Source organism: Balaenoptera ricei, chromosome X (assembly GCF_028023285.1).
Source record: "Balaenoptera ricei isolate mBalRic1 chromosome X, mBalRic1.hap2, whole genome shotgun sequence".
In the NCBI taxonomy this organism is placed as follows: Eukaryota; Metazoa; Chordata; class Mammalia; order Artiodactyla; family Balaenopteridae; genus Balaenoptera; species Balaenoptera ricei.
This window is the reverse complement of record NC_082660.1, coordinates 54692415-54764503: the sequence shown is the minus strand read 5'-3', so window position 1 is coordinate 54764503 and position 72089 is coordinate 54692415.

Sequence of the window (72089 nt, the reverse complement as noted above, 5' to 3'; positions counted from 1 at the left end):
ATTTGTGACACAGATACAAGCAGTTTCAGCAGAGTATTGGAGAGAAAGCCTGAATGGAGTGTGTTCATGTGAGAATGGGAGGAAAGGATTTTGAGACAGTGAATATAGACATGCCTTTGAGGGATATTTGCCAGAAAGGGGAGGAGGAAAATGGTGTGGTAGCTGGAGGCGTTAAGTGGGAGAAGTTATAGCATGTCTGTTTACTAATGAGAATGAAAGAAAAAAGAAGGAAACTTGATGATACAAGAGAGAGCTTGGGTGGGAGAATTTCTAGAGCAATTTCCTTGGGAAATTGTCAGGTATGAATGGGATCCAGTGCATCAGTAGAATGGAATATCTTTAGATAGAAGCCCCAGGAGTTCATTTGAAAAACAGGAGGAAGTGCCAAAGAGCATGAGCACAGGTGGAGTGGGGTGGCAGTGGGAGTTTGTAGTTCTCCTCTTATTGCCTCTATGTTTTTAATGAAGTGGAAAACAAGGTCACTGGCAGTGAATGAGGATGGGAGAGAACTTGATGGAAGTATGAGGAGGGAGAAAAAGGTAGGAAGGGGTCATCCAAGAGAGTAGGCGAATGAATGAGCTAGGGTATTGGTTCTTAACTCCAGCTTCACATTAGAATTACCTGAAGAAAGATAAGGGTCTACTTTCATTCTTTACATGTGAATATCCAATATCCCAGCACCACTTATTGAAGAATAAATACTCCATTGAGCATTCTTGGCTCCCTTCTCAAATATTAGTTGACTGCTAAAGTTATGGTGGTAATCATTTCACAATATATGTAAATCAAGTCATTATGCTGTACACTTTAAATTTATACAGTGCTGTATGTCAACTATATCTCGATAAAACTGGACAAAGACAAAACTTAAAAAACAAAATACCAAAAATAAAAAACTCAAAAATGAATCACCTGGAGAGCTGTTAACACTTTGGAGTACCAATTAATTCAGTATTTCTAGAGACAGAGCCAGAGCACTATTCTTATTAAATGCTGTTGGATCGTATTCAAATATTAAGCCGCGGTGGGAAAGAACTGCACTAGGAACATGTAGTATTATTGCCATACAACTTTAAACACCCACTTGAGGTTCATGGTCATGGATTTACGGTGTTACCATTCATCATGGTTTCTCCACCTACGTTCAACTGGGGATTGGAAGGCTGCAGGTTTTAAGTAGGTAGAGAGATGATTTGACCGAACTTGAAATTTGGTGAGAGGCAGAGGGTGGCGGGGGCAGAGAGAGAGAGAGAGAGAAAGGGATTTGAAAATATATGTACATAAGAGAGGTATTTTAATAATTGATCAAAGACCTGAAACTGGGTAAGGAGGGAAATGAGGACATAAAAACTTTGAGGAATACTGAAAAGTTTGTAGGGTTACTGGGTACCTACTAAGGTCCCACTGGGGTCTTGAACTGTCAGTTTCAGAGTGCTTGTGGAAATGGACTGGAGAAAGGAGGTATCTACTGGGACACTGCAATGCTTGAAATTGAGATGACTTGCAGTTATTGATGACGCAGTCCAGGGCAATATTTTCAATAGAGTGATAATTCCCACCCCTAGTGCATGTTTTGGAAATGTGTATGGGCATTTTTGGATGTCAAAAGACAGGGGGCTTTACTGGCGCTCAGTGTGCCAAGATCATGGATGTGCAGGACATCCCTTCAGTGGAAGATAACACGATTGGCAAATAGCTTACTGAATATGTATTGAGGTGAAAAAGCCATTTAAACTCACCCCAAGGCAGAAACGAACTCCATTTTGTGTATAACCGCGAATTACAAAGTTTACAGAGCTTTAATATGGACTGACTTTATTATATATGAAATGATCATGTAAATCGAGGGAACATTGTAGTTTGTTTATTCTTTCACAGTTTTACCAATAATTGTTCACGCTTTCAGAAAATCGTATCTCTGAAAGCAACTGCAACTTGTGGTGTTTGAGTAGCCAGTGCAATATACCTGATTTGAAAAGTTTGGAATTCACAGGAATTTTATGAATAGGTACAAGAATAAATTTATTTGGCCCTCATTTCAAATTGGGTAAAATAACAGTACCTACCTCATAGTGTCCTTGTGGGTATGTATTATTCCCAAACTAATCAACACTTAACAGTCCTTCACAAATAGGAAGACCTCAGCAAGCGTTAGCTATTAGTTCCATCATCATTATCGTTGTCATCATCATCATTATTATTTTAGAGATCTAGAAGTTACAGGCTATTTTGAAGTTTGTGTCAGATACGATCTCCAAGATGAGAAAATCCCTTTATCTATTCATTTACCTCTCAACCCTCTTGCGCACCAAAGAGACAAGCCTGAGTATCACCTGGTCTCTCTTACATAGAAATGTATAAAGAGACCCAATGTCAGGATGATACAGGGGGACGTGCCCAGAAAGAAGGGCATAAAACAGGCATGAAACAGGAAAAGTCCCCTCCATTCCCTGTTGTATATTATGAGAAGGCTCAAATTTTATATATCCTGGAACTCACATCATTCTATTTTCCTCCTCAGGTTTTCTTGCATGCAAATTTTCCTATGAAAAGTATCTCCATATGCAAAGAATAATTTACTCAAACCCCCTTGTTTTCCTGAAGAACCTCTACCTCTCCTTCAAACGCAAATTAAGGATGACACTGGTGAAAATGGAAGAGTAAGGACCTCTGGGAAATTATCTCTTTCTTAAAAATAATAAGAAAACTGGCAGAAAATACAAGCTTTCTGGTGTTTTAATTTGCCCTATTTCCATTCCTCCCCCAGCTTCATGGTAACTTTGAGAGACAACAGCCTGAAATTACAGTGAACACCAACAGCCTGATAGCTGCCAGAGAAGACAGAACAGGACTGCAGTTCCATCAAAGACCCATTCCCAGAGAACTGTTATTATTTGACCAGTCTGGTGATTCCCTGGAAGCCCTGGTGGACAACCACTCACAAGGTTGTCTTTATTTGACCTGACTCAGAGCTCACCCAATGGGAAACACATTTTCCTCAGGGGCAATTGTCAAAACTGTTAGAGGCAGTAGTTTAGGGTCACAGTTGCCTCCAGCAGTGGATAAACAGGTGGAGAAGACAGTAGCCTAACCAAAATGTTAAAAGGAAAATTAGGGAATTGAGGCGTCCATGTGGAGCTTTGATAAGCTCCTACATATTCCTGGGAATGTAAAAGGCAATGCATAAGATTGTGCCCATGCTCAGGAAAGACATGAGAAGACTTTGAGCTCTCTTATTCAGGCTGACATTGAAGCTCCTTGCAAGGAGAAAGTGGAGGTTAAGGTGGAGTTGTCAAAGGACTGGCTGAGGGGTTGTAGGTATGTCCCAATATGTACACAGAGCCCCATGGCACACTGGGAGACTTACTGATTCCAGGTATTTAAGGAAATCATCTGTCCAGTTATAACCTGACCACTGACTAACCAAGCAGAGGCTTTAGTGGTCACACATGACAATGAATACAGACATTACATCATTATTTCAGAAAACCATTAAACAAATATAACTATAAAAATAACGACCAAAAAAAAAAGAAAAACAAAAAACTGTGATGGGAGTGAGGATCGGAAATCTGATTTCCATGGTTGCCATAATATATTATATAATATGTACAGTTTTCAAGGGAAAAACGAAAAACTCAGGGGACATGCAAAAGATATGAAAACAAATCCCAAACACAGGAGAAAGATGCAATCAATAGATACCATTACTGAGGAAACCCAGACTTTGGTCTTACTAGCCAAGGCTTTAGTTTTCTATTTTAACATATACAAATCTCTAAAATCATCTATTTTAACATGTGCAAAAAAACTGATGGAAAGAGAGTGACTTCAGAAAGATAGCAGAATGAGTTTCCAGCACTTGTACCCTCGTAGGAACATCGATTTGGACAACTATCCACACACAAAAATGCCTTCCCAAGAGCTAAGGATTCCAGGTGAAGGATTACAGCAACCAGGTGGAGCGCAGAAATAAGAAAAGGTATACTGAGGAAGATATGAAAGTCAGTTTCACATTACCTCTGTCACCCTTCCCCCAAACCTGAGCAGCCCTGTGTGGAGAGAGACACTCTTCCTGTGGGGGAAGGAGAGTGAAGTGAGCACCCAGCTTTACTGTGGACCCAAACACCAGACCCACACAAGCACCAGGCCAGCCCCTGTAGCCTCAGGCTTTAGGCCAACTCCCACAACCCAGTCTACACATTCGCCCCAGTGCCAGCTCACCTCCCATGGACCCAAGCTCCAAGCAGGCTCTTGAGACCCCTGGCTTTCAGCCTTCCCCCAGGGCCAAGCCATCCCTTGGGGAGCCAGTTTCCAGGCCCACTCCAGTGGTCTCTGGAATCTGGTCAGCCTCCACAGTCCCAGCCTCCAAGCCAGGTCCCTTGGGCCCTGTCTCCAGGATTTCCACAGCTCCAGGCTGCCCCCACAGATCCAGGCTCCCAGCCTGCCTCAGCATCAGCCAGACACCCATAGCCAGCCGCAGTCACTAGGCTGGTCCCTGTGGACCCAGTGACCAAGCCCACCCCAGTGGTAACTGGTGCATGGTTGGACCCCATGGACCCAGGATCCAGGCCCACTCACATGGACCCAGGTGCCAGGCCCAACACCCTGGGCTCCAGCACCAGGCCTGCCATGCAGATCGAAGCTCCAGGCCTGCTCCAGTGGACCCACCCCCACAGAGCCAGGCACCATGCCAATCCCTGTTGATTCAAGCAATGGTCCAGATCTCATGGACCCAACTGCCAGGACTACCCAAATATTGATCAAAGCACCAGACTCCAGCAGGAAGCCTGCCTGCAGAAACCACCAGAGTCATCCAGAATCTCTGGACAGGGTGACTGGTGAACGACCTTCTCTGCCAAAGCCAGTGTGTAAAGACTGGAAGAGATGCCAACTTCTCCAAATGAGAAGACACCAACACAACGACACAAAGATCACAAAAAATCAGGGAAACATGACAGGACCAAGGAAACTAATAAAGCTCCAATATCTGACCTTAAAGAAATGGAGAACTATGAATTGTCTGACAAAGTATTCAGAATAATCCTCTTAAAGAAATTCAGTGAACTAAAAGAAAACACAGATAAGACAACTGAATGAAATTAGGAAAACAATACATGAACAAAATGAGAGGTTCGACAGAGAAATAGAAACCATTAAAATAAAACCAAACAGAAATCCAAGAGTTAAAGAGTACAATGATGGAACTGAAGAATTCAATAGAACACTTCAACAGCAGACCCGACCAAGCAGAAGATACAACCAGTGATCTCAAAGACAGGTTATCTGAAATTATCCACCCAGAGAATCATAAAGAAAAAAAGAATAAGTAACCAGGTGAAGAAAGCCTAAGTCCGTTATTGGTTACCATTAAGAAAAACAATCCATGCATTATTGGAGTCCTGGAAGGAGAGAAAAGGAAGAAAGGAGCAAACAGCTTATTTAAAGAAATAATGCTGAGAACTTCTCAAATCTGGGGAGACATTTGGACATCTAAGTTTATGAAACTCATAGGTTCCCCAAAAGAGTCAATCCAAAAAGATCCTCTCCGAGACATATTGTAATAAAAATGACTAAAATCAAAGACAAAGAGAGAATCTTGAAAGAAGCAAGAGGACAAAATTCCTCACATAAAGGGAACCCCCATAAGGCTATCAGTGGGTTTTCTCAGCAGAAAACTTGCAGGCCAGGAGAGATTGGGAAGGTATATTTAAAGTGCTAAAGAAAAACACTGCCAAATAAGAATACTTTACTCTGAAAAGTCGTTCTTCAGAGATGAAGGAGAGATAAAGCCTTTCCCAAACAAAAACTGCAGGAGTATACCACGACTAGACCAGCCCTACAAGAAACACTAAAGGGTGTTCTTCAAATTGAAAGAAAAGGATGCTAATTAGTAACATGACAACATATGAAAAAGCATAAAACTCACTGTAGAGGTAAGAATATAGTCAAATTAAGAAGACTAATACTGTAATAGTGGTACATAAATTACTTTAAACTCTAGTGTAGAAGTTAAAAGGCAAACATATTAGAAATATCAAAAACTACAATAATTTGTTAACGGAAACACCATATATAAAAGATGTAAATTGTGACATCAATAACATAAAATGTTGGCCAGGAGGGTGGGTGTGAGGGAGAAGTTAAAGCATAGAGTATTTTTATATGGTAGAAGTTAACTTGTTATCAACTTAAAATGGATTTTTATGTCTATGAGATGTCTTATGTAGGCCCCATGGTCCTCACAAAGCAAAAAGCTGGAAAAGATAAAAAGAAGGAATCAAAGCTTACTACTATGGAAAAATCATCAAATCCCTCTCTCTCTCTCTCTCTCTCTCTCTCTCTCCCTCTCTCTCTCTCTCTCTCTCTCACACACACACACACACACACACACACACACAAAACCTCTGCACACATGCACACTCACACGCACAGCAAGAGAAGGATAAGGAAACAAAGGAGCTACAAAAGAGCCAGAAACAATTAATACAGCAAAAGCAGTTCTAAGAGGGAAGTTTAGAGTGATAAATGCGCACATTAATATAAAGAAAGGTCTCAAACAAACAATCTAATTTGCACCTCAAGGAACTAGGAAAAGAAGAACAGACTAAGCTCCTTGTTAACAGAAGAAAGAAATAACAATGATCAGAACAGAAATCAATGAAATAGAGACTAGAAAAACCATAGAAAAAATCAATGAAACAAAATATTTGGTTTCTCAAAATGATAAAGAAAATTGGCGAACTCTCAGCTAGACAGACTAATAAAAAAAAGAGAGAGGATGCAAATAAATAAAATCAGAAATGAAAGAGGAAACAATACAACTGATAATGGATAAACACAAAGGACCATAATAGACTGTTATGAACAATAAATGCCAACAAATTGAATAACCTAGAAGAAAATGATAAAGTCCTACAAACAGAAAATCTACCAAGACTGGAATCATGAAGAAATAGAAAATCTGAAAAGATTTAAATCTAGTAAGGAGATTGAGTCCATAATGGAAATTCCACACCCACCCCCAACCCCCCTCCCCACCACCACACACACAAAAGCCTGGGACGAGATGGCTTCACTGGTGAATTCTATTAAACATTTAAAGAAAAATTAATGATAACCCTTCCAAGAAATTGAAGAGAAGGAATACTGCCAAACTCATTATCATGAGGCCAGCCTTACTCTGACACAAAAGCCAGACGAGGCAAATACAAGAAGAAAAAAAAAAAGTACACGCCAATATCCCTGGCAAATGCACATGCAGAAATTCTCAAAAAATATTGGCAAACCAAATTCAACACCACATTCAAAGAATCTACATTGTGATCACGTGAGATGCACCCCTGGGATGCAAGGATGGTTCATCATACAAATCTCAATACACCACATTAATAGGATAATGGATAGAAATCATATCATCACCTCAACAGATACAGCAAAACCATTTGACAAAATGTACACCCTTTCATAATAATAACTCTCAACCACTTAAGTATAGAAGGAATGAACTTAGACATGAAAAAGGCCATATATGACAAGTACACATCCAACATCATACTCAGTGATGCAAATTTAAAAGCTTTTCCTCTAAGATCAGGACAAGAAAAGGGTGTCCACCTCACCACTTCTATTCAATATAGTATCAAAGTCCCAGCAAGAGCAATTAGGCAAGAAAAAGAAATAAAAGGCACCCAAATTGGAAAGGAAGAAGTAAAATTGCTTTTCTTTGTAGATGACATGGCAATCTGTATAGAAAACCCTAATGGCTACACCAAAAATATATCAACTAACATATCAATTCACTATAGTTTCAGGATACAAAATCAACATGGAATAATCAGTTGCATTCTACGCACTAATGATGAAAGAGAAATTAAGAAAGTAATTCCATTTATAACAGAAGCAAAAACAATAAAATACTTAGGAATAAATCTAACCAAGTAGGTGAAAGACCTGTACATTGAAAATAAATAGAATAAGACATATGTAAGTGGAAAGATATCCCATATGCTTGGATTGGAATAATTCATAATGTTAAGATGCCCATAGTACCCCAAACCATCTACAGAGTCAATGCAGTCCCTATCAAAGTTCCAATGGTATTTTTCACAAAAATAGAAAAAAATTCCTAAAGTTCATATGGCTATTCATACGAATAGCCAAAGCAATCTTGAGAAAGAAGTACAAAACTAGAGGCATCACACTCTCTGATTTCAAACTATATTACAATGCTATAGTAATCAAAGCAGAATGGTACTGGCATAAAAACAGACACATAGACCAATGGAACAGAATAGAGAGCCCAGAAGTAAACCCAACTAATCATTGACAAGTGCACCAAGAACACACAACGGGGAAAAGGTTGTCACGTCAATAAATGGTTTTGGGAAAACTGGATATCCAAATTCAAAAGAATGATACTGGACCCCTACCTTACACCACTCACAGAAATTAACGTGAAGTGGATTAAAGAGTTAAATGTAAGACCTGAAACCATAAAACTGTTAAAAGAAAACAGGGAAAAAGCTCCTTGACATTATTCTTGGCAATGGTTTTTTGGACATGACACCAAGACCTCAAGCAAAAAAAGCAAAATTCAAAAAGCTGGACTACATCAAACTGAAAAGTTTCTGTACAGCAAAGAAAACCATCAACAAATAAAAATGCAACCTATGGAATGGGGCAAAATAACTTCAAACCATATATCTGATAAGGGGTTAATATCTAAAATATATTAGGAGCACATACAACTCAAATAAAACAAACAAACAAATAATTCAATTAAAACATGGACAGCGGACCCAAACAAACACTTTTCCAATGAAGATATACAAATGGTCAACAAGTACTCAACATCATCAATCATCATGGAAATGCAAATCAAAAATCACATATTAATCATCAGGGAAATGCAAGTCAGCACCACAATTAGATATCACTTTGTACCTATTAGAATGGCTGTTATCAAAAAGACAAGAGGTAATCGATATTGTCAAGGATGTGGAAAAAAGGGGACTCTTGTTCACTGTTCGTGGGAATATAAATTGCTACAGCCATTTGGAAGACAGTATTGAAGTGCCACAAAAATTAAAAATAGAACTGCCGTATATTCCAGCAATTCCAGTGCTGGGCATATATCCAAAAGAAACGAAAGCAGTATCTTGAAGAGATACCTGCACTCCCCTGTTCATTGGCGTATTGTTCACAATAGCCAAAATGTGGAAACAACCAAAGTGTCTGTCGACAGATTAATAGGTAAAGAATATGTGGCATATATATACAATGGAATATTATTCAGCCATGAGAAAATAGGAAAGCCTGCCTTTCATGACAAATGGATGAACCTGGGGGACATGATGCTAAGTGAAATAAACCAGACAGAGAAAGACACATACTGTATGATTTCACTACTTTGGAATCTTTAAAAAATGTTGAACTCATAAAAGCAGAAATTAGAACGATTGTTACCAGAGGCTGGGAGCACAGGTGAAATAAGATGTTGATCCAAGGTTACAAACTTTCCGTTAAAGCTGAACAAGTTCTGAGGATCTAATATACAGCATGGTGACTATAGTTAAAAACAATATATTGTATGCTTGAAATTTGCTAAGAGAGTAGATCTCAAGTGTTTTCACAGAAAGAAAGAAAGAAAGAAAGAAAGAGAGAAAGAGAAAGAAAGAAAGAGAGAAAGAGAAAGAAAGAAAGAGCGAAAGAGCAAAAGAAAGAAAGAAAGAAAGAAAGAAAAAGAAAGAAAGAAGGAAGGAAAGAAATCACTATGAGGTGATGGATGCATTAGTTAACCAGATTGTGGTGATCATTTCACTATGTATATCAAATCATCACCTTGTACACTTTAAATATATCCATTTTTTTGTCCATTATACATCAATAAAGGAGGGCAGGAAAATAAAAGTCAAACAGGAATTCCATATTCAGCAAAACTGTCATTCAAAACTGAAGGAGAAATGAACAAAAATAAATCTGAGGGAGATTATCGGTAAAAGATCTATCCTAACAGAGTTGCTAAAGGGAGTCCTTCAGATTGAAATGAAAAGACCGTAGAGAGTATACTGAAGCTTTATGAAGAAATAAATATCACTGGTAGAACTAACTATACAGGTAAATATAAAAGCCGTTATAATTACATTTCTGTTTCTAAAATTCTCCATATATTTGCCATATGATTTAAAAGACAAAAGTATTAAACACTAATTATAAATGTATGTCAATAAACATGAAATATATGCATGTAAAGATGTCATTTGTGAAAACAACAACATACTGGGGGACAGCTATTTCAGAGCAGTGTCCTCATATGCTATTGAAGCTAAGTTGGTATTAATTTAATGAGATTGTTATTAAATTAAGAAGATAATAATGAACACCAGGATAACCACTAAGGAAATAACTAAAAAATGTGCAGAGTAGGAAATGAGAGGGGAACAGAGATGGTACAATTAGAAAAAAATCAGTCAAACAAAACAGGAGACATTGTTGGAAAAATTCAAGAACAATAAACATATGAAACAGATGGCTAAATGACAGAAGTGAAATGCTTGCTTATCAGTAATCACTTTAAGTGTGTATGGACTTCCAGTTTTCAGCACAGCAAGTAAGAAGCTTGGAAGTTGCCATTCCATCTTAACAACAAGTGCAAAGCTGAACAAACTAAAAAATCAATAACTCTTCTTATATCCAAAGAAGAACTGAGATCACAGGACAAAACACTGCCACCAAAATTGGCGAGATTGACAAGCGAATACAGAGAATCACAGAAACACCAGAGCTGAGGACTTCTGGGGAACCAGTGATGGGTTAGGAAAACCTAATGACAAATTGATGGGTGATCAGTGTGGGCAAGCCTGAGAGATGAAAATTCCAGGGGGATCCATTCATCAGAGGCCCACCAAACATTTGTGAGTGTTACCGCCAGGAGCTCATCAGGTCCTCACAGTAAATATTAAAGAAAAATCCCCTTGTGCTTCTGGCAGGGAGGGGAGAGGAAGGAAACTATTTGAAATATGCCAGAGCTTTCTGTTCTTCTTAACAAGGTCTGTCCTCAAGAGAACCTCTTTAATCAGAGTCTAATTGACTTGGGGGAAGGGAAATGCCCAACTTCAGCTCAGTCTATCCATCCCATCCCATCTAAGGGAATTTTTAAAAATGGGTTGGGAAGGACATGTCAAGTTCACAGTCCAGAGACAAATGCTCACTAAAAGAGTGAGGCCTAATCACAGGACTATAGATTGCCTCCCCTTCCATCACATCCTACCAACACACTGCTAAAGTCCTATTTACAGCAATTTCTTTCACACAGCACATTGTGTCAGGCTATCACAAAAAATATTACAATGAGATTAAGACTATAAATATTAAATAAATATTAAAAGAAAAAATAACTCAGCTTGAAGAGATAAAGCAAACATCAGAACCAGACTCAGACATAGCAGGGATGTTAGAATTTACAGACTGGGAATTTAAACAACTAGGGTTGATATGCTAGGGGCTCTAATGGATAATTTAGACAGCATATAAAACAGGTGGGTAATTTAAACAGAGAGATGGAAATTCTCAGAAAGAACCAAAAAAGAAATGTTAGAGATCAAAAACACTGTAACAGAAATGAAGAATAAGTTTGGTAGACTAGATGCAGTTGAGTAAAGAATCTCTGAGCCTGAGGATATCTCAATAGGTCCTTCCAAAAGAAAACAGAAAAAAAAAAAAAAGACCGGAAAAAAAAAACCCAGAGCCGAACATCCAAGAACTGTTTGACAACAACAAAAGGTGTTAGTACACATAATGGGAATATCAGAAGTTGAAGAAGAAGAGAAAGGAGCAGAAGAAGCATTTGAAACAACAATGACTGAGGATTTCCACAAATTAATGTCAGACACCGCACCACAGATTCAGGGAGCTCAGAGAACACCAAGCAGGATAAAGGTAAAAAAAGTTACACCAAGACATTTAATTACCAAACTACAGAAAATCAAAGATAAAGAAAAAATCCTGAAGCAAGCCAGAGGAAAAACGAATACCTTACCTATAGAGGAACCAAGAGAAGAATTACATCCAACTTATCCTCAGAAACCATGCAGGCAAGAAGAAAGTGGAATTCCATATTTAAAGTGTTGAGATTGAAATAAAAACAACAAGCAAACAAACAAATAAATACCCTCTATCCTAGAATTCTTTACCATGTGAAATCCCCCTTTAAAAGTGAAGGACAAATACTCTCAGACATTAAAAAGTCAAGAGAATTTGTTGCCAGTAGAACAGCCTTGCCAGAAATGTTAAAAGAAAGTTCACTGGAGAGGAGGAGCACGATATAGGTCAGAAATTCCAATCTACATAAAGAAACAAAGAGCATCAGAGAAGGAATATGTGAAGGCAAAAGAAAATTTCTATTTTACTTATTCATCTAAGATAACAGTTTCTTCAAAAATAATAACAATAGCAATGCACTTGACTATGTATGCTTATGTATAAGTTAAATGGATGACAGCAATAATACAAGGGAAGGAAAGGAGGAATTAAAATTATTAAAATGATCATAAGGTACTCACATTGCCCTCACCTTACCCGTAAAGTGGCATAACGTTATTTGAAAGTGGACTTGGATTAGGTGTAAATGTATGTTGCAAACTCTAGGGAAACTTCGAAAAAAAAAAGAGAAAGAAAGAAAAGAAAAGAAACGAAAGAGCATAACTGATATGTTAATAGGAGAGAGAAAGTGAAATAATAGAAAATGCTCAATTGAAACCACAGAAGGCGGAAAAGGGTGGAAGACGAAAACAGGAACAAAGAAAAAGGAAACAAATAGAAAACAGTGACAAATATAGTAGCTTTCAATCTAATCATACCAATAATCACTTTGAATGTCAATGGTCTAAAATGCACTTATTAAAGGACAGAGGTTGTCAGAGTGGATCTAAAACGAGACCAAACCAAATGTTGTTTAAAAGAAACCCACTTTAAATATAAAGACACATATAGATTAAAAGTAAATGGATGGACAAAGATGTACACGCTAACACTAATCAAAAGAAAGCAGGAGCAGTTATATTAATTTCATACAGAGCAGACATTAGACCAAGGAAAGTTATCAGGGAAGAAGAGAGGCACTATCTAACAATAAAGGGGTCAGTTCTCCAAGAAGACATAACAATTCTAAGAACAAAGCATTGAAATACACAAGACAAAACCTGATAGAACTACAAGGAGGAATAGCTGAATCCACTATTATAGTTGGAGATTTTGGCATCCCTCTCTCAGAAATGAAAACATTCAGCAAGCAGAAGATCAGTAAGGGCATAGTTGAACTAACAACACCATCAGTCAACTGGATGCAATGGACATCTATAGACTACCTCATCCAACATCAGCAAAATACACATTCTTTTCAGGCTCACACAGAGCACTCTCCAAAATAGACCACATTCTGGGCCATAAAACACACCTTAACAAATTCAAAAGAATACAAATCATATGATCTCTGCTCTCAGACCACAATGGAATAAACTAGAAATCAATAATAACAGGAAGATAGTGGGAAAATTCCTCAAATACTTGTTCAAACAGCACACTTCTAATTAGCACATGGACCAAAGGAGAAATATTAAGAGAAATTTTAAAATATTTTCAACAAAATGAAAATAAAAATACAACTTATCAAAATTTGTGGGATGCAGTGAAAGCAGTGTTTAGAGGGAAATTGATAGCAATGAAAACATGCATTAGGAAAAAGGAAAATCTAAAATCAATCATCTAAGCTTCCACCTTAGGAAACTGGGGAAAGAAGAGCAAATTAAATCCAAAGTAGGCAGGAGAAGAGAAATAATAAAAATTGGATTAGAAATCAATGAAATTATAAACAGGAATTCAACGGTGATAATAATATTTTTAAAAAAATAAGTTGGTTCTTTGAAAAGATTAGCAAAATTGATAAGACCCTAACCAGGCTAACTGAGAAAAAAAAAGAGAGAGGGCATATTTACTAATATCAGAAACAAAGAGACGGCAGGGTTACAGGTCCAATGGACAATAAAAGCATAACAAGGAATACTATGAACAACTTTATGCTTACATATTTGGTAACCTAGAAGAAATGGGCAAACTCCTTGAAAGACACAAGCTACCAAGACACACACCAGAAGATATTTTGTCTATTGACAAATTGTCTGTTGACAATCTAAATAGGCCAATAACAATTTAAGAAGTTGAATCAATAATTAAAAACCAGAGGAGTTTCAAGATGGCGGAAGAGTAAAACGTGGAGATCACCTTCCTCCCCCAAAATTCATCAGAAATGCATCTACATGTGGAACAACTCCTACAGAACACCTACTGAATGCTGGCAGAAGACCTCAGACCTCCCAAAAGGCAAGAAACTCCCCACGAAGCTGGGTAGCAAAAAAGAAAAAAGAAAAAACAGAGACAAAAGAATAGGGATGGGACCTGCACCAGTGGGAGGGAGCCGTAAAGGAGGAAAGGTTTCCACACACTAGGAAGTCCCTTTGCGGGCAGAGACTGTGGGTGGCAGAGCGGGGAAGCTCCGGAGCCACGGAGGAGAGCACAGCAAGGAGGGTGCAGAGGGCAAAGAAGAGAGATTCCCCACAGAGGATCAGTGCCGACCAGCACTCACCAGCCCGAGAGGCTTGTCTGCTCACCCGCCAGGGCGGGTGGGGGCTGGGAGCTGAGGCTCGGGCTTTGGAGGTCAGACCCCAGGGAGAGGACTGGGGTTGGCTGTGTGAACACAGCCTGAAGGGGCTAGTGCTCCACATCTAGCTGGGAGGGAGTCCGGTAAAATGTCTGGAGCTGCCGAAGAGGCAAGAGACTTTTTCTTGCCTATTTGTTTCCTGGTGTTTGAGAAAGGGGATTAAGAGCACAGCTTAAAGGAGCTCCAGAGATGGGTGCGAGCCACGTCTATCAGCGTGGAACCCAGAGACGGGCATGAGACTATAAGGCTGCTGCAGCCACCAAGAAGCCTGTGTGCAAGCACAGAGCACAGGTCACTATCCACACCTAACCTCCCACTACTGCCAGGGTCCCGTGATCCAGGGACAACTTCACCAGAAGAATGCACTGTGCACCTCAGGCTGGCACACTGTCACACCTACCTCGGCCGCCACAGGCTCACCCCGCATGAGTACCCCTTCGTCCCCCGGCCTGAATGAGCCAGAAGCCCCGAATCAGCTGCTTCCTTAACCCCGTCCTGTCTGAGCAAAGAACACAGACCCTCAGGCGACCTACACACAGACGCAGGTCCAAACCCAAAGCTGAATCCCGCAAGCTGTGTGAACAAAGAAGAGAAAGGGAAATCTCTCTCAGCAGCCACAGGAGCAGCGGATTAAATCTCCACAATCAACTTGATGTACCCTGCATCTGTGGAATACCTGAATAGACAAAGAATCATCCCAAATTGAGGAGGGGGACTTTGGGAGCAATAATATATATATATATTTTTCCTTTTTTCTCTTTTTATGAGTGGGTATGTCTATGCTTCTGTGTGTGATTTTGTCTGTATAGCTTTGCTTTTACCATATGTCGTAGGGGTCTGTCTCTCCGTTTTTGTTTTTTTGTTTCTTACTTAAAAAATGTTTTTTTCTTAATAATTTTTTTATTTTAATTATTTTATTTTATTTTTATTTTATCTTCTTCTTTCTTCCTTTCTTTTTTTCCTCCATTTTATTCTGAGCCATGTGGAGGACAGGCTCTTGGTGCTCCAGCCAGGCATCAGGGCTGTGCCACTAAGGTGGGAGAGCCAGGTTCAGGACACTGGTCCACAAGAGACCTTCCAGCTCCATGTAGTATCAAATGGCGAAAATCTCCCAGAGAACTCCATCTCAACACCAAGACCCAGCTCTACTCACCAACAAGCAAGCTACAGTGCTGGACACCATATGCCAAACAACTAGCGAGACAGGAACACAACCCTATCCATTAACACACAGGCTGCCTAAAATAATAATAAGGCCACAGACTCCCCAAAACACATGACCAGACGTGGACCTGCACACAAGAATGGCAAGATCCAGCCTCTTCCACCAGAACACAGGCACTACTCCCCTCCACCTGGAAGCCTACACAACCCACTGAACCAACCTTACCCACTGGGGACAGACCCCAAAATCTATGGGAACTACGAACCTGCAGCTTGTGAAAAGGAGACCCCAAACACATTAAGTTAAGCAAAATGAGAAGACAGAGAAACACACAGCAGATGAAGGAGCAAGGCTAAAACCCATCAGACCTAACAAATGAAGAGGTAATAGGCAGTCAACCTGAAAAAGAATTCAGAATAATGCAAGTAAAGGTGATCCATAATCTTGGAAACAGAAGGGAGAAAATAAAAGAAACATTTAACTAGGACCTAGATGAACTAAAGAGCAAACAAACTGATGAACAACACAATAAATGAAATTAAAAATTCTCTACAAGGGATCAATAGCAGAATAACTGAGGCAGAAGAACGGATAAGTGACCTGAAAAATAAAATAGTGGAAATAACTACTGCAGATCAGAATAAAGAAATAAGAATGAAAAGAATTGAAGACAGTCTCAGAGACCTCCGGGATAACATTAAATGCACCAACATTCGAATTCTTGGGGTCCCAGAAAAAAAAAAGGAAAAGAAAGGGACTGAAAAATATTTGAACAGATTATAGTTGAAAACTTCCCTAATATGGGAAAGGAAATAGTTAATCAAGTCCTGGAAGCACAGAGAGTCCAATACAGGATAAATCCAAGGAGAAACATGCCAAGACACATATTAATCAAACTATCAAAAATTGAATATAAAGAAAACATATTAAAATCAGCAAGGGAAAAACAACAAATAACACACAAGGGGATCCCCATGAGGTAAACAGCTGAACTTTCAGCAGAAACTCTGCAAGCCAGAAGAGAGTGGCAGGACATATTTAAAGTGATGAAGGAGAAAAACCTACAACCAAGATGACTCTACGCATCAAGGATCTCGTTCATATTTGATACAGAAATTAAAACCTTTACAGACAAGCAAAAGCTGAGACAGTTCAGCACCACCAAACCAGCTTTACAACAAATGCTAAAGGAACTTCTCTAGGCAAGAAACACAAGAGAAGGCAAACAACTACAATAACAAACCCAAAACATTTAAGAATATGGGAATAGGAACATACATATCGATAATTCCCTTAAATATAAATGGATTAAATGCTCCCACCAAAAGACACAGACTGGCTGAGTGGATACAAAAACAAGACCTGTATAAATGCTGTCTACAAGAGACCCACTTCAGGCCTAGGGACACATACAGACTGAAAGTGAGGGGATGGAAAAAGATATTCCATGCAAATGGAAATCAAAGAAAGCTGGAGTAGCAGTAATCATATCAGACATAATAGACTTTAAAATAAAGACTATTACAAGAGACAAAGAAGGACACTACATAATGATCAAGAGATCGGTCCAAGAAGTAGATATAACAATTGTAAATATATATGCACCCAACATAGGAGCACCTCAATACATAAGGCAAACACTAATGGCCATAAAAAGGGAAATCGACAGTAACACAAACATACTAGGGGACTGTAACACACCACTTTCACCAATGGACAGATCATCCAAAATGAAAATAAATAAGGAAGCACAAGCTTTAAATGATACATTAAATAAGATGGACTTACTTGATATTTATAGGACATTCCACCCTAAACAACAGAATACAAATTTTTCTCAAGTGCTCATGGGACGTTCTCCAGGATAGATCCTATCTTGGTCACAAATCACGCCTTGGTAAATTTAAGAAAATTGAATTCGTATCAAGTATCTTTTTTGACCACAATGCTATGAGACTAGATATCAATTACAGGAAAAGATCTTTAATAAATACAAACACATGGAGGCTACACAATACACTACTTAACAACGAAGTGATCACTGAAGAAATCGAAGGGGAAATCAAAAAATACCTAGAAACAAATGACAATGGAGGCATGACGACCCAAAACCTATGGGATGTAGCAAAAGCAGTTCTAAGAGGGAAGTTTATAGCAATACAAGCCTACCTCAAGAAACAGGAAACATCTCAAATAAACAACCTAACCTTGCACCTACAACAATTGGAGAAAGAAGAACCAAAAAACGCCAAAGTTAGCAGAAGGAAAGAAATCATAAAGATCAGATCAGAAATAAATGAAAAAGAAATGAAGGAAAAAGTAGCAAAGATCAATAAAACTAAAAGCTGGTTCTTTGAGAAGATAAACAAAATTGATAAACCATTAGCCAGACTCATCAAGAAAAAAAAGGAGAAGACTCAAATCAATAGAATTAGAAATGAAAAAGGAAAAGTCACAACTGACAGTGCAGAAATACAAACGATCATGAGAGATTACTACAAGCAGCTCTATGCCAATAAAATGGAAAACCTGGAAGAAATGGACAAATTCTTAGAAAGCACAACCTGCCAAGATGGAACCAGGAAGAAATAGAAAATATGAACAGACCAATCACAAGCACTGAAATTGAAACTGTGATTAAAAATCTGCCAACAGGGGGAGGAGAGAAGATGGCGGAAGAGGAAGACGCGGAGATCACCTTCCTTCCCACAGATACAGTAGAACTACATCTACACGTGGAACTGCTCCTACAGAACACCCACTGAATGCTGGCAGAAAACGTCAGACCTCCCAAAAGGCAAGAAACTCCCCCCGTACTTGGGTAGGGCAAAAGAAAAAAGAAATAACAGAGACAAAAGAATAGGGACGGCACCTGCACCAGTGGGAGGGAGCTGTGAAGGAGGAAAGATTTCCACGCACTAGGAAGCCCCTTCGTGGGCAGAGACTGTGGGTGGCGGAGGGGAAACTTCGGAGCCACGGAGGAGAGCGCAGCCACAGGGGTGTGGAGGGAAAAGCGGAGAGATTCCCACACAGAGGCTCGGCACCGAGCAGCACTCACCAGCCCGAGAGGCTTGTCTGCTCACCCGCCAGGGCGGGCGGGCCTGGGAGCTGAGGCTCGGGCTTTGGTCAGATCACAGGGAGAGGACTGGGGTTGGCGGCGTTAACACAGCCTGAAGGGTTAGTGCACCATAGCTAGCTGGGAGGGAGTCTGGGAAAAAGTCTGCAGCTGCCGAAGAGGCAAGAGACTTTTTCTTCCCTCTTTGTTTCCTGGTGCGCGAGGAGAGGGGATTCAGAGCGCCGCCTAAACGAACTTCAGAGATGGGCGCGAGCCGCGGCTATCAGCGTGGACCCCACAGCAACAGGGGCGCAGAGGAAAAAGCGGAGAGACTCCTGCACAGATGATCGGCGCTGAGCAGTGCTCACCAGCCTGAGAGGCTTGTCTGCTCAGCCGCCGGGGCGGGCGGGGCTGGGAGCTGAGGCTCGGGCTTCGCTTGGATCGCAGGGAGAGGACTGGGGTTGGCGGCGTGAACACAGCCTGAAGGGGTTAGTGCACCACAGCTGGCTGGGAGGGACACCGGGAAAAATTCTGCAGCTGCCGAAGAGGCCAGGGACTTTTTCTTGCCTCTTTGTTTCGCGGCGCGCAAGGAGAGGGGATTCAGAGCGCTGCCTAAACGAACTCCAGAGACTGGCGCGAGCCCAAGAGATGGGCGTGAGACGCTGGGGCTGCTGCTGCCACCTCCAAAAATCCTGTGTGCGAGCACAGGTCACTCTCCACACTGCCCCTCCCGGGAGCCTGTGCAGCCCGCCACTGCCAGGGTCCCGTAATCCAGGGACAACTTCCCCGGGAGAACGCACTGCGTGCCTCAGGCTGGTGCAACGTCACGCCGGCCTCTGACGCTGCAGGCTCGCCCCGCCTCCTCTGTACCCCTCCCTCCCCGCGGCCTGGGTGAGCCAGAGCCCCCGAAGCAGCTGCTCCTTTAACCCTGTCCTGTCTGGGCGGGGAACAGACACCCTCAGGCGACCTACATGCAGAGCCGGGTCCAAATCCAAAGCTGAACCCCAGGAGCTGTGCGAACAGAGAAGAGAAGGGGAAATCTCTCCCAGCAGCCTCAGAAGCAGCGGATTAAAACTCCACAAACAACTTGATGTGATGCATCTGTTGAATACCTGAATAGACAACGAATCATCCCAAATTCAGGAGGTGGACTTTGGGAGCAGGATATATTAATTTTTCCCCTGTTCCTTTTTTTGTGAGTGTATATGTATATGCTTCTGGGTGAGATTTTGTCTGTATAGCTTTGCTTTATAATAGCTTTATTTTACTTCACTATATTATAGTCTCTTTCTTTCTTTCTTTCTATTTTTTCTCCCTTTTACTCTGAGCCATGTGGACGAAAGGCTCTTGGTGCTCCAGCCAGGCATCAGGGCAGTACCTCTGAGGTGGGAGAGCCAACTTCAGGACACTGGTCCACAAGAGACCTCCCAGCTCCATGTAATACCAAATGGCAAAAATCTCTCAGAGATCTCCATCTCAACATCAAGACCCAGCATCACTCAATGACCAGCAAGCTACAGTGCTGAACACCCTATGCCAAACAACTAGCAAGACAGGAACACAGCCCCATCCATTAGCAGAGTGGCTGCCTAAAATCATAATAAGGCCACAGACACCCCAAAATACACCACCAGACGTGGACGTGCCCACCAGAAAGACAAGATCCAGCCTCATCCACCAGAACTCAGGCACTTGTCCCCTCCACCAGGAAGCCTACACAACCCACTGAACCAACCTTAGCCACTGGGGACAGACACCAAAAACAATGGCAACTACGAACCTGCAGCCTGTGAAAAGGAGACCCCAAACACAGTAAGATAAGCAAAATGAGACGACAGAAAAACACACAGCAGATGAAGGAGCAGGGTCAAAACACACCAGACTTAACAAATGAAGAGGAAATATGTAGTCTACCTGAAAAAGAATTCAGAATAATGATAGTAAGGATGATCCAAAATCTGGGAAATAGAATAGACAAAATGCAAGAAACATTTAACAAGGACGTAGAAGAACTACAGAGGAACCAAGCAACGATGAAAAACACAATAAATGAAATTAAAAATACTCTAGATGGGATCAATAGCAGAATAACTGAGGCAGAAGAAAGGATAAGTGACCTGGAAGATAAAATGATATATCTTCTCACACCAGTCACAATGGCCATCATCAAAAAATCTACAAACAATAAATGCTGGAGGGGGTGTGGAGAAAGGGATCCCTCTTGCACTGTTGGTGTGAATGTAAATTGATACAGCCACTATGGAGAACAGCATGGATGTTCCTTTAAAAACTAAAAATAGAACTACCATACGATCCAGCAATCCCACTATGTGACATATACCCTGAGAAATCAATAATTCCAAAATGGTCATGGACCAAGATGGTCATTGCAGCTCTATTTACAATGGTCAGGATATGGAAGTAACTGAAGTGTCCATCAACAGATGAATGGATAAAGAAGATATGGCACATATATACAATGGAATATTACTCAGCCATAAAAAGGAACGAAACTTAGTTATTTGTAGTGAGGTGGATGGACCTAGACACTGTCATACAGAGTGAAGTAAGCCAGAAAGAGAAAAACAAATACCGTATGCTAACACATATATATGGAATCTAAAAAAAAAAAAAGGTCATGAAGAACCTAGGGGCAAGACGGGAACAAAGATGCAGACCTACTAGAGAATGGACTTGAGGATACGGGGAGGGGGAAGGGTAAGCTGGGACAAAGTGAGAGAGTGGCATGGGCATATATACACTACCAGACTTAAAATAAATAGCTAGTGGAAGCAGCCACATAGCACAGGGAGATCAGCTCGGTGCTTTGTGACCACCTAGAGGGGTGGGATAGGGAGGGTGGGAGGGAGGGAGATGTTAAAGGGAAGAGGTATGGGGACATATGTATATGTATAACTGATTCACTTTGTTATAAAGCAGAAACTAACACACCATTGTAAAGTAATTATACTCCAATAAAGATGTTAAGTAATAATAATAATAAATAAATAAATACAAAAAAAATAAAATAATTAATAACCATCCAAAACAAAAGGCACCATGCTCAAGTGGGTTCACTGATGAACTCTACCAAACGTGTAAGTAAGAAATTATATCAGTTCTCTTCGTTTCCATCACATAGTAGAAGCAGAGGGAAATACTTCCTAACTCATTCTCTGAGGCCAGCATTACCTTAATACCAAAACTAGATAGACATTACAAGAAAAGAAAATTACAGAACAATATCTCTCGTGAACATATATGCAAAAACTCCTCCACAAAATATTAGCAGATCAAATCCAACCATGTATAAAAAGAATTATAGACCAAGACCAAGAGAGGTTTATCCCAGGTATGCAAGACTAATTAAACATTCGAACATCAATCAATGTAATCCATCACATCAGACGGCTACAGAAGAACAATCACAGGATCATATCAGTAGGTGAAGAAAAAGCTTTTGACAAAATCCAACACCGATTCATGATAAAAATCCTCAGTAAACTAGGAATAGAGGGGAACTTCCTCAACTTGGTAAAGAATATCTTTAAGAAACCTACAGCAAATATCATACATAAATGGTGAGAAACTCGAAGCCTTCCCACTAAGATCAGAAACAGGGCTAGCATGCCCGTGCTCACCATTGCTTTTCAACATTGTGGTGGAAGTTGTAAGCTAGTGCAATAGGACAAAAGTAGGAAATAAAATGTATATGGATCAGAAAAGAACAAATAAATCTGTCTTTGTTCACAGATAACATGATCATCTATGTAGAAAATCAAAAACTGCCTAGAACAAAGAAGCAGTTAGAGCAACTTTGCCAGGTACAAGACTAGTATACAAAAGTCAATTATTTCCCCCATACCAGCAATGGACAAGTGGAATTTGAAATTAAAAAGACAATACCATTTATGATAGCACCTCCCAAAATGAAATACTTATGTATGATTTTAACAAGATATGTTCAAGATCTACATGAGGAAAACTACAAAATAGATGAATGAAATCAAAGAAGAACTAAATAAAGGGAGAGATAATCCATGATTATGGATAGGAAGAGTCAATATTGTCAAGATGTCAGTTCTTCCCAACTTGATCTAGAGATTCAATGCAACCCAATTGAAATCCCAGCAAGTTATTTTGTAGATATTGACAAAATAATTCTAAAGTTTATTTGGAGAGGTAAAAGACCCAGAATATCCAACACAATAGTGAAGGAGAAGAACAAAGGTGGAAAACTGACACTATCCAACTTCAAGACAGTGTGGTTATCGATGAAAGAATTGACAAATCAATGGAACAGAATAGAGAGCCCAGAAACAGACTCACATAAATATAGTCAAGTGATCTTTGACAATGGAGCAAAGATAATACAGTGGAGCAAAAACAACCTTTTAAACAAATGTTGCTGGAACAATAGGACATCCATGTGCAAAAAAAAAAATGAATCAATCTAGACAGTGAACTTACACCATTCACAAATCAATTATTCAAAATGGATCACAGACCTAAACATAAAATGTGAAACCGTAAAACTCCTAGAAGATAACATAACAGAACATCTAGATGGCCTTGGGTTTGGAAATGACTCTTTAGATAGGCCACCAATGGCAGGATCAGTGAAAGTGAGAATTGATAAGCTGCAATTCATTACAATTAAACGATACTGTCAAGAGCATGAAAACACTAGCCACACATAGACTGGGAGAAAATATTTGCAAAGGATATACGTGATAAAGGACTGTTATTCAAAATATACAAAGAACTCAAAGTTCAACAATAAGAAAACAAACAACTAAATTTTAAAATTGAGCTTAACAGACAGCTCACCAAGAAGGTATATGGAGGGCAAATAAGTACATAATAAGATGCAAATAAGTATATGATAAGGTAAATAAGTATATGATGATATCATATGCCATCAGGGAAACGAGAATTTTGGATCCACTTTATTGAGTTATGATTGATATGCAAAAAGCTGTACATATTTGATATATACAACACAATGAGTTTGGGGATAAGTATATACCTGTGAGACCGTGACCACCATCAAGGCTGTAGATACAGCCATCACCTCCCAAAGTTTTCTCCCTCACATTTTGTCATCATTATTATTTTTTTTGTCAGTAAGAACACAATATAAGAGCTACACTCTTAACAAATTTTAGATATAAAATGCAGTGTTGTTAGCTACAGGCAATATGCCGTGTGGTAGATCTCCAGAACTTATGTATCTTGCATAACTGAAACTTTGTACCCTTTGAACATCATCTCCCCTCCCTGCCCCCAGTTCCTGGCAACCACCATTCTACTCTCTTCTTCTATGAGTTTGACTATTTTAGATTCCTCATATATGTGGTATCATATAGTATCTGCCTTTCTGTATCTGGCTTATTTCCTTCAGCATAATGTCCTCTTGGTCCATTCATGTTGTCCCAAACAGCAGGATTTCCTTCTCTTTTTAAGGCTGAATAATATTCCATTGTATGTATATACTACATTTTGTTTATCCATTCATCTGTCCATGGTCATTTAGGTTGTTTCCATATTTGGCTATTGGGAATAATGCTGCGATGAAAATGGAAGTGCAGGTATCTCTCTGAGGTACTGATTTCAACTCATTTGATAAATACCCAAAGGTGGGGTGGCTGTGTCATATGGCAGTTTTATTTTTAATTTTTTGAAGAACCACCATACCATTTTCCATAGTGGCTATACCCATTTACATTCTCACCAACAGTGTACAAGCATTCCCTTTTCCCCACATCCTTGCCAACACTTGTTATCTTTGCTGTGTACGTGTTTATAATAGCCATCCTAACAGGTGTGAGATAATATCTCAGTGTGTTTTTGATTTGCATAGTAATTCCTTTAAACTCCTACTAGGATAGCCTAAATCCATAGCACTGAATATTATTCAGCACTAAAGAAAAATGAGTTGTCAAGGCATGAAAAGACATGGGGGAAACCTAAATGTATATTACTAAGTGAAAGAAGCCATTCTGAAAAGGCTACATACTGTATGTTTCCAACTATCTTTGACCCTTGAACAATGTAGGTTTGAACTGCACGGGTCCACTTACATGCAGATGTTTTTCAATAAATACGTAATACAGTACAATATGATCCAGCATTCGTTGAATCCAAAGATAGGGAATGGCAGGTATGGAGGGCCCAGTGTAAAGTTATACATGAATTTTCAATTGTGCAGGAGGTCGGCACCCCGAACCCCCGTGTTGTTCAAGGGGCAACTGTATATGACATCTGTGACTGACAGTGATTAGTGAGGAGGGAGGAATAACAGGTGGAGCACAGAGGATTTTTAGGGCAGTGAAACTACTGTGTACAATACTACGATGGTGGCTACATGGCATTATACATTTGTACAAACCCATAGAATGTACACCACCATGAGTGTACCCATGGACTCTGGTGATAACGATGTTTCAATGCAGGTTCACCAATTGCAACACATGTAAAACTCTGGTGGGGGCTGTTGATAATGGGGGAGGCTATGCATGTGTGGGGGCAGTGGGAAATCTCTGTACCTTACACTCAGTTTTGATGTGAACTTAAAACTTCTCTTAAAACTAAAGTCTAATAAAAATATATACGTCTTAGACTCACCAATTTAAAGACATAGATATGTGGAATGGATTAAAAATATGATTCAATTCTATTCTGTCTACAAGAGAGTCATATTACATCCAAATACATACATGGGTTGAAGGTGAAAGGATGTAAAAATATTCCATGAAAATAGTAAGCAAAAGACAGTTAGCATGACACTACTAATATGAAAAAGTTTTTTGATTTTAAGTCAAAAATTGTTACAAGGGATAAAAGGTCATTACATATTGATATAAGGATCAATTCATCAAGAAGGTATAACAATTATAAATATATACACACCAAACTACGGTATACGAAGCCAATATGGGAAGCACTGCAGGGTGAATCAGGGCAGTTGTACAATAGTAACTAGTGACTTCAGTACCTCATGTTCAATAACACATGGAACATCTAGACAGAAGATCGGTGAGGAAATAGAAGACTCAAACAACACTATAAAACAACTAGACCTAGCAGACACATATAGTGCACTCCATCCAACAACATCAGTATGTAAATCATTCTCACATTCACAGGGAACACCCTCCAGAATATATCATGTATTAGGATAGGCCACAAAACAAGTCTCAATATACTTTAAAGGTCGAAGTCATACAAAACATCTTTTCTGGTTACAATAGAATGAAGCTGGAAATCAACAGCATAACGAAAACCAGAAAATTCAAAAATGTGTGGAAATTAAACAATACACTCATAAGTAAATCATAAGAGATACTGGAAAATACTTTGAGAAATATGGAAATGAAAAAGAACATACCAAAACATAGGGGATGCAGTGAAATCAGTGCACAGGGTGAAATTTTTAAAGCGGTAAAGGGCTACATTGAAAACAAGGAAGATATATCAATAAACTAACTTAAGACTAGTTGCTTTACACTAGAAAATGTCGACCAAACTAATTCAGAAAACTAACAATAGGAGAGAAATAAGAAACATTAGAGCATTGGTAAACAATACAGGTTTTCATACAGGCAAAATGGCTCATGGGCCCCTGCACTGACTTCAAGAATTTTTTCTAAATTTTTCATTTTTATTGGAGTAGAGTTGATTTACAGTGTTTTGTTAGTTTCAGGTGTACAACAAGTTGGTTTTTTTTTAAATCACCGTTTCAGTTTAGTGCTTGAGATTGGTCTGTTCAAATTTTCCATTTCTTCCTGGTTCCGTTTGGAAGGTTGTATTTTTCTAAGAATTTATCCATTTCTTCTAGGTTGTCCATTTTATTGGCATATGGTTTTTTGTAGTAATCTCGAACTATCCTTTGTATTTCTGTTGTGTGTTTGAAACTTCTCCTTTTAAATTTCTTATTTTATTGATTTAGACCCTTTATTTCTTTTTAAAAATATTTATTGAATATAGATTATTTACAATGTTCTGTTAGTTCTATGTGTACAGCAAAGTGAATCAGTTATACATATACATATATCCATTCTTTTTCTAAGATTCTCTTCCCATATAGGCCATTACAGAGTATTGAGTAGAGTTCCCTGTGCTATACAAAAGGTTCTTATTATTTATCTATTTTACTTATAGTAGTGTGCATACGTCAATCCCAATCTTCCAATTTATCCCTGGCCCCCTTACCCTCTGGTAACCATAAGTTTGTTTTCTACATCTGTGACTCGACTTCTGGTTTGTATGTTCATTTATAGTTTTTTTTTTTTTTTTTAGAATCCACGCACAAGCATTATCATATAATATTTCTCTTACTGTGTTTGACATAATTCACTCGGTATGACAATCGCTAGGTCCATCCATGTTGCTCCAATTGGCAGTGCTTTCTTCTTTTTTTTTTTTGGTTGAGTAGTATTCCATTATATATATGTACCATATCTTCTTTATCCATTCCTCAGTTGATGGATATTTAGGTTACTTCCATGTCCTGGCTATTGTAAATTGTGCTGCAATGAACATTAGGATGCATGTATCTTTTTGAATTATGGTTTTCTCTGGGTATATGCACAGAAGTGGGATTGCTGTGTCATATGGTAGTTATACTTTTAGTTTTTTAAGGAACTTCCATACTGTTCTCCATAGTGGCTGTAACAGTATACATTCCAATCAAGAGTGCAGAAGCGTTCCCTTTCTTCCACACCCTCTCCAGCATTGATTCATTTTTTCTTTTATTAACATCTTTATTGGAGTATAAGTGCTTTACAACGTTGTGTTATTTTCTGCTGTATAACAAAGTGAATCAGCTATATGTATACATATGTCCCCATATCCCCTCCCTCTTGTGCCTCCCTCCCACTTACCCTATCCCACATCTCTAGAAGGTCAAAAAGCACCGTGCTGATCTCCCTGTGCTATGCAGCTGCTTCCCAATAGCTATCTATTTTACATTTGGTAATGTATATATGTCAATGCTACTCTCTTTGTAGATATTTTCATGATGGCCATTCTGAGTGGAGTGATGTGATATCTCATTGTAGTTTTGATTTGCCTTTCTCTAAAAATTAGTGATATTGAGCATGTTTTCATGTGTTTGTTTTCTATCCCATGTCTTCTTTGTAGAAATCTCTATATAGGTATTCTGGCAATTATTTGATGGGATTGTTTGTTTTTTTGATATTGAGCTGCATGTGTTGTTTGTATATTTTGGAGATTAATCTGTTGTCATTCACTTCGTTTGCAAATATTTTCTCCAATTTTGTGGGTTTTCTTTTCATTTTTTTGATGGTCTCCCTTGCTGTGCAGAAGCTTTTAAGTTTTATTAGGTCCCATTTATTTATTTTTGTTTTTATTTCCATTACTCTAGGAAAATATATTGCGGCAATTTATGTAAAAGTGTTCCGCCTACGTTTTCCTTTAAGAGCTTTATAATGTCTGGCCTTACATTTAGGTCTTTAATCCATTTTGAGTTTATTTTTGTGTATGGTGTTAGGGAGTGTTCTAATTTCATTCTTATACATGCAGCTGTCTAGTTTTCCCAGCACCACTTAAGAGACTTTTTCTCCATTGCATATTTTTGCCTCCTTTGCCATAGATTAGGTGGTGATAGATGCGTGAGTTTATCTCTGGACTTTCTATCCTGCTCCCTTGATCTATATTTCTGTTTTTGTGCCAGTACCATATTGTCTTGATGACTGCAGGTTTGTAGTATTGTCTGAAGGCAGGGAGTCTGATTCCTCCAGCTCCTTTTTACTTTCTCAAGATTGTTTTGGCTGTTCGGGGTCTTTTGTGTTTACATACAATTTGTAGAATTTTTGTCCTAATTCTGTGAAAAATGTCATTGGTAATGTGATAGGAATTGTGCTGAATCTGTAGATTGCTTTGTGTAGTATAGTTATTTTCACAGTATTGATTCTTCCAATCCAAGAACATGGTATATGTCTCCATTTGTTTGTGTTGTCTTTGATTACTTTCATCAGCATCTTATAGATTTCTGAGTAGAGGCCTTTGTTTCGTTAAGTAGGTTTATTCCTAGGTATTTTATTTTGTTGTTGCAATTGTAAATGGGAGTGTTTCCTTAATTTCTCTTTCTGATCTTTTGTTGTAAATATATAGGAATGCAAGAGATTTCTGTATATTAGTTTTGTATTCTGCAAGTTTACCAAATTCATTGATGAGCTCTAGTAGTTTTCTGGTAGCATCTTTAGGATTCTCTATGTACAGTACCATGTCATCTGCAAACAGGGACAGTTTTACTTCTTTTCCAAATTGGAATCCTTTTATTTGTGTTCTTCTCTGACTGCCATGGGTAGGACTTCCAAAACTATGTTGAATAACACTGTGAGAGAGGACATCCTTACCCTGTTCCTGATTCTAGGGGAAATGTTTCAGTTTTTCACCATTGAGAATGATGTTTGCTGTGGGTTTTTTGTATATGGCCTTTATTATGTTGAATTAGGTTCCCTCTATGCCCACTTTCTGGAGAGTTTTTATCATAAATGGGTGTTGAATGTTTTCAAATATTTTTCTGCATCTATTGAGATGATCATATAATTTTTATTATTCAATTTGTTAATATGGTGTATCACATTGATTAATTTGTGTATATTGAAGAATCCTCACATCACTGGGATAAATCCCACTTGATCATGGTGTATGATCCTTTTATTGTGTTGCTGGATTCTGTTTGCTCATATTTGGTTGAGAATTTTTGCATCTATGTTTATCAGTGATATTGGATTTTAATTTATTTTTGTGTGTGTGGTATATTTGTCTTGTTTTGGTATCAGAGTGCTGGTGGCCTCTTTAAATAAGCTTGGGATTTATCCTTCTTCTGCAATTTTTTGGAAGAGTTTGAGAAAGATAGGTGTTAGCTGTTCTCTAAATGTTTGATAGAAATTTCCTGTGAAGCCATCTGGTCTTGGACTTTTGTTAGTTGGAAGATTTTTGAACACAGTTTCAATTTCATTACTTGTGATTGGTGTGTTCATATGTTCTATTTCTTTCTGGTTCAGTCAGTCTGGGAAAGTAGGACCTTTCTATGAATTTTTCCATTTTTTCCAGTTTGTCCATTTTTTTGGCATATAGTTGTTTATAGTAGTTTCTTGTGATCCTTTGTATTTCTGTGGTGTCAGTTGTAACTTATCCTTTTTTATTTCTAATTTTATTGATTTGAGTCCTCTCCTTTTTTCTCGTGATGAGTCTGGCTTAAGGTTTAGTAATTTTGTTGATCTTCTCAAAGAACCAGCTTTTAGTTTCATTGATGTTTGCTATCATTTTTTTTCACCTCTATTTCATTTATTTCTGCTCTGATCTTTATGAATTCTTTTCTTCTACTAAATTTGGGTTTTGTTTGTTCTTCTTTCTCAAGTTGCTTTAGGTTTAAGGTTAGGTTGTTTATTTGAGATTTTTCTTGTTTCTTGAGGTAAGATTTTATTGGTTTAATCTTCCCTCTTAGAACTATTTTGCTGCATCCCATAGGTTTTGGGTTGTTGTGTTTTCATTTTCATTGATTCCTTGGTGGTTTTTTTTTTAATTTATTGGATATAGTTGCTTTACAATATTGTGTTAGTTTCTGCTGTACAGCAAAGTGAATCAGTTATACATATACATATATCCCCCATTTTTAAGGTTTCCTTCCAACTTAGGTCACCACAGAACCTTGAGTAGTGTTCTCTGTGGTATACAGTATGTTCTCATTAGTTATCTATTTTATACATAGTAGTCTATATATGTCAATCCCAATCTCCCAATTCGTCCCACCTCTCCTTCCTGCCCTGGTATCTATAAGTTTATTCTCTACATCTGTGTCTCTATTTCTGCTTTGCAAATAAGTTCATCTGTACCATTTTTCTAGATTCCACATATAAGCAACATTATACAATATTTGTTTTTCTCTTTCGGACTTCACTCTGTATGACAGTCTCTAGGTCTATCCATGTCTCTGCAAATGGCAGTATTTTGTTCCTTTTATGGATGAGTAAATTTCCATTGTATACGTATACCACATCATCTTTATCCATTCCTGTATTGATGGATATTTAGGTTGCTTCCATGTCCTACCTACTGTAAATAGTGCTGAAATGAATATTTGGGTGCATGTATCTTTTTGAATTATGGATTTTTCCTGGTGTATGCCCAGGAGTGGGATTGCTGCATCATATGGTAGTTCTATTTTTAATTTCTTGAGAAATCTCCCTACTGTTCTCCATACTGGCTGTACCAATTTACATACCTACCAACAGTGTAGGAGTGTTCCCTTTTCCTTACATCCTCTTCAGCATTTATTGTTTGTAGATTTTCTGATGATGTACATTTTGACTGGTGTGAGGTGATACTTCATTGTAGTTTTGATTTGCATTTCTCTAATAATTAGTGATGTTGAGCATCTTCTCATGTGTTTGTTGACCATCTGTATGTCTTCTTGTGAAAAATATCATTTTAGGCATTCTGCCCAGTTTTTATTGGGTTCTTTGTTTTTATGATATTGAGCTGCATGAGCTGCTGGTATACCTTGGTGATTAATCCATTGTCAGTTTCTTCATTTGCCAATATTTGGTTTGCCAAAAAGATCATTCATGTTTTTCCATACCATGTTATGGAAAACCCCAAACTGACATTTTGGCCAGCCCAATATTTCTGTCCCATTCTGAGGGTTGTCTTTTCCTTTTGTTTATGGTTACCTTTGTGGTGCAAAAACTTCTAAATTTAATTAGGTCTCGTTTGTTTTGTTTTTATTTTCATTACTCTAGGTGGTGGGTCAAAAAAGATCTTGCTGTGATTTACATCAAGCAGTGTTCTTTCCTGTGTTTTCCAGAGTTTTCCAGTGTCTGGCCTTACATTCAGGTCTTTAATCCATTTTGAGTTTATTTTTGTGTATGGTGTTAGGGAGTGTTCTAATTTTATTCTTTTACATGTAGCTGTTCAGTTTTCCCATCACCACTCTTTGAAGAGACTGTCTTCTCTCCATTGTATATTCTTGCCTCCTTTGTCATCTATTAGGTAACCATAGGTGCGTGGGCTTGACTCTGGACTGTCAATCCTGCTCCACTGATCTATATTTTTGTTTTTGTGCCAGTACCATACTGTCTTGATGACTATAGCTTTATAGCATAGTCTGAAGTCAGGGAGCCTGATTCCTCCATTTCCGTTTTTCTTTCTTAAGATTTATTTGGCTTTTCAGCATCTTTGTTTTTCCATACTAACTGTAAAATTTTTGAGCTAATTCAGTAAAAAATGCCATTGGTTATTTGATAGGAATTGTGCTGAATGTGTAGATTGCTGTGGGTGGTATAGTCATTTTCACAATATTTTTGGATTTTTCCAATCCAAGAACATGGTATATCTCTCCATCTGTTTGTGTTGTCTTTTATTACTTTCATCAGAATCTTATAGATTTCTGAGTACAGGTCTTTTGCTTCCTTAGGTAGGTTTATTCCTAGTTTTTAAATTTTATTGTTGTGATGCTAAATGAGATTGTTTCCTTAATTCCTCTTTCTGATATTTTAATGTTAGTGTATAAGAATGCAAGAGATTTCTGTGTATCCTGTAAGTTTACCAAATTCATTGATGAGCTCTAGTAGTTTTCCTGTGGCATCTTTATGATTTTCTCTGCATAGTATCATGTCATCTGCAAACAGATTTATTCTTCTTTTCGAATTTGAATTACTTTTATTTCTTTTCTTCTCTGTGTGCCATGGCTAGGACTTCCTAAACTATGTTAAATAATAGTGGCAAAAGTGGACATCCCTGTCTTGTTCCAGATCATAGAGGAAATGTTTCAGTTTTTCACCTTTTAAAATGATGTTTGCTGTGGGTTTTTTGCATATGGCCTTTATTATGGTGAATTAGTTCCCTCTTTGCCAACTTTCTGGAATGTTTTTATCATAAATGGTGTTGAGTGGGACCTTCAAGATGGCAGAGGAGTAAGACGTGGAGATCACCTTCCTCCCCACAAATACATCAAAAAAACTTCTACATGTGGAACAACTACTACAGAACACCTACTGAACGCTGGCAGAAGGCCTCGAACTTCTCAAAAGGCAAGAAACTCCCCCACGTACCTGGGTAAGGCAAAAAAAAAAAAGGAAAAACAGAGACAAAAGAATAGGGATGGGACCTGCACATCTGGGAGGGAGCTGTGAAGAAGGAGATGTTTCCACACACAAGGAAGCCCCTTCACTGGTGGAGACAAGGGGAGTAGTGGGGGGAGCTTCGGAGCCATGGAGGAGAACACAGCCACAGGGGTGCAGAGGGCAAAGCAGAGAGATTCCAGCACAGAAGATTGGTGCTGACCAGCACTCACCAGCCTGCAAGGCTTGTGTGCTCACCCACTGGGGCTGGTGGGGGCTGGGAGCTGAGGCTCAGGTTTCAGATTCAGATCCAGATGCGAGGGAGCGGACTGGGGGTGGCTGCATGAACACAGCCTGAAGGGGGCTAGTGCACCACAGCTAGCTGGGAGGGAGTCCAGGAAAATGTCTGGAACTGCCTAAGAGGCAGGAGACCATTGTTCTTGGGTGCGCAAGGAGAGTGGATTCAGAGAACACTCAAAAAGAGCTACAGAGATGGGCATGAGCTGTGGCTGTCAGTGTGGACAACAGAGAAGGACATGAAATGCTTAGGCTGCTGTTTCAGCCACCAAGTAGCCTGTGTGCAAGCACAGGTCACTATCCACACCTCCATTCCTGAGAGCCTGTGCAGCCCGCCATGCCAGGGTCCCATGATCCAGGGACAACTTCCCTGGGAGAACACATGGCGTGCCTCAGGCTGTTGCAACGTCATGCTGGCCTGTGTTGCCACAGGCTCGCCCTGCATTCCATACCCCTCCTTCCCCCAGCCTGAGTGATCCAGAGCCACCTAATCAGGTGCTACTTTAATCCTGTCCTGTCTGTGTGGGGAACAAATGGCCTCAGGCGACCTTCACACAGAGGTGGGCGAAATCCAAAGCTGAACCCGAGGAGCTGTGAGAACAAAAAAGAGAAAGGGAACTTATTCCCAGCAGCCTCAGGAGCAGCAGAATAAATCTCCACAATGAACTTCATGTACCATGTATCTCTGGACTACCTGAATAGACAATGAATCATCCCAAAATTGAGGAGGTGGACTTTGGGAGCAATTGTAGTGTTGGGGTTTGCTTTCTGCATCTGATTTCTTTCTGGTTTTATGTTTATTTTATTTTAGTACTCAGAGCTTATTATCATTGGTAGATTTGTTTGTTGATTCGTTTGCTGTCTTCGTTTATATATATATATATATGTTTTTTTTTTCTTTTTTGGTGAGTGTGTATATGCATGCATCTCTGTGTGATTTTGTCTGTAGAGTTTTGCTTTTGCCATTTGTCCTAGGGTATGGTCTTTCCTTTTTTTTTAGTATAGTTTTTAGTGCTTCTTATCGTTGATGGATTTGTTTTTTGTTTGGTTATTCTCTTTCTTTTTTTTCAAATTAAATTTTTATTTTGTATATTTAATAATTTTTTATTTTATTTCTTTTATTTTCTTTCTTAGTTTCTTTATTCTTCTCCATTTTCTTCTGAGCCATGTGGCTGAGAGGGTCTTGCTGCTCCAGCCGGGTGCGAGGCCTCAGTTTCAGAGGTTGGAGAATCGAGTTCAGAATGATGGTCCACCAGAGACCTCCCAGTCCCATGTAATATCAAATGGCAAAAGGTTTCCCAGAGATCTCTTTCTCAACGCTAAGGCTGAGCTCAACTCAATGACCAGCAAAACTACAATGCTGGACACCCTATGCCAAACAACTAACAAGACAGGAACACAGCCCCACCCATTAGCAGACAGGATGCCTAAAATCATAATAAGGTCACAGACACCCCAAAACACACCACCAGACGTGGTCATGCCCACCAGAAAAACAAGATTCAGCCTCATCCACCAGAACACAGGCACCAGTCCCCTCCACCAGGAAGCCTACACAACCCACTGAACAAGCCTTAGCCACTGGGGGCAGATATCAAGAACAACAGGAAGTAAGAGCATGCAGCCTGTGAAAAGGAGATCCCAAACACAGTAAGTTAAATAAAATGAGAAGATGGATAAATATGCAGCAGATGAAGTAGCAATGGAAAAACCCACCAAACCAAACAAATGAATAGGAAGTAGGCAGGCTACCTGAAACAGAATTCAGAGTAATCATAGTAAAGATGATCCAAAATATTGGAAATAGAATGGAGAAAATACAAGAAACGTTTAACAAGGACATAGAAGAACTAAAGAGCAAACAAACAATGAAGAACAACACTATAAATGAAATTAAAAATTCTCTAGAAGGAATCAACAGCAGTATAACTGAGGCAGAAGAACAGAAAAGTGACCTGGAAGATAGAATAGTGGAAATAACTACTGCAGAGCAGAATAAAGAAACAGAATGAAAAGAATTGAGGACAGTCTCAGAGACCTCTGGGACAACATTAAATGCAGCAACATTCAAATTATAGGGGTCCCAGAAGAAGAAGAGAAAAAGAAAAGGAATGAGAAAATATTTGAAGAGGTTATAGTTGAAAACTTCCCTAATATGGGAAAGGAAATAGAAAAGTCCAGGAAGCACAGAGAGTCCCATAGAGGATAAATCCAAGGAGAAACATGACAAGACGCATATTAATCAAACGATCCAAAAGTAAATACAAAGAAAAAATATTTCATGTAGCAAGGGAAAAGCAACAATTAACATACAAGGGAATCCCCATAAGGTTAACAGTTGATCTTTTAGCAGAAACTCTGCAAGCCAGAAGGGAGTGGCAGGACAAATTTAAAGTGATGAAAGGGAAATAACTACAACCAAGATTACTCTACACAGCAAGGATCTCATTCAGAATCGATGGAGAAATTAAAATCTTTACAGCTAAGCAAAAGCTAAGAGAATTCATCATAACCAAACTAGCTTTACATCAAATGCTAAAAGAACTTCTACAGCCAGGAAACACAAGAGAAGGAAAAGACTTACAATAACAAACCCAAAACAATTAAGAAAACTGTAATAGAAGCATACATAGCAATATTTACCTTAAATGTAAATGGATTAAATGCTACAACCAAAAGACCTAGACTGGCTGAATGGATACAAAAACAAAATCTGCATATATGCTTTCTACAGGAGACTCATTTCATACCTAGGGACACATACAGACTTCAAGTGAGGGGATGAAAAATATATTCCATGCAAATGGAAATCAAAAGTTAGCTGGAGTAACAATTCTCGTATCAGACAGAATAGACTTTAAAATAAAGACTATTACAAGAGACAAAGAAGGACACTACATAATGATAAAGGGATTAATCCAAGAAAAAGATATAACAATTGTAAATATTTATGCACCCAACATAGGAACATTTCAATACATAAGGCAAATTCTAACAGCCATAAAAGGGGAAATCGAAAGTAACAGAATGACAGGGCACTTTAACACCCCAGTTTCACTGATGGACTGATTATCCAAAATGAAAATCAATAAGGAAACACAAGCTTAAAATGATACATTAAACCAGGTATACTTAATTGATATTTATAAGACATTCCATCCAAAAACAACAGGATACACTTTCTTCTCAAGTGCTCATGGAACATTCCCAGGATAGATCATACCTTGGGTCACAAAACAAGCCTTGGTAAATTTAAGAAAATTGAAATTGTATCAAGTATCTTTTCCTACCACAATGCTATGAGACTAGAAATCAATTACAGGAAAAAAACTGTAAAAAATACAAATACATGGAAGCTAAACAATACGCTACTAAATAACGAAGAGATCACTGAAGTAATGAAAGAGCAAATCAAAAAATACCTAGAAACAAATGAAAATGAAAACAGGATGACCCAAAACCTATGGGACTCAGCAAAAGCAGTTGTAAGAGGGAAGTTCTTAGCAACACAATCCTACCAAAACAAACAAACAAAAAATCTCAAATAAACAACCTTACCTTACACTGAAGGCAGTTAGAGAAAAAAGAACAAAAAAAAAAAAACCCTAAAGTTAGCAGAAGGAAAGAAATCATAAAGATCAGATCAGAAGTACATGAAAAAGAACTGAAGGAAATGATAGCAAAGATCAATAAAACTAAAAGCTGATTCTTTGAGAAGATAAAAAATTGATAAACCCTTAGGCCTATTCATCAAGAAAAAAAGGGAGAAGACTCAAATCAATAGAATTAGAAATGAAAAAGGAGAAGTAAAAACTGACACTGCAGAAATACCAAGGACCATGAGAGATTACTACAAACAACTATATGACAGTAAAATGGACAACCTGGAAGATATGGACAAACTCTTAAAAAAGCACAAACTTCCGAGACCGAACCAGGAAGAAATTGAAAATATAATCAGACCAATCACAAGCACTGAAGTCTAAACTGTGATTAAAAATCTTCCAACAAACAAAAGCCCAGGACCAGATGGCTTTACAGGTGAATTCTATAAAACATTTAGAGAAGAGCTAACACCTATCCTTCTCAAACTCTACCAAAATATAGCAGAGGGAGGAACACTCCGAAACTCATTGTAGGAGGCCACAATCACCTTGATATCAAAACCAGACAATGATGTCACAAAGAAAGAAAACTACAGGCCAATATCACTGATGAACATAGATGCAAAAATCCTCAACAAAATACTAGCAAACAGAATCCAACAGCACATTAAAAGGATCATACACCATGATCAAGTGGGGTTTATCCCAGGAATGCAAGGATTCTTCAATATACACAAATCATTCAATGTGATAAGCCATTTTAACAAACTGAAGGAGAAAAACAGTATGATCATCTCAATAGATGCAGAAAAAGGTTTCAACAATATTCAACACCAATTTATGATAAAAACCCTCCAGAAAATAAGCACAGAGGGAAATTTCCTCAACATAATAAAGTCCACATAAGACAAACACACAGCCAACCTTGTTCTCAATGGTGAAAAACTGAAACCACTTCCACTAAGTTCAGGAACAAGACAAGGTTGCCCACCCTCACCAGTATTATTCAACATAGTTTTGGAAGTTTTAGCCACAGCAATCAGAGAAGGAAAAGAAATAAAAGGAATCCAAATCGGAAAAGAAGTAAAACTGTCACTGTTTGCAGATGACATGATACTCTACATAGAGAATCCTTAAGATGCTATCAGAAAACTAGCAGAGCTAATTAATGATTTTGGTAAAGTAGCAGGATACAAAGTTAATGCACAGAAATCTCTTTCATTCCTATACACTAATGATGAAAAATCTGAAAGGGGAATTAAGGAAACACTCCCATTTACCATTGCAACAAAAAGAATAAAATACCTATGAATAAACCTATCTAATGAGACAAAAGGCTCTATGCAGACAACTATAAAACACTGAAGAAAGAAATTAAAGGTGATACAAACAGATGGAGAGATATATCATGTTCATGGATTGGAAGAATCAACATTGTGAAAATGACTATAGTACACAAAGCAATCTGAGATTCAATGCAATCCCTATCAAACTACCAAAGGCATTTTTTTTCAGAACTAGAACAAAATATTTCACAATTTATGGAAACACAAAAGACCCCAAATACCCAAAGCAATCTTGAGAAAGAAAAACGGAGCTGAAGGAATCAGGCTCCCAGAATTCAGACTATAGTAGAAAACTACAGTATTCAAGACAGGATGGTACTGGCAAAAAAACAGAAATATACATCACTGGAACAGGGTATAAGCCCAGGTAAAAACCATGCACATATGGTCACTTTATCTTTGATAAAGGAGGCAAGAATATACAATGGAGAAAGACTCCGTCTTCAATATGTGGTGCTGGGAATACTGGACATCTACATGTAAAAGAATGAAATTAGAACACTCCTTAACACCATACACAAAAATAAATTTTAAATGGATTAAAGACCTAGATGTAAGGCCAGACACTATAAAACTCTTAGAGGAAAACATAGGCAGAACACTCTGACATAAATCACAGCAAGATCCTTTTTGACCCACTTCCTAGAGAAAGGGAAATAAAAACAAAAATAAACAAATGGGACCTAATGAAACTTAAAAGCTTTTGCACAGCAAAGGGAACTGTAAACAAGACAAAAAGACAACCCTTAAAATGGGAGAAAATATTTGCATATGAAGCAACTGACAGTGGATTAATCTCCAAATATACAAGCAATTCATGCAGCTCAATATCAAAAACACAAACAACCCAATCCAAAATGGGCAGAAGACCTAAATAGACATTTCTCCAAAGAAGATATACAGATTGCCAACAAACATATGAAAGGATACTCAATATCATGAATCATTAGAGAAATGCAAATCAAACTACAATGATGTATCACCTCACACTGGTCAGAATGGCCATCAACAAAAAATCTACAAACAATAAATGCTGGAGAGGGTGTGGAGAAAAGGGAAGCCTCTTGCACTGTTGGTGGGAATGTAAATTGATACAGCCACTATGGAGAACAGTATGGAGGTTCCTTAAAAAACTAAAAATAGAACTACCATACCACCCAGCTATCCCTCTACTGGGCATTTACTGTGAGAAAACCATAAATCAAAAATAGTCATTTACCACAGTGTTCATTGCAGCTCTATTTACAATAGCCAGGACATGGACGTTCTTCTATTTCTTTGTTAACCTTTTCTTTTATCTTCTTAATCCTTGCTTCCATTCTTTTTCCAAGATCTTGGATCACCTTTACTATCATTGTTCTGCATTAATTTTAAGATGTATTGCTTTATAATCTTTATTAAATTGGTCTTTTACGTTTTTGTCTTGCTTCTTCGTCTGCAACCTATTTTTGTCATCTCATTTTGTCAAAATTACTCTTTTTGTGGTCTCCTTTCCACGGGCTCCAGGACTGTAGTTCTTCTTGTTTCTGGTGTCTGATCCCTGGTCGGTGAGGTTGGTCTAGATGCTTGTGCAAATATCCCCTTGATAGGGGATTTGATTTTTGTTTTGATCAGAGCCTGCCCTAGATATTGAGTGGGGCCTCCCCTTTGTTCTGTGGTTGTCACTGCCCTGTCAGGGGTGGGATCTACTCCCTAGTCATTGGAGTAGAGGCCCCAGATTTATTTCTTAGGTGTGATTCTGATCTGCAATGCAAGGTAGTCAGGATTGGATCACTCCCACTGGGAGAGGAGCCAACAAGTTTTCCTCCTTTGGAGTTATTCACCTGTGAAGGTGCTCTGTTATGTCCCCTTTTGCCCATTGTGTAGGCTCACAAAGTATACTGTTGTTGGCACTGCTCTGAGTCCTGCCTTAACTGTGGGTATGCTGGCAATTGACCCTGTTGACTCTCAGGTGTTGTTTTCACCAGGTCACTGGCACAGATCCACTGAGGTCATGTCCCACGACTGCAGTAGTCGTCATCTTGACCCGATGTGTGAGCTATGGAGGCAGCTTGGACTCTGGTCTGGCCCAACCCCCAAGTTTATGTGCCCACAAAGCCCACAGTTGCTAAAGCCAGACCCATCCCAACTACAACAGCACTTGTTGTCCTTTCAGATGTTTCAAATGTGCTAAATTTAGGAAGCCATCAGCAGACATGTAAATCTGCAATTAGCATACCTGTGAGGAGAGTTTTCAGCTCTTCTTCCTTAGCCACACAGTCCCTGGGGCTCTGCTGTGGTTTCACCCCCTCCTCTGGGTGGATTTCCTAGTGGGGGTAGCTATCCGTGCCCTCCCAGCACAATGTGGGCAGGTCCTGGCACCCACTGACTGATTTTCTAGTAACAAGAGCTATCCACATGCTCCTGGGAAAGCAGGGCATGTCCCATCATCTCCTAATTGATTTCCTAGTTGGGGGAGTTACCCTCACCCTCTTGAGACAGCAGGGCAGGTCCCAGCACCCACTGGTGGATTACCTAGGAACAAGAGCTATCCGCATGCTTCTGCGACAGCAGGGCAGGTCCTGGCACCTGCCGTTGGATTTCCTAGTGGGAGGAGTTTTCTGCACCCTCCCACGACAGAGAGACAGGTCCTAGCACCCACTTGTGGGTTTCCTAGTAGTGACAGTTATCTGTGCGCTCCCAGAACAGCGGGTCCTGACACGCACTGGTGGATTTCCTAGTGGGGGCAGTTATCTCCGTTTTTCCAGGATAGCAGGGCATGTTCTGGCACACACTGATGTATTTTCTCATCACAGAAATTATCCGCACACCCTGGGACAGTGTGGGCAAGTCCTGGGGCCTGCTGGCAGATTTCCTAGTGTTGGGAGCTGTCTGCGCCCTTCCAGGTCAGCAGGGGTGGGGCCTGGCGTCTGCCCACGGGTCCAGAAGTGGCAGCCAGTGCCCACCTCTGGAGCCTAAGATGATTGCAGTGACTTGCCCCACTCCCGGAGCTCCTATACATGGTGTCCTGTTGCCTGGGACCACTCACAGGGAAAGAAGCTCTTATGGTGGTCCCACCCCTCTCCTCATGTGCCTCCCAATAATGATGACTTGCCTCTCTGGTGGGCACGGGTTTCTTCCTAGTACAACCTCAGTTGCCATGGCCCAACCTCTTCAGACTGTTTCTGCACCTAACCCTGGTCCTCTCCCTGGGACTGAGCTTCAGAGTCTGAGCTTCAGCACCCGACCCCCACCCTCACAGACAGAAGAGTGTCTCAGGTTGAGGAGCGCAGAGTGGCGGTGCCAACCCTCTCTGCAGGTTAGTTTCAATTCTGCCTTCCACAAACCTGTTGGACTGGAGTAGGACTTGGTATATTTCACGATGCTCTTTGACAGAGGGATGCCACACAGTGTAGCAAGAGTCTGGGAATGGCTGCATATATGTATGTCTACAGGAAAACCATCCGTAATCATCTTCAATAAACTGGCTTTTAAGAATGTGGCCAGGGAGTTGATGGGGTGGAGCCCTCTGCATGAACTGCTGGACTCCAGGTCCAGACCAGTACCTCTGCAGTGCAGCAGCCTTACCTATAATGGACATTAAGTCTCCAGCACTATCTAATCCCTCCCTGCTGGCTGCCCTTCTGCCATCTGCTTTTAACAGGCCAAGGAGATCTGGACATCTTAGTTTGCATTTCTTGGCCCAGAGCTGTTGGACAGTGTCATCCTCAGTGGTTCAGGCCAGCAAGTGGTGACATGGGCTCATCCATATCCATCAGCAACTTCTGGTCTACATGTCTTCCCTCTCTATAGTTGAATTCATAGTCCATAACTTAACAACTTCATATATGCCCTCACCCCATTCACCTTTCCTCAGTTCTCCCTGGTGAAATCTCAACTTTCTTTCTGAAACCTGCCTTCTACTAAGTGACTAAGGTCTACTGGATAAAATAACACCAAATTATATATTGTGCTACAATAAATTAAAAATAATAACATAAACTTAACTACATCTAATAATCAGCCTTAACACTTCATGGAGATAATCCAATAGTTCCATAAATGTTGTGTCTTCTTTGTAGAGTTAGAATATATCAGTGTGAAGACTAGACAAAGCATCTTGCTTCTTGTAGCTTATACCATGTGAGATCAAGTCTGTTCCACTAACAGACAAATATTTTATCCTCTATAGGCTTTATGGTTTATCTGACAACTGCTGACATTTCCCTTAATTGTGCAAAGCAGACATATACAGTACATGAACAAATGAGTGTAGTTGTATTCCAATAGACAAGGACACTTGAATGTCATATTTCTATGCATCATGAAATATACTTCTTTAGATGTTTTGCAAACATTAAAAAATGTAAAAACACCTCTTCACTAATCCACTGTATGAAAAAGGCAGCAAGCAAGATTCAGTGGGTGATCTGTACTTTGAAGACCCTGGACTTGCATAATTGTTTCAATAGTCAACTCTCTCATCCTTAGCAAACTTATTTCAAATAATCATCTCTTTACCAAACTTCTATCACCAATCCTCTCAACAGATGTTCTGGAGCCCAGTTCATAAGAAAACAAACACAAACACAAAACCAAAAAGAAACAGAAAATAATTATTTGAAACTTCTCTTCACCAAATAAAAAAGAATCTCTTGTATCCCAATCTTCCCTTACCCCTTGTATCCTATTATAGTAATGTCGACTAAGAAAAACAAAACAAAACACACAATGTGAGAGCTGTAAATTCAGTTTTATTTGAGGACTTACTGAGGACAATAGCTTGGGAGACAGCCTCTTATATAGCTCTGAGGAACCACTCTGAAGAGTTAGAGGGGAGGTCATATATATATGATTTTGGTGAAGGGAGTACATGCATTCAAGCACACATCTTGGTAGAAGGCTGCTGCTAGCTATGAGGAGCAAATGTCTCTGCTAATAATTTTAGTGCTTCTCTAGGTATGAGAAAATGCAAGAAATTGGTTTAATAAAATTTTCTCCTGAAAATATCTATCTGAAGAAAGACTATTATGCCAAATTTTCTCAGAGCACAGAGTGCCTCATTCCTGATCTCCAACATGAATTCCTTTCAGATAGTGTTAAAGGTCAATGACTGCAGTGGCCAGTGACTTCATTTTTGTAGAGCAATATGGCAAGCAACATAATTTTTTAAACATCTTTATTGGAGTATAATTGCTTAACATTGTTGTGTTAGTTTCTGCTCTATAACAAAGTGAGTCAGCTATACGTATACTTCCCCATATACCCTCCCTCTTGTGTCTCCCTCTCACCCTCCCTATCCCACCCCTCTAGGTGGTCACAAAGCACAAGCTGATCTCCCTGTGCTATGTGGCTGCTTCCCACTAGCTATCTATTTTACAATTGGTAGCATATATATGTCCATGACACTCTCTCATATCATACCAGGTTACCCTTCCCCCTCCCCATGTCCTTAAGTCCATTCTCTATGTCTCCATCTTTACTCCTGTCCTGCCCCTAGGTTCTTCAGAAACTTTTTTTTTTTTTTTAGATTCCATATATGTGTGTTAGCATATGGTACTTGTTTTTCTCTTTCTGACTTACTTCACGATGTATGACTGATTCTAGGTCCATCCACCTCACTACAAATAACTCAATTTCGTTTCTTTTTATGGTTAAGTAATATTCCATTGTATATATGTGCCACGTCTTCTTCGTACATTCATCTGTTTTTGGACACTTAGGTTGTTTCCATGTCCTGGCTATTGTAAGTAGCAAGCAATATATTTTTATTGTCAGTGCCCCCTCATGGTCATAAATTTGACCATGGTTTGGGAGGTATTTCATGACCATTTTGTCCTACAGTGCTAGGAATGCTCATGCTTAGATCAGGCCAGGATTTTGTTGATAGACCACTCAATGTGCTATTACTGGACTAGGTCCTATTAACAGTAGCTGAAGTTCTCTGGGCCCCCTGTCTTACTAGCTTGTTATGGTCCAAGAAATTATTCCCTCTGTTGCCTCTTCCCATATCTAGAGTTACACTTTTGCAATCATTGATCTCATATAGAACTATAAATTTGGTCAACTGTTACAAGTTACCTAGTCATCATTTTATCAGAGGCTCAGTCACACATTTGGTAATGCAAGAAACAACAAACTTGTAAAATAGCAGAATAAAAATAATATAGCTAGTAGCATTAGTAAGGTCGTAAGTAGGAGTGTAAGCCAAGAACTTTCATTAGATGTGGCCCAGTATATCCCCAGGTCTCCTGACTTAGTCTGTTCCTTGCCAATCCTTATTTTTAAGGGAAATGATATATTGGCATTGTTCATAAGGCACCCAGCCCAATCTCCTAGTTTTGTTAGGCTGATTATCTTTGGTATGGTTTCATTACTCCCAACATGGAGGGGGGGCTGCTTAAAGTTAAATTGTCATAGCCTGGTGTTAGCCATATAAATACATCTCCCAAATGAGGGATGTTATATTCTTTGATTGAAATTTTGCTTGTTGCTCTGAGTGAATTTGAGTAACTTTAAAAGAACATTCATATTTATGGCGGTGGTCAGAGCAAGTATGATTGGTTGGCCAAGTGAAGGAGTCCCATCTAGTAATATCAACAGTGGTCTGAACAGAACTATAATTTCTTTCTTCTAGAATAAATTCCCTAAAGCTTATTCAATCAGAGCCTTGGACAGAAGAAATCCATCAAAGTAAACCAAAAGTACTAGACACAGGTAGTTGAGCACAAACCCAACAATTGGACTGATTTTTAAAACTAGCATTTTAAAACATGCCCATGATAGAAAAATATTGATTTATGCAAATGTCAAAGAAATTAAGAAAACATTATAATCATATGGGTCAGGTCCAGCATCTTGGCATAGCAGTCTACTTCTGATGTTTTGTTTTCTTCTCATCCTGGTGTGAGTGTAGTTTGTCCTCTGCTTGAACATTGTTTTAAGGTGATTTTGAGGCCAGCGGTCTACTCTATAGACCAGTCTGGTGCAGGGGCCCTGTCTAAGTGGGAAATATGAATCCAACAGTTAATTCCTTTCAGTCTTGTTGAGCATTAGCTAGCTAAATGTACCTTATAAGGGTCCTTTCATCTAGGTTGGAGATAGTCCTTTCAATTATGTCTTTCACTGTATGCATAATCTCTTAGTTGCTGTTTTTGGGGCATCTGATCTTCATCCAAAGATAGATTATCAGAAGCAAGCTTAGAACTTCCTTTTAATAATTCAAGTAAACTTTACAATAATGTAACATAGTACTGATGTGCCATTTAGGAAGTGAGTCTTGGACAATTAAACAACAGTAGTATTTATTATACACAAAGGTATATTGCTGAAAAATATTTTTTCTCTCTAAAATTCCTCTCAGTTCCACCAAATATATCCAAAGTAATACTAATTTGTTTGCAAAATAAGTCTGGTTTCAACTTGTCCTGTTTATTTACATAAGTGTAATTGATCACTCAGACTATTTTAAAATTACCTTTGCTGAAACTTTTTATAAAGAATCTCAGATTGAATATTTAAAAGTCCTCTCAAGGCCAGAAAGACTTGCCATCAGATTCCACCGTCAATATCTATAGATTGGGGTGAATTTCTCTCTTCTCAAGGTGCCCAAAATATCTTGAGATTCCCGCACCTATCAGGAGGTGGCTGTCTTTATTCACCTGGTAAAGCTGCTGTGAACCTAAGAGTTTCCAATCTTTGGAGGGATCAAGTAGAGAGAAAAGATAAATGTTACAATTCTGCTTACAATGGTATAGTTTACCAAATTGCTTTAAGTCATAATTAGCTTCAGGGGAAGGGTTTCCTAATATCTAGAAAACACAGATTAAAAGACAGTAGTATTTCAAACAGAACCCATACTAATTATAGCCATATTCACCAGTTCACTCAGTCTTATGAACGAACCCTTGATCTCTTGTTAACAGCTTTATGAAGGCGTCAGAGTTTCCATTAGAATTCCTTAAATTCTTCCCCAGTTCAGCGGTATGTTCTGAAAGTTATCAGAAACTTGTACTTGTATAAAAGTCCTTTCTGTGTACCTTCTTGAAGATGTAAAATTTTTGCAAAGGCATCAGAGTACAACTGTGTATGAATGACAAAAAATCTTAAGAAGGCAAGGTTAAGCATCTTGTTACAATGCAATTAACAAAGAAACTTGGTTACTGCTGTGCCATAAAATATTTTAATATAATAAATAGAATTATGACTGATAACATTTTACCAGCACACACCAGATTTTTAGGAATTCCATATAATCTCTAGAATATATTCATAACATTTACCCATACAATATAACCTAAGAAGATTTATTATTCATTTGACAATGCTTTCCATGTAATTTAACATACCTAATGAACCTAGTTAGTTCAAAGAGTTCAGGGGCCCTTTGAAGTATTCCAAAGTTAACTAGAGGTCAAAGGAAGTACATTAGAATTTGATGTGGGAAATTTGTCAAAAAATATCAAAAAGTTTTAAAAAACATATGGTCAAAGAGGATCATAGATCACTGTAAAACAATACTTACTTAACCAAAGTGACAATAAAAGATTTCCAAGGCAAATACAGAAAGTTATAACAGACTACCAGTTAAAGGTAGAAACTAACAATATGTTATCAAAAACAGATGAATATTTTAAGAAAACTTTGCTGTCTTAACAGAGAGAGAAACCAAATTCAGGTTTGCATGACTTTACCTTTAATAGTATAACTTACTTAAATTTATTCTAATATTAGTTCTGGCCACACATAGAATACCATTCTAAAGTTTTTTTTTTCTTTCTTTCCCAGGAACCTTCTACAACTTCTTGCATCTATATTAATGTTTCCCTTATTTTCCTATTTAGAAATAGCCTGCTTTATTACATATTTAAATTAGAATCATCAACTCTTAAAAACCTTAGTTATGAACTTTTACATTAGCAATCAGTAGATTGGCAAACTTATAAATGCCAATAATGATTTCTGAAATCATGTGCTTTCTTATATAAAATGTCTCAGTGTGGCACCAAACATATTTATTAATAGTCCTAAATATCTTTTGTTTCTGTATAAAGGAAGTCAGTGTTCAGTAATTAATATTTCAGTATCTTATTTAGGAATGACCTAGATATTCAATAAACTTCCATCATTTTACTTAATTTAGCAAACCTCTAAAGTTTCACATTACCAAATATCTGGAGAGACTGTAAGTAGAAGTTCCTAAAACATAATTATTCCTAAAGAGTATACCTAAAATTTTTTATCAACTTTACATTTAATTTACTTATAAAAATTTTATCATACCAAGTTATTTTTTCTTGTTGACAAATTTGCAACAGATATAAAATCTTATTTGACTTCTAGTAAACCCAGGTACAAAAAAAATGTACTATACTTAATGTTGATGAGTCTAAAGACATGTCTGTATTAATGAAACCAACAAACTTTAACTGTAATACCAAATATAAATTTAATAGTGAATATTTCCCAGAACACATTAACCTGAAATTCATTTGGGTTAGTTTCTTTTATATTTCTGAGTGTTTATATCAGCACTTAATTTTCTTTAAGCCAATTAAATAGAGTTCATTTACAAATTAAATTTGGTAACACTGTCCTGAGGCAGACATATCATATCTATAAGGTAAACACATCTAGAGATCTCATAGCTTCATTTTAAAACTTAGTCATAAATCAGGTATTACAATATAAAACTCACTATTTATAAATAACAATTGGAATAAGTTATATTTTTTTAAAAAGAAGGCCTCTTTCTCCCCTATTTTCACTCAGTCTCAAGAATTAGAGATGGTCTAGATAAGTGTTCCTGAAAGCCCTGGTAGAACATGTACATCTCAAGGCACAGGGAGAGAAAAGTGAGTTCTCCTAGAAGGATTTGCTCCCTCCAGGTAAGAATTCTGAAAAGATGTTTCATCAAGCTAGTTTTCTCAAACTTAACTGTGTATGCAATAAAAGAGCCCCATTTTGGCCATTTTCAGAGCAAGATGTCCTTTAATTTCCACTTAAATAAGTGCATGTAATTATGTTTTTTATGTACATACACCTGGGGTGTTAGGTTTTTTTCCATTATAAGTTATTACAAGATATTGAATATAGTTCCCTGTGCTATAAGTAGGTCCTTGTAGCTTACCTACTTTATATATAGTAGTGTGTATCTGTTAATCCCAAACTCCTAATTTATGCCCCCCCACATTTCCACTTTGGTAACCATAAGTTTGTTTTCTATGCCTGTGAGTCTGTTTTTCGTTTTGTAAATAAGTTCATTTATATCATTTTTTTAGATTCCACATATAAGTCATATCATATGATATTTGTGTTTCTCTGTCTGACTCACTTCACTTAGTATGATAATCTCTTGGTCTATCCATGTTGCTGCAAATGGTAAAACTTAATTCTTTTTATGGCTGAGTAGTAGATCATTATATATATATATATATATATATCTCCCACATTTATGATATATATGTTGAACATCTTTCCATATGCCTGTTGACCATCTGTATGTCATCTTAGGAGAAACATTATATATATATATATATATATATATATATATATATATATATATATATATATATATATATCACATTTTCTTTATCCTTTCATCTGTCGATGGACACAAAGGTTGCTTCCATGTCTTACCTATTGTAAATAGTGCTGCTATGAACATTAGAGTGCATGCATCTTTTTGAATCAGAGTTTTTGTCTTTTCCAGATATATGCCCAGGAGTGGGATTGCTGGATCATACGGTAGTTCTATTTTTAGTTTTCTAAAGAACCTCCATACTGTTTACCATAATAGCTGTACCAATTTACATTCCCACCAACAATGTAGGAGGGTTTCCTTTTCTCCATGTCCTCTCCAGCATTTATTGTTTATAGACATTTTGATGATGACCATTCTGACTGGTGTGAGGTGATACCTAATTGTAGTTTTGATTTGCATTTCTCTAATAATTAGCAATGTTGAGCATCTTTTCATGTTCCTGTAGTCCATCTGTATGTCATCTTAAGAGAAACATCTATTTAGGTCTTCAGCCCATTTTTTGATTGGATTGTTTGGTTTATTTTGATATTGAGTTGTATGAGCTGTTTATATATTTTGGATATTAATCCCTCATCAGTCACATTGTTTCCAAATATTTTATCCCATTCCATAGGTTGTCTTTTCATTTTGTTTATGATTTCCTTTGCTGTGAAAAAGCTTGTATGTTTGATAAGGTCCCATTTTTAAATTTTTGCTTTTATTTCTTTTGCCATGGGAGAACAATCTAAGAAATTATTGCTATGATTTATGTCAGAGAATGTTTTCTTATGTTCTCTTCCTGGAGTTTTATGGTGTTGTGTCTTATATTTAAGTCTTTAAGCCATTTTGACTTTACTTTTGTGTATGGTGTGATGGAGTGTTCAATTTCATTGATTTGCATGTGGCTGTCCAGCTTTCCCAACACCACTTGCTGAAGAGAGTGTATTTTCTCCACTGTATATTCTTACCTCCTTTGTCAACAAGTAATTGACCATAGGTTTTAGGTTTATTTCTGGGCTTTCTATTCTATTCCATTGATCCATATTTCTGTTTTGTACAATACCATGCTGTTTTGATTACTGTAGCTTTGTAGTATTGTCTGAAGTCTGGGAGGTTATGCCTCCAGCTTTGTTCTTTTTCCTCAGGGTTGCTTTAGCAATTCTGGATATTTTTTGGTTCCATATAAATTTTAGGATTATTTGCTTTAGTTCTGTGAAAGATGTCATTGGTAATTTGACAGGGATCACATTAAATCTATAGGTTGCTTTGGGTAGTATGGCTATTTCAACAGTATTAATTGTTCCTAACCAAGAGCATGAGATATCTTTCCATTTCTTTGGATCATCTTCAATTTCTTTGATCAATGTTTTTATAGTTTTCAGCTTATAAGCCTTTCACCTCCTTGGTCAGGCTTATTCCTAGATGGTGTTTTTGTTTTTGATGCAATTTTAAAAGATACATTTTTTTACTTCCCCTTTTTGATATTTCATTGTTAGTGTAAAGAAATACAACAGATTTCTGTATGTTAATCTTCTATCCTGTTACCTTGCTGAATTTGTTTATCAGTTTTAGTAGGCTTTGTGTGGAGTCTTTAGGGTTTTGTATATAGAGAGTCATGTCATCTTCATATAATGATAATTTTACCACTTCCCTTCCAATATGGATACATTTTATTTCTTTTTCTTGTCTGATTGCTGTGGGTAGGTCTTCCAATACTGTGGTGAATAGAAATGGTGAGAGTGGACATCCTTGTCTTTTTCCAGAATTTAGTGGGAAGGCTTTCAGCCTTTTACTGTTGAGTATCTTGTTGGCTGTGGGTTTGTCACAAATAGCTTTTTTATGTTGAGATATGTTCCGTCTATAACCATGTTGAATTTTATCAAATGCTTTTTCTGCATCTATTGAGATGATCATGTGTTTTTATCTTTTCTTTTATTGATGTGGTGTGTCCCATTGATTTGAGAATGTTGAACCATGCTTGTGACACTGGAATGAATCCAACTTGATCATGGTGCATGATCCTTTCTATGTGTTGTTGGATTCAGTTTGCCAATATTTTGTTGAGGATTTTTGCACCTGTATTCATAAAAGATATTGACCTGTAATTTTCATTTGTTGTTGTTGTTTTTTTTTTGTCTGGTTTTTGTATCAGGATGATGATGGCTTCATAGAGTGAATTTGGGAGTGTTTCCTCCTCTTCAATCTTTTGGAAGAGTTTGACAACTCTTCCATAAATTCTTTGTATGTTTGGTATATCTCCCCAGTAAAGCCATTCGGTCTTGTACCTTTGTATCCAGGGAACTTTTTTGTTTTTGTCTTTGTTTTTCATTACAGATTCTATTTTACATCTACTGATTGATCTATTCAAATTATTTCTTCTTGATTCAGTTCTGATGGGCTGTATGTTTCTACAAAGTTGTCCATTTCTTCTAGTTTGACCAATTTTTTGGCATATAACTGTTCATAGTATTCTCTCATGATTTTTTGTATTTCTATGGTATCTGTTGTGATTTCTCCTCTTTCATTTCCTATTTTGTTTATTTGGATGTTCTTTCTTTTCTTCTTGGTGAGCCTGGCCAGAGGTTTGTCAATTTTGTTTATCCATTCAAAAAAGCAGCTCTTGGTTTTATTGATGTTTTACATTGTTTTTTATCTCTATTTTATTTTCTCTGTGATCTTTATTATTTCCTTCCTTCTGCTGACTTTAGGTTTTGTTGTTCATCTTTTTCTAATTCTTCCAGGTGGAAGGTTAGGTTGTTTAATTGAGATTTTTCTTATTTTTTGAGGAAGGCCTGTATCACTATGAGCTTCCCTCTTAGAACTGCTTTTGCTGCATCCCATAGATTTTGTATGGTTGTATTTGCATTGTCATTTGTCTCGAGGTATTTCTTTATTTCCTCTTAGATTTCATTGTTGACCCATTTGTTGTTTTAGTAGCATGCTGTTTAGTCTCCATGTAATCATTTTTTTTCTTGTTTCTCTTTCTGTGTTTAATTTCTAGTTTCATGCCACTGTGGTCAGAAAAGATGCCTGAAATAATTTCTATCCTCTTACATTTGCTGAGGCTTCTTTTGTGTCCTAGTATGTGCTCTATCCTAGAGAATGTTCCATGTGCACTTGAAAAGAATGTGTATTCTGGGGACAGGGGGTGTTAGGTGTAATGTCCTGAAGATATAAAGTGAGTCTAAATGTTCTATTGTGTCATTTAGAATCTTTGTTGTCTTATTGATTTTCTGTCTGGACGATCTGTCAATTGATGTCAATTGTGCATTAAAGTCTCAAAATTTTGTATTCCTGTCAATTCCTCCCTTTATGTCTCTTAATATATTTTTTATATATTTAGGTGCTTCTATATTGTTGCCTTATGTTAATGAGTCTAATATCCTCTTCTTGTATTGATCTTTTTATCATTACATAGTGTCTTTATTTTTTTATGGCCTTTATTTTAAACTCTATTTTGTCTAAGTATTGCTAGCCCCACTTTCTTGTCATTTCCACTTGCATAAAATATTTTTTCTGTGCCCTCACTTTCAGTCTATGTGTGTCCTTCACCCTAAAGTGGGTCACTTGTAGGCAGTGTTTTGTAGGTTCTTGTTTTATTATCCAATCTGCCACAATATGTCTTTTGATTAGAGCATTTAGTCCATTGACATTTAAAATAATTATTGATAGGTATGTATTTATTTCCATTTAAAAACTTGTTTGCCAGTAGATTTTGTATTTCTTATTTGTTCCATTCTTCTTTTCTTGTTTTTCCTTTTGTGGTTTGAGAGTTTTCTTTTTTATATGCTTGAGTATTTAATTTTGGTTTTTGTGGATCTAATAGTATTTTTTTTATTTGTGGTTACCCTGGTTTTCAAGTATGTTAACTCATTACAATATCTACTTGCTTTAGACTCATAGTCATATAAGCTCAAACTCATTCTAAAAGATCTATATTTTCTTACTCCCCTCCCCTACTTCTTGTGATTTTGATGTTCTTTTTTACATCTTCATGTTTATCCTTTTGATGTTCATTGTAGTTATGATTGTTTTCAAGAAATTTTTTGATAATTTTTAAAATCTGTGTCCTGGCTTATTTAAGTGATCTACACTTCTTTTATATATTTGCATTTCCTATTGTCATCTTCTGTTTCCTATAGATACTTGCTTTTTTTCTATTGAGAGAAGACCTTTCAATATTTCTTTTAGAATAGGTTTAATACTTCTGTATTCTTTTAGTTTTTGCTTGTCTGAGAAATTCTTAATCTCTTCTTCTATTCTAAATTATAATCTTTCTGGGTGAAGTATCCTAGGTTGCAGGTTTTCCCTTTCAGGACTTGTAACATATCTTGCCACTCCCTTCGGACCTGCAACATTTCTGTAGAGAAAACAGCTCATAGCCTTATGAGGGTTCCCTTGCAATTGACTGTTTTTCTCTTGGTGCCTTTAGAATCCTCTCTTATCTTTAAATTTTGCCCTTGTAATTATGATATGTCTTGGTGTAGTTCTGTTTGGGTTCATCTTATTTGGAACCTATGCTTCCTATACTTGGATATCTGTTTCCTTCCTTAGATTTGGGAAGTTTTCAGCCATAATATCCTCAGCTACATTTTCAAGTCACATTTCTCTTTCTTCTCCTGAAATCCCTCTTATGTGTACATTGGCATGTTTTATATTATCCCATAGGTCTTTTTTTTTATAATTTGTCTTTCTCTCTGCTGTCCTGATGGGGCGATTTCCATTATTCTATCTTCCAGATCTTATTCATTCTTCTCCATTATTTAGTTTGCTATTTATGCCCTTAGATCAGCTTTCATCTTGGCAATTGAGTTGTCTAATTTTGATTGGTTCCTCCTTATAGTTTCTAATTCCTTATTACAGTGATCTGCAGTTCTATAGATACTCTTTCTTAATTCCTTCAGCATTTTTTTTTTTTTTTGCCTTTTTTTTGAAATCGGAGTCTGGTAGACTTGAGAGGTCTGTTTCATTGTTTTTTCTTTCAGGGGATTTCTGTTGTTCTTTTAATTAGGAGTAGTTCCTCTGCTTTTTCATTTTACTTATATTTACCTGACTCTATAATTTTAGGAGAAATGGTTATCTACTGTGTCATTGAAGGGCTGATTTTATGTGGAAGGATTTCATTTTATCCCTGTGTAAGCTGTGTCAGTCTAATATTTTTGGTGTGAGGGCTGTTTTTGGTATGGAAGCCTGTCATGTCCTTCCTCAGTGTGTGCTGGCCATTTTCCCCTTGATAGGGGGTGTGATTGGAGACCAGACCCTGCTGTGCATGTTGAATGGGGTCTCCTCTGTGCTCTGTGGTTTTCACAGCCTTCTCAGGGGCAGGATCAGTTTCCCAGTTTTTGGAGTAGAAGCCTTATATCTGGTTCTAAGCTGTGATGTGAGGCAGGTGGGACTGGAGCACTCCCACGGGGAAATAAGCCACTGCATATTCATCCCTAGGAGGTGTCTGCCAGGATGTCCATTCTGTGACATTGCCTGCCACCCAGACTGTGTGCCCACAAAGTACACTGTTGTTGGTGCTCCCCTCATCCCCACCTCCATGTGGTAATGCCAGTAATCAGCTCAGATTTTAGCCTCACTTCCACATGCGGGTGCCCACAAACCCTGCTGCTGATTGTGCTGGACTCACCTCAGCTGCAGGAACACCAGTAATTGGCTTCAATATCCTTCAGGTGCTGTGCTCACAAAGCTGCCCGTGTAAACCTACCAACATAAACCATCCAAAGTCACGCACCCGCACATGATGTGGGAGTGCAGGGAATTGGCTCAGATTTCAGCCCCACTTCCACATGTGTGCCACAGGAGCATCAGTAATCAGCTCCAATGTCCCCCAGGCATTGCACCCACAAAGCCACTGGCTCAAAAGCCCACTGAAGCTGTGCCCTGCTCTCACTGTGGGAGCACAGGTATTCAGCTCAAATTTCAGCCTCGCCTTCACTTGTGGGCAACCAGTCTGTGCTTGTGCATCCTAAAGCTCATAGTGGCAGAGCCACACCCACTGTGAGCACTCTGAGAATGAGGATGCCATGGCAGAGCCATGCCTCTCCCTTCATGCACATGTTGACAATGAGGCTCCTATGAAAGACCCAGTCTCCATTCTGTGCACACCCCAGTTGTGGCCCAGACCACAGTCCAGGCCCTTCCAACTGTCTCTGTATAGCCAAACTGAGTTTGTTCCCCAGGTCTGTCCACTGAAACCCAGCCACTGTGCATACCACCAGACATGCATCTCAGGCTGGGAAGGGCCATGATGTGGCAAGGACTGTCTATGACGGTCTCTCTCTACGCTGTATGTCACAAGCTGGCTCCTGTACTCTCCTCTGAGACTCTAAAGCTCCCTATCTGTCCTGGCTCACCTCCCAGGCAGTGAAGGAGGTTCCCAGGGTGCGGGAACCTTTCCTCTTTCACAGCTCCCTTCCCAGTATGTAGGTTCCATCCCAATTCTTTTTTCCCCTTTCGTCCTATCCAGTTATATGGTGATCTTTCTTGCAACTTTGATTGTATGGGATCTTCTGTCAGTGTTCAGTAGGCATTCCATGAGAACTCTTCCATGTGTAGATGTATGTTTAAAATATTTGTGGAAGGAAGTGTGCATGTACTTGTACTTTGCCATCTTGGTCTCCCTTCTTCAAGTCTTTTTAAAAATTAATTAATTAATTAATTAATTAATTTTTGGCCACATGGGTCTTCGTTGCTGCATGGTGACTTTTCTCTAGTTGCAGAGAGCAGGGACTACTTTTGTTGTGATGCGCTGGCTTCTCCTTACAATGGCTTCTCTTGTTTCAGAACATGGGCTCTAGGTGCACGGGCTTCAGTAGTTGTGGCACACGGGCTCAGTAGTTGTTGCTCGTGGTCTCTAGAGTGCAGGCTCAGTAGTTGTGACGCACAAGCTTAGTTGCTCCACGGCATGTGGAATCTTCCCTGACCAGGACTTGAACCTGTGTCCCCTGCACTGGCAGATGGATTCTTAACCACGGTGCCACCAGGGAAGTCCCTTCAAGTCTTTTAATTAGTGATTGGATTTTGTGATGGGACCATTGCACGGTATGAAGACTCTGCCTCCATCACTCCTGTAAATTTCTCAGTTGCCTGAGAAAGCCGTAACAAACTATCTCTGGGAAAGTAGACTTGTCCCTCTTCTTTGGAGCAAAACTCTCATATAATATCTTCATCTTTTTTTTTTTTTTTTAATTAATTAATTAATTAATTTAAAAAAAAATAATCACATAAAACTCATTTTACCAGTCATTCATTACCTTAATACCAAAACCAAAGACATTACAAGAAGAGAAAAATTTCATGCCAGTATCCCTCATGCACAAAGATATAATTATCCTCGACATAATACTAGCAAATTGAATCTAGAAACATTAAAAAAAAAAATACTGTACAATCAATGGAGGTTTATTGTGGGCATGGAATGTTGGTTCAATATTTAAAAAATTAAATAAAAAAAATTAAATAAAAAAATTTTAAAAACTACGTAACTCATCATATTAATGGTTTTTTTAAAAATGAAGTTCTGTTTTTTAAAAATTTATTTTATTTTTGGCTGCATTGGATCTTCGTTGTTGCATGCGGGCTTTCTCTAGGTGTGGCGAGCGGGGGCTACTCTTCGTTGCTGTGCACGGGCTTCTCATTGCAGTGGCTTCTCTTGTTGCAGAGCACAGGCTCTAGGCAGGTGGGCTTCAGTAGTTGTGGCACACAGGCTCAGTAGTTGTGGCTCGTGGGCTCTAGAGCACAGGCTCAGTAGCTGTGGCGCACGGGCTCAGTTGCTTGGCGGCATGTGGGATCTTCCCAGACCAGGGCTTGAATCCGTTTTCCCCTGCATTGGCAGGCGGATTCTTTTTTTTTTTTTTTTTTAAACATCTTTATTGAAGTATAATTGCCTTACAATAGTGTGTTAGCTTCTGCTTTATAACAAAGTGAATCAGTTATACATATACAATATGTTCCCATTTCTCTTCCCTCTTGCATCTCCCTCCCTCCCACCCTCCCCATCCCACCCCTCTAGGTGGTCACAAAGCACCGAGCTGATCTCCCTGTGCTATGCGGCTGCTTCCCACTAGCTATCTATTTTACATTTGGTAGTGTATATATGTCCATGACACTCTCTTACCCTGTCACATCTCACCCCACCCCCTCCCCATATCCTCAAGTCCATTCTCTAGTAGGTCTGTGTCTTTATTCCCGTCTTGCCACTAGGTTCTTCATGGCCTTTTTTTTTTTTTTTCCTTAGATTCCGTATATATGTGTTAGCATACTGTATTTGTTTTTCTCTTTCTGACTTACTTCACTCTGTATGACAGACTCTAACTCCATCCACCTCATTACAAATACCTCCATTTCATTTCTTTTTATGGCTGAGTAATATTCCATTGTATATATGTGCCACATCTTCTTTATCCATTCATCTGTCGATGGACATTTAGGTTGCTTCCAGGTCCTGGCTATTGTAAATAGAGCTGCAATGAACATTGTGGTACATGACACTTTTTGACCTATGGTTTTCTCAGGGTATATGCCCAGTAGTGGGATTGCTGGGTCGTATGGTAGTTCTATTTGTAGTTTTTTAAGGAACCTCCATACTGTTCTCCATAGTGGCTGTATCAATTTACATTCCCACCAACAGTGCAAGAGTGTTCCCTTTCCTCCATACCCTCTCCAGCATTTATTGTTTCTAGATTTTTTGATGATGGCCATTCTGACCGGTGTGAGATGATATCTCATTGTAGTTTTGATTTGCATTTCTCTAATGATTAATGATGTTGAGCATTCTTTCATGTGTCTGTAGGCCATCTGTATATCTTCTTTGGAGAAATGTCTATTTAGGTCTTCTGCCCATTTTTGGATTGGGTTGTTCGTTTTTTTGTTATTGAGCTGCATGAGCTGCTTGTAAATCTTGGAGATTAATCCTTTGTCAGTTGCTTCATTTGCAAATATTTTCTCCCATTCTAAGGGTTGTCTTTTGGTCTTGTTTATGGTTTCCTTTGCTGTGCAAAAGCTTTTAAGTTTCATTAGGTCCCATTTGTTTATTTGTGTTCTTATTTCCATTTCTCTGGGAGCTGGGTCAAAAAGAATCTTGCTGTGATGTATGTCATAGAGTGTTCTGCCTATGTTTTCCTCTAAGAGTTTGATAGTGCTGGCCTTACACTTAGGTCTTTAATCCATTTGGAGTTTATTTTTGTGCATGGTGCCAGGGAGTGTTCTAATTTCATACTTTTACATGTACCTGTCCAATTTTCCCAGCACCACTTATTGAAGAGGCTGTCTTTTCTCCACTGTATATGCTTGCCTCCTTTATCAAAGATAAGGTGACCATATGTGTGTGGGTTTATCTCTGGGCTTTCTATCCTGTTCCATTGGTCTATATTTCTGTTTTTGTGCCAGTACCAAACTGTCTTGATTACTGAAGCTTTGTAGTATAGTCTGAAGTCAGGGAGCCTAATTCCCCCAGCTCCATTTTTCGTTCTCAAGATTGCTTTGGCTATTCGGGGTCTTTTGTGTTTCCATACAAATTGTGAAATGTTTTGTTCTAGTTCTGTGAAAAATGCCAGTGGTAGTTTGATAGGAATTGCATTGAATCTGTAGATTGCTTTGGGTAGTAGAGTCATTTTCACAATGTTGATTCTTCCAATCCAGGAACATGGTATATCTCTCCATCTATTTGTATCATCTTTAATTTCTTTCATCAGTGTCTTATAATTTTCTGCATACAGGTCTTTTGTCTCCTTAGGTAGGTTTATTCCTAGATATCTTATTCTTTTTGTTGCAATGGTAAACGGGAGTGTTTTCTTAATTTCACTTTCAGATTTTTCGTCATTAGTGTATAGAAATGCAAGCGATTTCTGTGCATTAATTTTGTATCCTGCTACTTTACCAAATTCATTGATTAGCTCTAGGAGTTTTCTGGTAGCCTCTTTAGGATTCTCTATGTATAGTATCATGTCATCTGCAAATAGTGACAGCTTTACTTCTTCTTTTCCGATTTGGATTCCTTTTATTTCTTTGTCTTCTCTGATTGCTGTGGCTAGGACTTCCAAAACTATGTTGAATAATAGTGGTGAGAGTGGGCAACCTTGTCTTGTTCCTGATCTTAGTGGAAATGGTTTCAGTTTTTCACCATTGAGGACAATGTTGGCTGTGGGTTTGTCATATATGGTCTTTATTATGTTGAGGAAAGTTCCCTCTATGCCTACTTTCTGCAGGGCTTTTATCATAAATGGGTGTTGAATTTTGTCGAAAGCTTTCTCTGCATCTATTTAGATGATCATATGGTTTTTCTCCTTCAATTTGTTAATATGGTGTATCACATTGATTGATTTGCGTATATTGAAGAATCCTTGCATTCCTGGGATAAACCCCACTTGATCATGGTGTATGATCCTTTTAATGTGCTGTTGGATTCTGTTTGCGAGTATTTTGTTGAGGATTTTTGCATCTATGTTCATCAGTGATATTGGCCTGTAGTTTTCTTTCTTTGTGACATCTTTGTCTGGTTTTGGTATCAGAGTGATGGTGGCCTCGTAGAATGAGTTTGGGAGTGTTCCTCCCTCTGCTATATTTTGGAAGAGTTTGAGAAGGATAGGTGTTAGCTCTTCTCTAAATGTTTGATAGAATTCACCTGTGAAGCCATCTGGTCCTGGGCTTTTGTTTGTTGGAAGGTTTTTAATCACAGTTTCAATTTCAGTGCTTGTGATTGGTCTGTTCATATTTTCTATTTCTTCCTGGTTCAGTCTCGGCAGTTTGTGCATTTCTAAGAATCTGTCCATTTCTTCCAGGTTGTCCATTTTATTGGCATAGAGTTGCTTGTAGTAATCTCTCATGATCTTTTGTATTTCTGCAGTGTCAGTGGTTATTTCTCCTTTTTCATTTCTAATTCTATTGATCTGAGTCTTCTCCCTTTTTCTCTTGATGAGTCTGGCTAATGGTTTATCAATTTTGTTTATCTTCTCAAAGAACCAGCTTTTAGTTTTATTGATTTTTGCTATTGTTTCCTTCATTTCTTTTTCATTTATTTCTGACCTGATCTTTATAATTTCTTTCCTTCTGCTGGCTTTGGGGTTTTTTTGTTCTTCTTTCTCTAATTGCTTTAGGTGCAAGGTTAGGTTGTTTATTCGAGATGTTTCCTGTTTCTTGAGGTAGGCTTGTATTGCTATAAACTTCCCTCTTAGCACTGCTTTTGCTGCGTCCCATAGGTTTTGGGTCGTCGTATCTCCATTGTCATTTATTTCTAGGTATTTTTTGATTTCCCCTTTGATTTCTTCAGTAATCACTTCATTATTAAGTAATGTATTGTGTAGCCTCCATGTGTTTGTATATTTTACAGATCTTTTCCTGTAATTGATATCTAGTCTCATAGCTTTGTGGTCGGAAAAGATACTTGATACGATTTCAATTTTCTTAAATTTACCAAGGTTTGATTTGTGACCCAAGATATGATCTATCCTGGAGAATGTTCCATGAGCACTTGAGAAAAATGTGTATTCTGTTGTTTTTGGGTGGAATGTCCTATAAATATCAATTAAGTCCATCTTGTTTAATGTATCATTTAAAGCTTGTGTTTCCTTATTTATTTTCATTTTGGATGATCTGTCCATTGGTGAAAGTGGGGTGTTAAAGTCCCCTACTATGATTGTGTTGCTGTCGATTTCCCCTTTTATGGCTGTTAGTACTTGCCTTATGTATTGAGGTGCTCCTATGTTGGGTGCATAAATATTTACAATTGTTATACCTTCCTCTTGGATCGATCCCTTGATCATTATATAGTGTCCTTCTTTGTCTCTTGTAATAGTCTTTATTTTAAAGTCTATTTTGTCTGATATGAGAATTGCTACTCCAGCTTTCTTTTGATTTCCATTTGCATGGAATATCTTTTTCCATCCCCTCACTTTCAGTCTGTATGTGTCTCTAGGTCTGAAGTGGGTCTCTTGTAGACAGCATATATATGGGTCTTGTTTTTGTATCCATTCAGCCAGCCTGTGTCTTTTGGTGGGAGCATTTAATCCATTTACATTCAAGGTAATTATCGATATGTATGTTCCTATTCCCATTTTCTTAAATGTTTTGTGTTTGTTATTGTAGGTGTTTTCCTTCTCTTGTGTTTCTTGCCTAGAGAAGTTCCTTTAGCATTTGTTGTAAAGCTGGTTTGGTAGTGCTGAACTCTCTCAGCTTTTGCTTGTCTGTAAAGGTTTTAATTTCTCCATCACATTTGAATGAGATCCTTGCTGGTTAGAGTAATCTTGGTTGTAGGTTCTTCTCCTTCATCACTTTAAGTATATCCTGCCACTCCCTTCTGGTTTGCAGAGTTTCTGCTGAAAGATCAAATGTTAACCTTATGGGGATTCCCTTGTGTGTTATTTGTTTTTTTTCCCTTGCTGCCTTTAATATGTTTTCCTTATATTTAATTTTTGACAGTTTGATTAATATGTGTCTTGGCGTGTTTCTCCTTGGGTTTATCCTGTATGGGACTCTCTGTGCTTCCAGGACTTGATTAACTATTTCCTTTCCCATATTAGGGAAGTTTTCAACTATAATCTCTTCAAATATTTTCTCAGTCCCTTTCTTTTTCTCTTCTTCTTCTGGGACCCCTATAATTCGAATGTTGGTGCGTTTAATGCTGTCCCAGAGGTCTCTGAGACTGTCCTCAGTTCTTTTCATTCTTTTTTCTTTATCCTGCTCTGCAGTAGTTATTTCCACCATTTTATCTTCCAGGTCACTTATCCTTTCTTCTGCCTCAGTTATTCTGCTATTGATCCCATCTAGAGTATTTTTAATTTCATGTATTGTGTTTTTCATCATTGCTTGATTCCTCTTTAGTTCTTCTACGTCCTTGTTAAATGCTTCTTGCATTTTGTCTATTCTATTTCCAAGATTTTGGATCATCCTTACTATCATTATTCTGAATTCTTTTTCAGGTAGACTACCTATTTCCTCTTCATTTGTTAAGTCTAGTGTGTTTTGACCCTGCTCCTTCATCTGCTGTGTGTTTTTCTGTCGTCTCATTTTGCTTATCTTACTGTGTTTGGGGTCTCCTTATCACAGGTTGCAGGTTTGTAGTTCCCGTTGTTTTTGGTATCTGTCCCCAGTGGCTAAGGTTGGTTCAGTGGGTTGTGTAGGCTTCCTGGTGGAGGGAACTAGTGCCTGAGCTCTGGTGGATGAGGCTGGATCTTGTCTTTCTGGTGGGCACGTCCACGTCTGGTGGTGTATTTTGGGGTGTCTGTGGCCTTATTATGATTTTAGGCAGCCTCTCTGCTAATGGATGAGGCTGTGTTCCTGTCTTGCTAGTTGTTTGGCATAGGGTGTTCAGCACTGTAGCTTGCTGGTCATTGAGTGATGCTGGGTCTTGATGTTGAGATGGAGATCTCTGAGAGATTTTTGCCGTTTGGTATTACGTGGAGCTGGGAGGTCTCTTGTGGACCAGTGTCCTGAAGTTGGCTCTCCCACCTCTGAGGTACGGCCCTGATGCCTGGCTGAAGCACCAAGAGCCTTTCGTCCACACGGCTCAGAGTAAAAGGGAGAAAAAATAGAAAGAAAGAAAGAAAGGAAGGAAGGAAGGAAGGAAGGAAGGAGGAAGGAAGGAAGGAAGGAAGGAAAGAAAGAAAGAAAGAAAGAAAAGGAAGAAAGAAGCTATAATATAGTGAAGTAAAATAAAGCTATTGTAAAGCAAAGCTATACAGACAAAATCTACCCCAGAAGCATATACATATACACTCACAAAAAAAAAAAGGAAAAGGGGAAAAATTAATATATCCTGCTCCCAAAGTCCACCTCCTGAATTTGGGATGATTCATTGTCTATTCAGGTATTCAACAGATGCAGGCACATCAAGTTGTTTGTGGAGTTTTAATCCGCTTCTTCTGAGGCTGCTGGGACAGATTTCCCCTCCTCTTCTCTGTTCGCACAGCTCCTGGGGATCAGCTTTGGATTTGGACCCGCCTCTGCGTGTAGGTCGCCTGAGGGCGTCTGTTCCCCGCCCAGACAGGACGGGGTTAAAGGAGCAGCTGCTTCGGGGACTCTGGCTCACCCAGGCCGCGGGGAGGGAGGGGTACAGAGGAGGCGGGGCGAGCCTGCGGCGTCAGAGGCCGGCGTGACGTTGCAGCAGCCTGAGGCGCGCAGTGCGTTCTCCCGGGGGATGTTGTCCCTGGATCACGGGACCCTGGCAGTGGCGGGCTGCACGGGCTCCCGGGAGGGGCGGTGTGGAGAGTGACCTGTGCTCGCACACAGGCTTCTTGGAGGCGGCAGCAGCAGCCCCAGCGTCTCACGCCCGTCTCTGGGGTCCGCGCTGATAGCCGCGGCTCATGCCAGTTTCTGGAGTTCGTTTAGGCGGCGCTCTGAATCCCCTCTCCTTGCGCGCCGCGAAACAAAGAGGCAAGAAAAAGTCTCTTGCCTCTTCGGCAGCTGCAGACTTTTTCCCGGTCTCCCTCCCAGCCAGCTGTGGTGCGCTAACCCCTTCAGGCTGTGTTAACGCCGCCAACCCCAGTCCTCTCCCTGCGATCCGACCAAAGCCCGAGCCTCCGCTCCCAGCCCCGCCCGCCCCGGCGGGGGAGCAGACAAGCCTCTCGGGCTGGTGAGCGCTGCTCGGCGCCGAGCCTCTGTGCGGGAGTCTCTCCGTTTTTCCCTCTGCGCCCCTGTTGCTATGGGATCCGCGCTGTTAGCTGCGGCTCGCGCCCGTCTCTGAAGTTCGTTTAGGCGGCGCTCTGAATCCCCTCTCCTCGCGCACCAGGAAACAGGGAAGAAAAAGTCTCTTGCCTCTTCGGCAGCTGCAGACTTTTTCCCGGACTCCCTCCCGGCTAGCTGTGGTGCGCTAACCCCTTCAGGCTGTGTTCACGCAGCCAGCCCCAGTCCTCTCCCTGCGACCGAAGCCCGAGCCTCAGCTCCCAGCCCCGCCCGCCCCGGCGGCTGAGCAGACAAGCCTCTCGGGCTGGTGAGTGCTGGTCAGCGCCGAGCCTCCGTGCGGGAAGTGCGGGAATCTCTCCGCTTTGCCCTCCACACCCCTGTGGCTGCGCTCTCCTCCGTGGCTCCGAAGCTTCCCCCCTCTGCCACCCGCAGTCTCTGCCCGCGAAGGGGCTCCTAGTGCGTGGAAATCTTTCCTCCTTCACAGCTCCCTCCCACTGGTGCAGGTGCCGTCCCTATTCTTTTGTCTCTGTTATTTCTTTTTTCTTTTGCCCTACCCAAGTACGGGGGGAATTTCTTGCCTTTTGGGAGGTCTGACGTTTTCTGCCAGCGTTCAGTGGGTGTTCTGTAGGAGCAGTTCCACGTGTAGATGTATTTCTACTGTATCTGTGGGAAGGAAGGTGATCTCCGCGTCTTACTCTTCCGCCATCTTCTCTCCTCCCGCTAATATCTTCATCTTTATCTTGAAAAATTCTGTTAAGGTAGCCAAATTGAGGAAAGACTTCAGGTCAGCCTCATATGTATCCACTCAGCCCAGACCACTCAGTGTCTTTCAACTGAGCAAATCCCAGTGTCTTTCAACCAGACTCTCCCAGTCTATTTCAGCTAGGAGATGTTTTTTTCCAGTATCTTTCAACTAGGGGGCTGGGTACCTGTTATACACCACCAAATAAAACTCAGGATCATCAGCAAATAATTGGGAGATCCAAGAACCAGGAGAGACTCACATAAATTTGGCTGGACTTTCCAAGGAGGCAGATGGGTACAAGAGGCCTCTGCTGGTACTAAAGATCTGGATCCTCACAGAGTTCAGGTGAAGGAGAAAAGTCTGTTCTGTGTCCCTTCATTTGTTGCCAAAACTGTTGACTGAAAAAAGTAAAGCACAACATGAGAGCTGTGAGTTCAGTTTTATTTGGGGACTTACTAAGGACCATAGCCAGGAGAGAGCCTCTCAGACAGCTCTGAGGAACTTCTCTGAAGAGGAGGGGGCATCAGTATATATATGATTTTGGTGAAGGGGGAACATGCAATCAAACACCTATCTTGGTAGAAGGCTGTTGCTAGTTACAAGGAGCAGATATCTCCATTAATAATTTTAGTGCTTTTCAAGGTACAAGAACATTCCAGAAATTGGGTTAAGTCTTCTCCTGAGAACATCTAACTATCTGAAAGCCTGTTCTGCCAGTTTTCCCAGAGCACAGAGTGCCTCATTCCTGATCTCCACACTGAACTCCCTTCAGGGTGTGTTAAAAGTCAGCAACTTCAGTGGTTAGTGATTTTATTCTCATAGAACCAGATGGTGAGCAACATTTGTTGTTGTCAGTTAAAAATGTATCCCTGAAGAAATACTTTTTTGATCTTTTCAAGCAGGGAATGTTGCTTTTACTTCCCCATACATAATTTTCACTTTGTTTTATGTTGTGGTTTGATATTCCATTGTTGGGGAGGAAGACATTTTCCTCTACCCTTCTAGGTTCTTCTGGCTGGGCTAAGAATTAAATTGACATGAGACAGATTAACAGGAGAAAGTAAAATAAAAGTTTAATAACATGTACACATGGGAGAGACCCAGAAAAACTGAGTAACTCACTAAAATGGCTGAAACCCTCACCTTAAATACCATCTTCAGCTAAAGAAAAAAGATGATGTTGGGGATAGTAGTTTGGGATTTCAAAGGGGAGGAAAGCAATTCACATGGAGATGGAAAAGTAAATGTATGGTACATAAATGTTTTCTGGACCATGCAGAGACAATAGGACACAGAGTAGACTGTGATCTCTAGGCGCTGCTGAGTTTTCCCCACTCTAGCCCATGTTCTTTGCATATATCTATGGTGATACCTCTATTCTGAGAACAGGCCATCTATATCAATTCTTTAGGCAGTTAGAGAGAAGGTCAAAGTTTCTTCGTGAGTCTTTTGGACCTTGATTATTTTCAGCTCAAAATAATCTAAGGCCAAAGAGATATTTTAGCATGGCAAATTTTACTTTCCTACACCATCCAAGAACAAGCCCATCTTGCACTTGGAAACTCCCTTTCTTCCTCTCTGCTTCTAGCCAGAAAATGTTGTTTTTAATGGGTCTTGTGATTACTTTAGATTCACCTTCATAAACTCCCTATGTATGCAACTGATTAATAACCTAAATTACATTCCAAAGGTCCTTTTTGCTGTGCAACATACCACAATCATGGGAGTAACATGAGCGGCCAGACACCATGAGGGTCAAATTTATTACTAAACTACTTGTCAAAAATGCAGGCTTCTGGTATCCACTCTAAATCAGAGATGAGAGACAAATTGGTCATCTTTCACATTTCACCATTCTTCAGGGGATTCCTGACATGTGAGGTTTTGGGCTGGTATTGGGAACTGCAGAGGTTTATTGGCTTAAAACTTCTATAGAATATCTATTGAGTCAAAATACTGTGACATACTCAAATGGGGAGACATACATGGAAGACAACAGGTATACAGACATGGCTGAGGGAGCTGTGGAGAACAGTTTACACACTGAAGAATCCACAGCACATTGGTCTTGCACTTCTGCCCATTTATCAGCTACAAACTGTCTGTATTGTCCCAGATGTAAATAAGAACAACAATGACTCATAGTGTTCCATGTGTGAGCACTTTAGACTCACTAGCCCATTTCTACCTCTCAACAATTTTGAGAAGAAGGGAGGGTCGCCTCTTCACCTGTACCTCACCTAGCATATGGGGGTGGCTGGCTGGAGCCCAGGTCGTCTGAGGCCAGATTTTGGGTCTTTGACCCCTGAGCCATCCAGCCTCAAGAGGAACCTGTTTAATATTCATCTGGTCTTGGGGGGACTACAATAATGACAATTAACAAGTTTATGTCAATGATATTAATAAAAAAACTGTCCACACTGATTGACCACTTACTATGAGACAGCTGTGTTACATACTGATTTAAATCATTTAATCTGTGGACATTCTTTTATCAGAAATTAAATGTATCTCAATATTGAATCACTATGCTGTACTCCTGAAATTACTAAAATATTGTAAGTCAACTATACTTCAATAAATATAATTAAAATAAAAAAAGAAAATAAGTGCATCTCTATATTTTGAAGTATTTGTAAGAACACTCACCAGAAGTAGCACCACCATGCAGCAAGTTTCAAGTTAGGCCCTGGAGTCAGATCATGACTCCACATCATAGGACTGACTCCCACTATCTGTGGGAGCTTTCACAATTTATTTGGTTTATTTGTCTCTGTGGCCACATCTTCAAAACAAGGAAATATTGGTACATCCCTGAGAGTGTTGTAGTGTCAGTTGTTAGAGAATTAAAAACACTCCCTTTTCTCTGGATAATTTATCATGTGCCTTTTCATCTGCCACATTTTTGTTATTAAGGCTCAACTGCTAAATCATGTTTCTGTTGCGGCCTCCATATCTGCTTTGTACTCTAATGCCGTGACAGACACCAGTACTCCCTGTTATCTGTTTATTTTCCCTTATTATTTTATCATGTTTCTATTCTTCCACATAATTAAATGGTATTGATTCCTTATGTACACCTCCCCTTATTTAATCTTCCTCCCCAGACTTCTGAGCTTTGGCTTCCACCTCCCCAGGCAACCTGTGATGCAGAGACAAAGTCTAAAGAGAACACAGGGTTCAGAGATTTGACCCAGGTTTCTTATACACAGCAACCAAGCCTGGGAAATGACAAGGGGTCACCCCATTTGTGCTTTAAATAACCCATGTCCCTTTTTTCACCCAGAGCAGAGCGGAGCTCCTCTGGGTGTCCCAGGGCTCACACAGCATGATATTGTAGGTCAAGAAAAATGGGTGGGGACTCTGAATGAAGGGGCTGCATTGTGGCAGTATGGTTAAGAGAGTACAAGGGGTTTGTCATGACACTATTTTTGCAGAACTGGTACACTGCTCTTACACGGTTTGATTATGGTTACATTGGGCAAAATAATGTGCATAAAACCCTCTCTAAGCCACCCCTTGAGTTTCCCTACTTAGCAGTCAGAAAATGTGCCCGTGGCCCGTACCTTGGCTGAAGGTATGTTTCACCTGAGAACTCTGGAACAGATTTTAGAGAAGGATGGGGGATGCTTGTCATTTAATTAGTCTCAGCCCCCACCAAAACTTGCAGAGTAAGGTCTGCAATCAGAAGGCACCAGGATGCAGGCCTGGAATTTCCCAGACTAGATTTCTAGTAGGATTGAGAAGTGGCTGAGAAATGGGATGTCTAGGACTACAAAATAGAGGGAGGATGAGGGACTGCTCCCAGGTACAACTAGATTACTTGGATATGAAATACACTTCCGTGTATGAGAGGAGCAACAGATTATAATAAAATAAATGTGTCTCAGTATTGAATCACTATGCTGTACTCCTGAAATTACGTAACCCACGTAAAACTTCTATGAGTATATGCAGGTAAATTAAGAATCTTACACAGATTGACCAGGACTCATCAGCTTAAGCCAAAGTTAGTCTTCCAAAATAATGCAAATTTCAATGAGTTGTTCAGTAAAGAAATCTTGGAGCAATGCATAAAACAAAACTCTCCCTTTCCCCATGGTAACTCCTTCTATTAATTATCAATCTAATCAATTTATCAATGAAGGTTTTCTTGTCTATATGGAAATTTCATCCATAGTCTCCACTTACACTTCTAATTTCAGCACTGATTTCCAGGTGAATTCCTACTGATTATACCTGTGGTAATTTTTTTTTAAACATCTTAATTGGAGTATAATTGCTTTACAATGGTGTGTTAGTTTCTGCTTTATAACAAAGTGAATCAGTTGTACATATACATATGTTCCCATATCTCTTCCCTCTTGCATCTCCCTCCCTCCCACCCTCCCTATCCCACCCCTCTAGGTGGTCACAAAGCACCAAGCTGATCTCCCTGTGCTATGCAGCTGCTTCCCACCAGCTATCTATTTTACATTTGGTAGTGTATATATGTCCATGGCACTCTATCATCCTGTCACAACTTAACCCACCCCCTCCCCATATCCTCAAGTCCATTCTCTACTAGGTCTGTGTCTTTATTCCCATCTTGCCACTAGGTTCTTCATGACCTTTTCTTTCCCCCTTAGATTCCATATATATGTGTTAGCATACTGTATTTGTTTTTCTTTTTCTGACTTACTTCACTCTGTATGACAGACTCTAACTCCATCCACCTCACGACAAATACCTCCATTTCATTTCTTTTTATGGCTGAGTAATATTCCATTGTATATATGTGCCACATCTTCTTTATCCATTCATCTGATAATGGGCACTTAGGTTGCTTCCATGTCCTGGTTATTGTAAATAGAGCTGCAATGAACATTTTGGTACATGACTCTTTTTGAATTATGGTTTTCTCAGGGTATATGCCCAGTAGTGGAATTGCTGTGTCGTTTGGTAGTTCTATTTTTAGTTTTTAAGGAACCTCCATACTGTTCTCCATAGTGGCTGTATCAATTTACATTCCCACCAACAGTGCAAGAGTGTTCCCTTTTCTCCACACCCTATCCAGCATTTATTGTTTCTAAATTTTTTGATAATGGCCTTTCTGACCGGTGTGAGATGATATCTCATTGCAGTTGTGATTTGCATTTCTCTAATGATTAATGATGTTGAGCATTCTTTCATGTGTTTGTTGGCAATCTGTATATCTTCTTTGGAGAAATGTCTATTTAGGTCTTCTGCCCATTTTTGGATTGGGTTGTTTCTTTTTTTGTTACTGAGCTGCATGAGCTGCTTGTAAATATTAGAGATTAACCCTTTGTCAGTTGCTTCATTTGCAAATATTTTCTCCCATTCTGAGGGTTGTCTTTTGGTCTTGTTTATGGTTTCCTTTGCTGTGCAAAAGCTCTTAAGTTTCATTAGGTCCCATTTGTTTATTTGTGTTTTTATTTCCATGTCTCTAGGAGCTGGATCAAAAAGGATCCTGCTGTGATTTATGTCATAGAGTATTCTGCCTATGTTTTCCTCTAAGAGTTTGATAGTGTCTGGCCTTACACTTAGGTCTTTAATCCATTTTGAGTTTATTTTTGTATATGGTGTCAGGGAGTGTTCTAATTTCATACTTTAACATGTAACTGTCCAGTTTTCCCAGCACCACTTATTGAAGAGGCTGTCTTTTCTCCACTGTATATGCTTGCCTCCTTTATCAAAGATAAGGTGACCATACGTGCGTGGGTTTATCTCTGGGCTTTCTATCCTGTTCCATTGATCTATGTTTCTTTTTTTGTGCCAGTACCAAACTGTCTTGATTAGTCTAGTTTTGTAACAGAATCTGAAGTCAGGGAGCCTGATTCCTCCAGCTCCATTTTTCGTTCTCAAGATTGCTTTGGCTATTCGGGGTCTTTTGTGTTTCCATACAAATTGTGAAATGTTTTGTTCTAGTTCTGTGAAAAATGCCAGTAGTAGTTTGATAGGGATTGCATTCAATCTGTAGATTGCTTTGGGTAGTAGAGTCATTTTCACAATGTTGATTCTTCCAATCCAAGAACATGGTATATCTCTCCATCTATTTGTATCATATTTAATTTCTTTCATCAGTGTCTTATAATTTTCTATATACAGGTCTTTTGTCTCCATAGGTAGGTTTATTCCTAGATAATTTATTCTTATGGTTGCAATGGTAAATGGGAGTGTTTTCTTAATTTCACTTTCAGATTTTTCATCATTAGTGTATAGGAATGCAAGAGATTTCTGTGCATTAATTTTGTATCCTGCTACTTTACCAAATTCATTCATTAGCTCTAGTAGTTTTCTGGTAGCATCTTTAGGATTCTCTATGTATAGTATCATGTCATTTGCATACAGTGACAGTTTTACTTCTTTTGTGATTTGGATTCCTTTTATTTCTTTTCCTTGTCTGATTGCTGTGGCTAACACTTCCAAAACTATGTTGAATAATAGTGGTGAGAGTGGACAACCTTGTCTTGTTCCTGATCTTAGCGGAAATGGCTTCAGTTTTTCACCATTGAGGACAATGTTGGCTGTGGGTTTGTCATATATGGCCTTTATTATGTAGAGGAAAGTTCCCTCTATGCCTACTTTCTGCAGGGCTTTTATCATAAATGGGTGTTGAATTTTGTCAAAAGCTTTCTCTGCGTCTATTGAGATGATCGTATGGTTTTTCTCCTTCAATTTGTTAATATGGTGCATCACGTTGATTGATTTGCATATATTAAAGAATCCTTGCATTTCTAGAATAAACCCCACTTGATCATGGTGTATGATCCTTTTAATGTGCTGTTGGATTCTGTTTGCTAGTATTTTGTTGAGGATTTTTGCATCCATGTCCATCACTGATATTGGCCTGTAGCTTTCTTTTTTTGTGACATCTTTGTCTGGTTTTGGTATCAGGGTGATGGTGGCCTCGTAGAATGAGTTGGGGACTGTTCCTCCCTCTGCAATATTTTAGAAGAGTTTGAGAAGGATAGGTGTTAGCTCTTCTCTAAATGTTTGATAGAATTCGCCTGTGAAGCCATCTGTTCCTGGGCTTTTGTTTGTTGGATGATTTTTAATCACAGTTTCAATTTCAGTGCTTCTGACTGGTCTGCTCATATTTTCTATTTCTTCCTGGTTCAGTCTCGGCAGTTTGTTCGTTTCTAAGAATCTGTCCATTTCTTCCAGGTTGTCCATTTTATTGGCAGAGTGTTGCTTGTAGTAATCTCTCATGATCATTTGTATTTCTGCAGTGTCAGTGTTTACTTCTCCTTTTTCATTTCTAATTCTATTGATTTGAGTCTTCTGCCTTTTTCTCTTGATGAGTCTGGCTAATTGTTTATCAATTTTGTTTATCTTCTCAAAGAACCAGCTTTTAGTTTTATTGATCTTTGCTATTGTCTCCTTCATTTCTTTTTCATTTATTTCTGATCTGATCTTTATGATTTCTTTCCTTCTGCTAGCTTTGGGATTTTTTTGTTCTTCTTTCGCTAATTGCTTTAGGTGCAATGTTAGCTTGTTTATTCGAGATGTTTCCTGTTTCTTGATGTAGGCTGGTATTGCTATAAACTTCCCTCTTAGAACTGCTTTTGCTGCATCCCATAGCTGTTTGGTCGTCGTGTCTCCATTGTCATTGTTTGTAGGTATTTTTTGATTTCCCCTTTGATTTCTTCAGTGATCACTATGTTATTAAGTAGTGTATTGTGTAGCCTCCATGTGTTTGTATTTTTTACAGATCTTTTCCTGTAATTGATATCTAGTCTTATAGCGTTGTGGTTGGAAAAGATACTTGATACGATTTCAATTTTCATAAATTTACCAAGGCTTGATTTGTGACCCAAGATATGGTCTTTCCTGGAGAATGTTCCATGAGCACTTGAGAAAAATGTGTATTCTTTTGTTTTCGGGTGGAATATCCTATAAATATCTATCAAGTCCATCTTGTTTAATGTATCATTTAAAGCT